This window comes from Lepeophtheirus salmonis, chromosome 4 (genome assembly GCF_016086655.4).
Source record: "Lepeophtheirus salmonis chromosome 4, UVic_Lsal_1.4, whole genome shotgun sequence".
Taxonomy (NCBI): Eukaryota; Metazoa; Arthropoda; class Copepoda; order Siphonostomatoida; family Caligidae; genus Lepeophtheirus; species Lepeophtheirus salmonis.
Window position 1 is genome coordinate 43,590,586 of NC_052134.2, and position 72,089 is coordinate 43,662,674.

At 31.1% G+C, this 72,089-nt stretch overlaps 1 protein-coding gene across 2 annotated transcripts; it reads left to right on the forward strand.

The window, feature by feature from the left end:
- Nucleotides 1–9,772: 9,772 nt before the first annotated feature.
- On the forward strand, nucleotides 9,773–14,345 carry LOC121116033 (uncharacterized). 2 transcript variants are annotated; one of them, XM_040710231.2, is made up of 7 exons: nucleotides 9,969–10,905; nucleotides 10,992–11,105; nucleotides 11,174–11,327; nucleotides 12,735–12,881; nucleotides 12,977–13,053; nucleotides 13,117–13,289; nucleotides 13,353–14,345. In XM_040710231.2, the coding sequence occupies exons 1-7, from the start codon at nucleotides 10,259–10,261 to the stop codon at nucleotides 13,952–13,954; spliced, it is 1,914 nt and encodes a 637-aa protein (XP_040566165.1). In that variant the 5' UTR covers nucleotides 9,969–10,258; the 3' UTR covers nucleotides 13,955–14,345. The 2 variants fall into 2 exon arrangements, with proteins under 2 accessions (XP_040566164.1, XP_040566165.1); XM_040710230.2 differs by having other exon boundaries at nucleotides 9,773–10,905; nucleotides 13,117–14,345.
- Nucleotides 14,346–72,089: the final 57,744 nt, after the last annotated feature.

Sequence of the window (72,089 nt, forward strand, 5' to 3'; positions counted from 1 at the left end):
TAATATAAATAGTTAGTGCAAAAAAGTTTTTGATAATTCATATAAGAATATAAATATAATCCCAGCTAAATTTTGTTCGTTGACGGGCCACATATATTTGATGGAAACTGTTTTTTGAGGAATAAATTTGATTTTTTTTTAAGGACCAATATCTTTACTACATAGACTTAATCCAGTCTTTGTTTTTACTGATATATTTTGAGTTTTTGACTCTTTTGCTTTCAGTTGATATAATTTTATAAATATTTTGTTTTGGTAAATAAATCTTTACTGCACAGTACACTTAATTTAAGAGCGTTAAAATTAATTGGATACAAATTATGGTCGACTATGTAATTGGCTAAAACATGTACAGAGCTTAGTATTATATAAACATATTTCGGTCAATTATAGGAACTACCTTTAAATTTCTGGGATGAATTGAAATACCCAAGAATATTAGCTATACGTAGAATTCTTATTTTTATTTGCAAAATTTAACGGAGCTCCTCCGATATAGCCTTTCAAATAAAATCTACAAAAAATTGCAAAACACTATTTGCTTTTTTTAAGCAAAAATTTAAAGCAAATTTAATTCCGTTGTTGTCAAGATAAACTTTTCCAATGTAAGTAAAATTTACGCCCTCTTCAAATAATTAATTAGAATAATTGATTCATAGAATTGTATGATAATTCCTAAAAGAACAATTGGTGAAAAAAAACATTTGAGCTTGCTTTTGTCTTGACGGATCACCTAAGTTAAATATATAATTTCTTAAATTCTATTGTGATATTTCTTAAGTTACATAGATGATATAATGTATAAATATTGCTCCTTGATGATGTGATCTAATTAAAGACACGTAGCAAAGTTATCACTGAATTCATCAGTACCTATGTTCATAATATATTGTATATATAAACGACTCCTACGGATCCCTTTCGTCTGATAAGCCCAGGAACTCGTTTTGAGTACAAAAGAATATAAGAAAAAAATAACATATTTATGTATAGTGAATATATATTTTTGCAAATTCGTACAATGGAATTTGCGATCTTTCCTCTGCTTGTCTAATTATGTGATAGAACATGATATTAACGTGAGGAATAGTCATACAAATTGGTGGTTATGTGTGCAAATATTTATAGGGGGAGATAGAGGAAGAAAAAAGAAATGGTTTAATTGGTCGCAAATTACTTTCATCAGGTCCATTATATCCCCCTACAAAAACCGGGCGGTTTATATGTAGTTTGTTCATATTATACTATATGATGAACTAAAGGGCCTTGTAGCCTCCACATAAATAATAACAATTAAACATTAAAGTTAGTTTTTTTTTAGAGTAGAAAAAGGCCAAGCCAAATAAATGGTTTGTGGGGTAACTAACAACCACGGGTGGTCATTACCATTATTTTTATTATTATACTTTTGCTTTGCAAAAGTTGGTTTTTTATATTGGTATACGAAAAAAAAAAAGATTCGCATCTTAAGGTAGAGAAGCTTCGCCATATAAATAAATGCAGTAATCAAACAATCCCTTACTTATTAATTATATTTCTCACCCACATCGTTACCTTTATTGTATCACACAACCTTTTTTTCAAAAATAAATATAAAAATGGAGCCAAAATCATCTGGTAGTTAGCCAAATAAGTCAATCACACCAACAGATATATATCCCTTATATAATTCTAGATTATCATTGTGATATTATTTCTCCACAATTTTTAAAATGAATTACGAGGGTCATCTAAAAAGTTTTCGACCTCAACGTAAGAATGATAGTAGTCGTAAATAAAAACTAATCACATCTATTTAGTATCTGTTGATAGTTACTCACCAAAGTTTCAGCCATTTTGGACCCGCAATTTTTATGTGACAGTCGTTTGAGTGATTTGATGTGAGTTTTTTTGTTAATATCTACTGTGTTGAAAGCTAAATTCTCAAAATTAAAAAATATATACTTGTATCTTTGTTAGGTCGGAATCTTTCAAACCAGCCTGATATATTTATTTAATAAATAAAAAGCCTACATATTATTTTATTAGATACTCTTTTGCTTAGTAATATTTTATTAAAAGCGTAAAAAAATACATTTGTACTTCTATATGATAACCAAAATTTATCCATCAAAATAATAAGGTGGTCAATATATATATATATACAACGAGGAATTAAACTAGAAATATTATTTCAGTCCGAATGGAAACGTAGCATAAGTATTGATAACTTATTGTTTTGTTTGTTTATACAAAAGAGAATAAATTATGAAATACATATAAAGCGGAATCTACAGCTTACAAGACAATACAATGGGTATTTTCATGTCTGGGAGGTAACGTTGCTCTGCATTTACATAAAATACCTAAAGAAGTTGATGGTCCTTATATAGTTAAACGTTAGAATTAAATTTGCTCCCCTAAAAAATGATAATCTCCTATGACTATGGACCTTATTTCTATTTGATGACGGCCATTTTTGGAGCCTAAACAACCAAATTTCATAAGAATAATAACTATTTTTTACATAAAGATTAGGAAATGTTATATGAAACTAATGGCAACTATTTGGATCTCAAAATGGGATGGGTAAATAAAAGGACTTAAACCATTAATATTTATCAATCATCGATTTTTCTTTAATGTCTAGCTTTATGAAATACTAGCTGTAGTACTCGGCCTTGGCTGAAGTAATTACACGTCAGCTGAAATACAAATCTTGCTTTACTAATATAGCAAATAACTATCCAGAAAACCATTATTTCTTACTCTCCATTTTTCATTAGCACACTCACACGTAACTACTCAATACTTATACCAATTCCTATGACGTGTCAGTCCTTAAGAATGAAAAAAAAGAACAAGAGTTTGAGTAAAAAAAATAATATATTAGGATGACTGATGAGCACTTAATCTCTAGAGTGCTCACTAATAAAAACAAGCAAAATTAGTTTGAACATACCAGGCTTCATATTTAATTCAAATCTTAAGGGATATTGAAAATGCATATGAATTATGATTCATATGCATAATATACCAATTACAAGAACAAACATAAACAGTGTGCTCTTGTTGTACGCACACGCCTGCAATTTTTCATTAATACGACTACATTATTATTTCTTGTATAAAACATATTAATATGATGTACATCAGGGAGTGCTGTACTACAGTATATCTTGTATATAAATACGTTGTACACCCCTGTAATATTTCGTTAATACGACGGCATTGTTATTTCTTGTATCAAAATATGTTTATGATATACATCAGAAAGCACTATAGACAGTGTCCCCAGTGAGTCGTTTTCATATATTTATAGAAGAAGAAAGAGGTTGGACAAACTTTGATAAATTAATATAAAAAAACCTAAAATATAATAAAAAATATGTTACTAAATCATTCTACAATCTTATTTTCGTAGTTTAGCAAATAAATTAACTATAATATTAGCAATGATCTGATATTACTTTCCAATTACCCTACTTCTCCCTTCCTAATCTATCCAAAACAAGATTTATTGTAAAAATATAGCCATTTTATATGGATTTTCGATACCTAGATATTTGATTTAATTCAGATATCCCTGTTTGTATTTAACATCATTTTCTATTCAATAGAAATCTTGAGTCTTTTTCGTTTGAAATTAACAATTTGATGAAGTTCATTAACATTTATTGGAAATGTGTCAATTTTATTTTATAAATACCTAAATTAACTTTAGGTCCTCAGGATGATGTCATTTTGCCTTTATGACCTCATTTGTTACACTATATTGTTCATAACTGAACAATAAATAATTAGAAACATAGTTCCAAGAATATTTTGATTACGTATTCAATTACTATTTCAATTACAGGTGTAAAGATTTCTATATAACTAAAGTGATTTGATGTAGTTTCTTCAAGATTTTTGACAGGGAAAATGGTCCAACTATGTAATAAATATGTCAACTTTAAGTGGCATCACCTTGAATTATTATGCAATTTGTGGCGTTAATGGAAACTGTATACTATTCTTCATTAATAAAGACTTATGGCTTATATTTGAAGAAGGGGTAAAAAAATTTTTTTAAGTATAGACTAAAAAAATCTGTTAAATAATAATTATTAACATCACTTATAACCTACCAACCTGGTAGGAGAAGAACAACATTTGCCAAGATAATTTCTTACTTATTTAACAATTTAATTACAAGTATATTGTTAAATATTATGTCGGCTATTTTTTCCTCTATTTTGTACCTTCTTTAGGGTGAGCCTGGTGCCCAAGAAATGGTTAGATTTTAACGGATAACGCGTAGCTTTTTTGTTTTTATTGGTGGTACTGTGTAAAGAATTATATGCTTCATTAGCTTTGTACAATCTATACAACGTAATCACTGCTGAGGTTTGGTCTGAGAATCCTAGATCCCTTTGATTTTTAGTCCACTCAACTAATAAAATTTAGGTCTGGATAGGTCTTTGAAAAAATTGGTCTCATTTAAAACTCAATTTAGACGAATTCCTTAGATGAATTATAAATCACGTCTGTTGGTTTTTAAAATTGTGAATATATAAATAGCGTCGAATAAATTTAAAAGTGTTGCACAAATCATATTGGGATAAACTTGTTTTTATATACTGTGACCAAAAATGTCGTTCAGGGGGTACGCAGGGTGTTGGCGTATCCCCCTCTCATATTTTTGCATTTTAGTAGAAAATTTAATGTTTGAAATTTAATTCAACTTTCAAATTTTTTTTCCAAAACATTTCATTTTCTGTAAATAGCCTTGAGTTTTTTAATTTTTCTCCAAAATACTTAATTATATAATTTTTTGGAAAAATTAATGATAAAATTAGTATTTAATTTTTAAAAATTTTTTCCAAAAAATTTAATTTATTGTAAACAGCACTGGTTTTTAATTTTTTTTGTGAATGACAATGGATTTTTGAAATTTTTTTCCAAAAAAATTGAATTTTTCATCTTATTTTTCTTTTAAAAAGATTGAATTTTTCAAATTTGTTACAAAAACCGCAACAACCGACCCCCCCCTCCAAAAAAAAAACAAGAACATGCACATATATATTTATAATCCTGAGGGGTAATAGTAGATTCACTATTAAATTGTAGTCAGTCCAAATCGGTACCCAAAAAATCACATAAAACCCAACTGAAAATAAAAATCAATCTTGTACCGAGTCACAACACTAATAATAATATATTTTTTTTGTTAAATCATATAAGCTCTATTTCAGGGCCGGATTTTAAATTTGTATCCCAAATATATATATATATCATGTAAAAAAAATGATAAGACACTTTCCAAATTTAATTTTTATTGTTTTTGTCATTTTTTCTAAATATACACGAAGTTATGCTCAAAGCAAACGTTATTATATATTTGAATGAAATTACACAGCCTTGTTTATTAGGACCCTACAAAGTACTAAAAATATGTACAGCTTGTTTGGACAAGCTGTAGACCCACCCTAACCCACATACATAAAACAACTCCCGATTTTTCTTTATATATAATAAATTTATAGTCTTAAATTATGATTAAAAGCCTAGTAATAATATAATCTTTCCCTTATCTCGCGATAGAAAAACCAAGTATTTTTTAACTGTTTTTTTCATTAACGTTTAACCTCTCATCTCAACTCTATAGATAATTAATTAGTCGATGAGGCATCATCATCCTCAATATATTATATAGCTGTACTTTCTTACCTTCCTAATAGGATAACATCTGTGCTCATTCATTCTACATTATAATAAGGGATACGAATGATGGGGGAGATAGCTAATAATTAATTGATTAAACATACTCGTAGATGAAGAGAAAAAAAGATTATGTATAAACACAAACGAGACAGGTACGGCTCCCGCAGTTTGCATTGGGATTTGACAAATTTAGAAAAAAATTGTTACATCATGTATTTATCTGTAGTAATAAAGCAAAGTTTATCTGTATGTATGTTGGCATGTCTGTATGTATGATAAACAGTCATAGGGTGCACTGTACGAGGGGTGGCTGAATAGTTTCCGAACTAAAAAAGATACAAGAAACTTTTTATGAAATTTGATGTATGTATTTTTCAGCATAGTGTGGTTGTAATTCTGCAGACTTTTTCGAACGATGCTCCCATCTCTGTAACCCGTACAAATAGTATCCGGCATTTTTCTCTGCAAAATAATTGTACACGGAACGTCCAAAAACTACAGCTACCGAAGAAAGAAAAAAAATCGCCAAAATTCATCAAATGATGCTAGACGACCGCCGAATTGAAATTAGAGGGATAGCAGAGGCTATGAACATGTCAAAAGAGCATGTCTATCACATATTAAATCAACATTTCCATTTTGTTCATTTTCACAAAAACCCTCTCGTCAACTTAAATGACTGTTGTATAACAATTTCGTGTCCAAAATGGCTGAAACTTTGATGAGTAGTTGTTAATAGATGCTAGATAAATGAAACTAGCTTTTATTTACTAGTGCTTCCATATTCACATGAGGTCAGAGACTTTTGAGACCATCTACTGTATATCATATACTAATACAATATAAAGAAAAAAATAGAGTATTATATTTTGGGGAAGACTGCGTTTAGTTAATATTAAGAAAGAAAAAAAGGAAGTACTTTATATAAAATAATTACAAAAAATATTGTTACTTTAGATGAGGTTTTTTTACAAGGAGTTAATGTAGTCCTTGACTCATCAAGTAATATAAAAATAAAATTAAAATGTTGTTATTATTTTTATTTTTATCTTGAGGAGAGAATTCTAAGTATTGACGGAGTAAGAACGTGAGGGTCTGCTCAGCTCATGAAAAATGGAGAGGAACATCAAGGACTTCTTGGGGTGTTATCTTCTGTATCATTAAAGCAAAATTTGTATCTTCGTCGACGCCTAATAACTCCGAGCAATGCCGGATATTACCACTAGTTATTCATAATTATACTCCTATAATTACCTATTAGTGGTTGGTTTCGTTCTGGAAATCAATACTAGACCACTTTGATACAGTTATCCATTTTTTTAAACCGAACCTCTAATTGGGTAAAAGTTCAAACTATACTGATCTTTTCATAAAATTCATAAAACCTCACTAAATATCGACAAAAAACGAAGTGTATAAATTAATAGACCAAGAAAAGACAAACACGTTTCTCGCCATTTTTTTTTTTTTTTTTTTTTGCATTCATTACAAAACTAATTTTTTTTTACTTTTGTCTCACAAGTTACTTAAAATATCATACTATTTCGAAACAAAGAATGTTATATATTAATAGATAAAGAGGGTATAAGAACATCTCCTGGAATTTGTACATTGATTTGAGAAATTTTTAATTGGTTTTTTCTACTTGTATCTTCTAAGTGAGTTAAAATATCAATGGGTCCAATTATATTCTGTGTTCGAAGAATGAAGTGAATTAATTAATAGGTAAAGACGAGGAAGACCCAGGCTCTCGCAATTTTCTTATTTAAAAAAAACAAAAAACCATTTAGTTTTTTGTAGAAGTAACTTAAAATATCAATGGAGCAAGGTTCAAATGAATTAATTACAAATGTGCTGCGTCAACAGGAACTATAGGAAGATCATCAAGAAAAAAGATTTTTTTGGATCAACTGTGGGCTTTGTATTTAAATTTTGTGGATAAAATGAAATACTTAAAACCGTTTACAAGTGTTTAAAAATTTTATTAGATTGATGTGACCGTATTTGGCCCCTAATATAGCCTATTAAATTATAAGTTCACGTATTATTTTTCTTTAATTATGACAAAGAGTTTTTGTTACTTTTATTATCAAATTTCAGTGCCAACAAAGAATCGTAATATTTTTTGTAACATAAAAGTATCTAATCTATCTAAAAGTATGAAATATATTAATTATTAGGTAAACCCGATATCAACACGTCTCCCACAATTTGTAGAGGGATTTGAGAAATTTTTTATTCATTTTTCCCTCCTTTAATGCTTAGATACTTACAAAATTCCCGAAACAATTTTATTATTTTTAATCGTACTGATATATACATGTAAAAAGGATATAAGGACAAGAATTAGGTCAAATTCCTTCTTCATCTTACCTTATTTTGAGTAAAAGAAGAAGCTAATAAAGACACGGAGAGAAAGAGATTTGCTTCAAAATGATATTATTCAATATGATATACTCCTATTTAAAAAAAAATATCTCACAATAAGAGACAGTTAAAATTTGTAAGCTAACAAATACATTACTAATGCCTTTTCCAACAAGAACTGTACAAACAAATTGCATGTTACAACAGATCCAGTTCAGACCTTCATAGAAGCTCTAAAACCTTATTAAGTTTGGTTCTTGATGACGCCACTCAACTTTATTTCTCCTTGTCTTAAATCAGTTTTACAATTACTGACAGGCCAAAGGATTGACGATCATAAAGACTGCTCCCAAGAACTGATGGGATCGGTCCTAAGATTGGACTGGACCGAATCAATAAGAACTCACACAACACTAATGGTGTGCCATTTTGTGGTTTTCTGTGAGAATTTATAAAGTTCAAATACCGGAAATACCGGACTTTTGGAAACTTGTGACTTGACTTGATCAAAGACTCCACAATTGACTTGGACTCAAAAGTTAGTTTATTATGAACTTGAGAAAATACTTAACTCTATGGATTGATATTATATATATGGAGTTGAAATGAGCTCAAAATAAATCCAAAGACTTGTAGTATAAGGACTTATTCCCACTCCTGTCAAATGACCACAGTTATATTACATATTAATCCTAAGTAAATAATAAATATATCATATTAATAAATCAAAATTAAATGATAGCATCGCTTAATAGAAGGTCATTAAAACGGTTCATTCTATCGTTAAATAAGGCATTTACTGACGATGTACAATTAGCTGCTTACAAAATGTACAAGTTACAAATAGTACAAAATCGCAACTTGTCCAGAGGATATATAGTGCTGCTCGGTAGCCCGGTACTTTATAGTGATATCAGAGTACTGACGCATTTGAAAAATGAATTATATGAAAGTGATATTGAAACCTGTACGTTATTAAAAAAACATTTGCTTACTTAACCCCTAAATACCCGAGCAAAGTCCCTACAAACAAAATCGTCCTTTATAAGAAAAAAAATGAGTATAAGTGAAATTGATGAACAGATTCTCGGGCCCACTCCGAGCAAAGATCCTGCAGATGTCTCTAGTGGAACTGAGGCTTTTGCTGGGGTAATATATAATAAATTGATATTGAAACCGATACGCTGCCATTAAAAAAATGGGCCAACCCCTGACTGTACCCCTAAATATCTTAGGAAAAGTAAGTATATAAGTCTTTGAGCCAACTCCCGACCCCACTCCGAACACAAATCCTGCAGATGTTTAAGTAAGTGCGTGTCAATTGTCTTGAACACCCCCTTTTGAAAATAATTTCAAGCCAAAAAGTCTCTAAATGTACGAAAATATTGATATTCTGACAACACTACTTTGTATACTTTTAATAAATATTTGAATTTTTAATCTTTTTTAACTGACAGAAAATAAATAAAAATACATAATTATTTGTGGGGGAAGTTGTGTTGACGAAGAAGACATTTAAGTGGAGTTAAGTTTGTGTGAGTTGTAGCAAGGCGTTTCGCCGTTCTTCTTTCTTCTTCTCCTTCATCAACATCTTCTTCTTATAGTGTAGTATTATACATAGATATATTGTGTGTGTTTTAATGCCGAAAAGGAGCGGTGAGCGACGCTTAGTAAAAAAAAAAAATAAGTCCGAATATCACACTCCAAGTGTATGTACATAGAGCTCTTCTTCTGCTGTTAAGAGTGGTGTGTACGACAACTCCATGTAGTAGTACTTCTTCTTCTTCTTCTATATACAACAACCATTTTACCCATCACCACCGAATAATAAAAAAAATAACAAAAAACACTTCTTTCGACGGAGAAGTAAAAGAAGACGAAAAAAGCGCGACTTATAGACATTAAATATATTGTTCAGTGTGTTTTTTGGAGTCCTTTCCTTCCTTCTTCTCCTTTTTCTTCTTCCTCTTCTGGCTTATTTTTTAGTTGTTTTTTTTCACAAAAGGAAGTGAGAAGTCGAATGTCGTCATCATTATCATCCTCTAATTGTTTCATTAATTAATTAATGAACTAAAAAAAAATAGACACTCTTTATAATTAATATATTTTATTTCGAAAAAAAAAAAAAAAACCCTTTCAAATAGTGAAGTGTGAAGAATATAAAATAAATCTTCAACGCTCTACAAAATAAATACTCAACTACAGTATGAAATATGATCCGGAAATCGTCGGAGGAGGATCAAGTGAGTCAACGGCCAATAACCCAGGGAACAACAATAACCACCACGAGGCCCTCGTCAAAGGGTCTACTCCCAAAGAACACGACAAAGAAAACAATAATCTCATACTCCCCATGAACGAAGATCCCCCACCTGTTACCCCCAGTGGCTCATCACCTCCTCTACCGTCACGGAGTCACCGGAGTCCCTCTGACTTTAGTGTCCATTCCTTACTCACCCCATCCATACCAACCAGTCAACACCAGCAATCTATTAACCATTCAGCTGTACCGCCACCACATGGTGCTGGAATTTCTCCTCCGGGACTTTCTCCCGGACTACCTTTTCCTCCATTACCCTACCCCGGATTTGCTGGGCTCCCTGGTCTGAATCCTTCAAGTTTTAGTATACCCACTGCGTTTGCAGCTGCGGCGAAATTGGATGACATGCTTCGCACAGGGAGCGCTGCATCTAATGGACTCATTCTACCACCTCTTCCAGGAACTGTTCCTTCTTCAGCTCTCGATGAGGATGATGGAATTGTAGACGATCCTAAAGTCAATCTAGAGGCCAAAGATTTATGGGGTCAGTTCCATAGTCATGGAACAGAGATGGTGATTACCAAGTCTGGGAGGTAAGAAATATTTATTGTTTTTTTCAGAAAAAAATATCTTTAATTTAATACCCTATTTTTTAATTATTTTTTTGCACAAAAAAAAGACAAATGTTTCCACAAATGAAGTTTCGAGTATCTGGACTCGACAACAAGTCCAAATATATTCTCCTTCTTGACATTGTTGCAGCAGATGACTATCGCTATAAATTCCATAATGGGTAATTAATTTTAATTTTAATTTACTAGATTTTTTAAAATTCATATCATTTTTTTTTTGTCTTCATAGTCGATGGATGGTAGCTGGAAAGGCGGATCCAGAGATGCCCAAACGCATGTATATTCATCCAGACAGTCCTTCCACTGGCGAGCAGTGGATGCAGAAAGTTGTCTCCTTCCACAAGCTGAAATTAACCAATAATATCTCGGATAAACATGGTTTTGTAAGTACCATTGATTTATTTAAGTTTATTTATTTACTCTCTCTTGGTCAATGGCTCCCAAGGGAATTCATTTACTATCAACTTTCCATCAGAAGGTTATTAAAGGGATCTCAATCATAGATATCAAAAATCGCCAATTTTCTTTCTCTTTTTCCTTTCTTCTTTTTTTCCTTATCATCTACCAAGTTTTTATTTATTTATTTCTGTCTCTTGGGATCTATTAATACTGCATTAAGGGGGAAAAATTAGGTAGAAGGGAGAGTTTTTGCTGGAAGGCCCTTTTTTCTGACCAGATGATGGAATAATGACTAACTTTTATATTATTACATATATACTACTCTGATCAAAAAGTCGCCTTTATTTTATCATTTCAAATTCAATTCTCAAGTTTATCCTTCTTTGATATTGGCATACTTGTCGTCAACGTCAATCATTTTGCAGTGATAGTTTGTTGTTGACAGATAAACAGGTTAGACATCTTTTGGCGTGTTCTACAATTTTCTACCATTGATAAAAAAGAAAAAAATTATCAACTTTGAGGAAAATTCTTGATTAACTTTTGAAAATTGTTTGTTCTTTTAAAATAGCTGTTTTTGACGGAATGCTAAATTTGGAATAATCTTTCATAGTTTTTTAAAGTATTTCCCCCAAAATAACGTTTATTTTTTAGTAGACCTCCTATATACTTAATGATTGTATATATATTAGAGTGATAACTATTTTTGCAATAAGACAATATCAAAGTGACCATTTAAGGTTTCAATTTGACAGGTTTAAGAATTACAAAAGTAGTTCTAGCTTCACTCGAAGTTTTTCCAAAACTTACAGAGTCCATTTTAAGGATTATTTGCGAAATTTATTATCAGTTTGCAAATATATATTGATTTTAAATATACTCCAAACAAATCATCTATTTGAAATACTCCACAAAACAAATTGATAATTCACACATTATCAATAATTCAACGATAAATTTTGAAAATATATCAAGAATAGTAATATTAGCTAAAAATCTGTAAACTAACCCCATTGAGCCATTGGAAGGACTGAGAGTGTAGGCGAAACTATTTTTGTAATCCTTAGACTTGCCAAATTCCCACATACTTAAAATGGGCACATTTTCAATTTCAATTTCATTAAAAAAAATGATCATGTTTTTCTAATAATGCGAAAATTGAGTCACATACCTGAGACATGTAAAACCATTTATTTAGAAGAAATAGTTTACAACTCTCTTTTGGATGATTTAAAAACAAGTTTTCTTAGAGGAGGGGGGAAAGGGGATTTAGAGGGAAGACGTATTTTTCTTGATTCTATTCAAAGTTAATTAAGCAAAAAGAGAGAGAGAAGGAATGGAGAATAAAATATCCCCGAATCTTATTTTTTTTTCTTTTCTTTTGTATCTAGACAATCCTCAATTCCATGCACAAGTACCAACCCCGATTTCATTTAGTGAGAGCCAATGATATTCTCAAGTTACCTTACTCCACGTTTCGTACCTATGTCTTCAAAGAGACGTCATTTATTGGTGTTACAGCCTATCAAAATGAAAAAGTAAGTGGGTTGATTGATTGGATTTAAATTTACACTTGATTTCATTTTTTCATGATTTTTTTTTCTCTCCCCTTTTTAATCACGGATTTATGTAGATTACACAAATGAAAATAGATCATAATCCATTTGCCAAAGGATTCCGAGACACTGGAGCAGGAAAGAGTTCAAAAAAGTAAGTTACTGCACGGGTTCATTTGATTTGGATGACCCATTAAATCTGATCTTCCCTTTTTAGGAAGCCTGGTTTTGGTTCATCCAATTCCCCCAATCGTAGTGAAGAAGAACTACATTTACCTCGATCTCCCTATCATGAAAGTTGGAGTCGCCTTGGTGGGGTTATTCAAAAGAAACTCCGAGCTGTGGAAGATGCAGAAGAAAGCGAAATGCGAGCTGGGAATGTTAGTATGGGTAAGGATCATGTGCAAGGTCTTCTTCGGCAAGGATTTAATCCTCATACATATTCATTTGCAGACGAGGCCGATGATTACCATTCTCAGCGCTCCGGCTCAGCCTTCAAACAACTCATAAACCCTTCTCAATCCTCATCATCTCCACCCTCATCTCCTTTCGGCTACCCACCCTTTGTACCCCCTGGACTCTATCCACCCCTACAACAACTTCTAAACCCAGGGCTTAGCAGTCTATTAGCAGCAGCGGCATCTTCATCCTCTGCAGCGGCGGCCAACAAGAATGAAATGAATGGATTCGGCAACACATCACCATCTGGTCCCCCACCCCCGCTTCTCAATCCCCTCTATGCACAACTTGCCCTTGCAGCTGGTCATAATCCCTTACTTGCCTCGGCAGCCTATGCAGGACTGAATGCGGGAGGGAGTTCAGCACTCTTGGCGGATCGACTCCGAGCCAGTCATCGATCTCGATTCTCCCCTTACTCCTCTTCTCCACCTCCAGTCCACTCTTCTCAACCTCCTCATCAGTCACCAGGGCTCATTTCGCCCAAAAACGAAGTGAGTGAGAAGCCCAAAAATGATTTGCTTTCCATTGAGAACATTGTGAATGGGTTCAAAGGAGCTGCTGCAGCGGCGGCGGCTGCTTCTACCTCTGGGAAGTGATTATCTTAGTCGTAACGTCATCAATCTGCGGATACTTATATATTAATTTTGATCCATTACTGTGATACTTCTTAGGTTTTTATTTTACACTTTTTATCTTCGATTTTTTTGTTCTTTTGTTTTGTTTTTGGTGATGCTGATAAAAAGTAAAGAAAAGTTATTCATACATTGTCCATACGTAAAAAAATATTTGATATAAATTTGTTTATCAAAAAAACATTTTCAATTTTTTTGTTGCTTTTTCATTATTTTCATCTAATCTAGTTATTGTAGAATGAATCATTTTTTTTAAGAGAGGGAAAAAAATCAAACACCAACTCCATATTGTTTTATTATTATTATTATTATAAAAATTTTATTCAAATATAAAAAAATCTATTAGAAACAAAAATTCTTATTATTTCACATCGAACATAATAAAATATATATATATATATAAAATGTCAAATCATTCTCTTTGCAACTAATATTTTATCAATTAAAAAGTTGTTAAAAAAACTGCATCAAATGGCTCTTGCTAACGATGAAGGAAAAGGGGGAGGGGGTTAAGGTCCCTTTATGACCTTTTTTCTTTATCGTAAATAATAATAATGGTTTTGTAGAGATCTAAGGTAATATGTGGCTTTCTTTATCGGATTTAATTTCCTTTTGGACCCCCCTTCTCCCACCACGTTTGGTCCATAAGGACTTTTTGCCTGGGTAATGACCATTAAACTTTATTGATTTGGTCACGCAATGACCCTCCCCCCTTTCCCGGTATAGAAATGAAGAAAAACATAAGAGGTCTCTCTACTTAAAATATGTGCGGGTTTCCCTTTTTTTATTTTTCTCGATGTGAAAGCCGATACGTGTAGAGATGATCCAAGAAGATTCGTGCGAAGTGACCATATCTTTACCTACCAACCTTGTATAGTATGATTGTATGAGTATATGTTATATTCCTCTACCTAATATTGTACAAAGAGTCTAATAAAGTTTATATAATATCCATTTTTCACGGAATTATTTAACAATTAAAAATATCAAACGACTCCTTGTCATTTCTTCTTTCTTGGGAGAGTCAAAGTACTATGAAGTATTAATATTGTCCCATAAAGCTTCACAAAATTACAAAATTATTTATACGTCAATAAAAAAACAAACTGGAACAAAAAGGATTTGCTTTATAAACAGACCAACATTTCCAACACATTTTACGGTTAAATATGCAATATAATTTAAATTTTTGGGATGGACTGATATATATTCTAAGGAACGTTAGTTATAGGTTAGAACAGTAGTTCCCAACTGAAGCTCCTCGGCATATTGTCTTGGAATAAATTGGTGACATTTCTAAATGAAAAAAAATCATCAAAATTTGTTAAAAAATTGTGTTATATTTATTTATTTATATTAATTTATTTTCTAAAAATAAATCATGGACCCAAATATTCTGGCAAAAATACCCTTCAGGGACTTTGAAGTCGTTAAAACGTTGAATGATTAGCTTATCTTATTCTTCTTTAAACTGTGGACCACGATGCAATAGTTTTTCTCAATTTTTTTAATATAAATTAAAAGGAAAAATGTTGTTCTATGAGATTTGTGTTATCATTTTTATAGATCTGCGAAAAAAAGTATGGTCAATTCCAGAATGATGTTAGTTGGCACACTCTTTTAAAGCAATTACCAATGTATCATCTTTCTCTTAGAGAACAGATCTATCCGACAAATTAAATCTTTTTTGACATTACAAATGAGTGAAAGGAAATATCCTATTTATTGTAAAAAATGTTACAAAATACTGTTTTTTTATAGGAAATGACTAATTAATTCGTTCTTGTATCTAAATATATGGAATATAATCTACCTTGGAATAAAAGGTCAAAATAATAAAAGTTTCCTCATTACATATGTCATATATTGTATCAAAATTGAAAGAGACACCATCTTGGGGGAAAAACTTTTAATAATGTTTCATGAAAATTTCTGAAATGGCTCTACGAACAAAAAAAAAACACTTAGTAGTTACATTGAATACTAATTGATACCTATGATAAACAGTGATATATTAATATAATCAAAGTATTATGTGCTGAAAATCCCTAAAATGCCTAGATTTGTACTTTTTTTTATCGATTAAGTACGAGAAAAGTATGATTATTAGGGTAAAAGATTTGATTTTTTCCATCTCAATAGTTAATTTTTATCAGTAAAATGTAAATAAATTTGTTCAATAACATATTTTTAAAACATTTTAGGGTCAGATAAACAACAAAACTAGGCAATAACTTAATGGGCATTAAGGTTTAAGTCCTTTTATTTTTAAGTACGATTTTGACATCCACTATTTTCCTTAATATATATGAAAACATAGTTTTCATATATATATAACTTAGTTTTTACACCTCCAAAATGGCTGACCTCAGCAGTAATGACATTATGTGGAAATCATCATCGAAGGACATCATTTCTGTCGGGGTTTTTGCTCTAATCAGGAATTATCCTTGTCCACATCTCTTCTCAATAATGAGCTCTGGGCTATAAGAAGTTTGATAAACATTGAAGTAAATTGAAAAAGGCAATTTGATTAAAAAACCCAGCAACAACTTTCGAGTTGTCTCAAAATATTTACATCTTATAACACCATTTGTTACTTTTTTTTTTTTTTGCTCTTACTTATTTGTAACAGTAATTTGGCAACTTTTCAGTTATATTTTTTGGAGGAGGGGCCAGAATAAAATTCTAGTTTGTTCAAAATTGAGAAAAATTATAATAAATACTATTTAGACCTTTAACAGTATGTTTTTTTAAGCATTGAATAGATCATATTCTTAATGATGGGGCAATCTTTTAAATGCAATTGCGGCTCCTTCAAAGAATTACTCAGAATAGTTTATTAATACAAATGAAATTAGTCTAAAAAAATATATATTCCAAAAACAATCCACCTATTTTACTTTTATGTCGACACACCACGTATATCTAATTACATTTAGATATAGACACACATAATTCCTAAGGCGTGGCAAGTTTCCCTCAAATACTCGCATTAAAGGGAATATTATATATGTTAGTAATTATAATTTTTTCACACCTATTTGATTTTATTCTCATCTCAGACACAGGAAAAAAACTCTTTGTAGCCCAAATAAAAGGATGGATGGATGCATTGGGTCGTAACTAAATATATATATAAGATTGTGATGTAATCCCCTAATTAAGACGTAGTACAAGAAGGACTCAGTAGCTGACAGATCCAGAGAATCTCCTTGGTGGGGTGGATAAATAGATGTGTATGTATAATGGACCATTGTGCCATTAGAGTTTTGTGGAGAGAAATCAAATGACTTGGAAGAGAATCATTATATTTGAGGAAAGGGGGACTGGACACGAGAAGGGGGGGGGAGGAAAGTGACAGAGCCAACAAAACCACAATCATTTTTACAATGTTATTATGATGGTTTAATAATCAAATTATGATTAGGACATATTATGAGTAAATTGACCAGAAGAATCAATCCGCTCTTCTTTTTGGTAGGACAAAAAATGATGCTACAATAAGGAGGATAGAATTCATAATTAAATCAGGGAAGCCCCCCTATAGATAGAAGACGGAAATGTTAATGGTTTCTCTTGTTTTTTGGATATATATAGTGCAACGTTCCGAATTGCGTTCACTGTATGTACTTTATACAGAGATGGAAAAGACAATTTCCGATTCTCATAAATCCAGGCATGGATCTTTTTTTTCCCTTCTCTGTCTTGCTTTTTCTTCTTTCTGAGAGTGTGGTGAATAATAATACAATCATAAAAATAGCAATCATAAAGTTGTGAAAGCAGACTAAAAAAAAGTAGGAGCCTCAGATAATTTGTCTCTCTGTCCTCTCCTTTGTAATATCCTCTCTCTCTCCCTTGAATATTTGATGAGATATAAGGGTATTTATTTTCCACGCTTGAGGTGTTTTCGAGACATTTTTCCACAAAAATATATATATATATATGTATATGGGCACACAATCAGACGAGATATCATATATATATATTAGACTGTTCCGTTTTCGGGTTAATTCTTCCCCCTCCTGCACAAACTGTGTTTGGCAAAGTCTGTGAGTCGTAGCTTTCGAGTCCAATTATTAAAGTCTCGAGTCATTGATTGTGTGATCAAGTACGAGCCGCAACTCCTCAAAATAATGACTCAAGTTCAAGTCGAGCCGAAAGTCTTTACTCACAATTCTAAGTCATTGAACATTTTCATCTTATGTCTGTTTGAGTTCAATTCGAGTCCATAAATTTCACTTGAGCTCATTTCAAAATCATAATTACAATATAAAGTATTAATAAGGTTTTCCTGAGCTCTGTACTTGTGGCATCTACGTCCAAGTCAAGTTGTGAGTCTTAGTCACTTATTCCAAGTCAAGTATCGAGTCTTTGATATAAGATCAAACCCAGTTGTAGGTCTTAAAAATATGGAATTATGTCCAAGTAGATTCTCAAGTCTTTGCTCTCAAGTCAAAACCCTTTTATCGAAATCAGTTCGAGCCCTAAGACTTCATTTGAGCTCATTTCAAGTCCATAATTAAAATATAGGATAAGGTCCATAGTGTGTAGGTTTTTCCTGGGTTCAGTATAAACTGGCTTTAGAGTCCGAATCGAGTCATGCCCCTTAACTATCGTGTCCAATTGGTCAAGTCTTTGACTGTGTAATCAAGTCAAGTCTCGAGTCCAGATCTCCACCTTTCTCTGCATCATCTTTTATAATTAAGCAAAGTGTGTATGTGTGTCATTTTTAAGACTGCACTTAATATCATGGAACTGCGTGACAACTTGATCTAAGAAAGGACGATGTAACAACAAATGTTTATAGCTAAAACTCCTCTTGTCAAATTAAAAAAGAAAACAAAAATGGGAAGGATATACCTATATCCTTAGAGCAAAGTTTTGTCTGTTTTCTTATTGGTTCTTCGACGCTTAAGATCTCAGAGCACGTCTTTGATAAAACAGGGGAAACACAAATCATTGAGCAAATATTCCCTTTAAATTATTAAAAGCAAGATACGCAAAGTATTTTTACTGATAAATCACAGAGGCCACAAAAGCCTTAAAAATGAACATTTTCGACCTTTTCAAATTGCAAACTTTGTGAAAGTAAGTTTTTTTACTCTCCATACCAGAAGTTATCATTATGCAGGAAAAAAATTATTCACTAAAACACGGGGCAGTCTAAAATACACATACGTATATAAAACTACAGAGCCCTCAGGAAACGAAATCCCAAATAAAATGTCTAAATATAATAATAAGTATGTTGTAAGTCCCATTTTGTATAAATAAAAAATGAAAGCAAACTTAACTATTTAAAAAAATTGGGAAGTAGCAACAGTCTTTGTTGTTTTTTTTATTTTTTATTGTTCTTACTATTTGGTTTTGTTGTAAGGAAGAAGAAAATTTAATAATTCCCTAGAAAATATTACTTACGTTTAGAAAGGGTTTTTCCTTTACTATATTTATTTAGAAAGCAACCAAATTGGAATGATGTGGAGAGTAGAGGGATGAGGCGATAAAAAAAGTATTTTATTTTGGGTAGTACATACCAATCCAGAGAAGATCAAGATAAATAGATATATTCCTTTTGTCCATAACTATTAAAGGGACGAGTTATAGACATATTAAACTCCGTGTCCAATTCCATCCGATTTGGTTTATCGCCTTACATAACTTTTTGTCGTGTTCCATACCCCTATTATTCCAACAACTCCAGTAACCCTTCTTATTCATGAGGGACTATATATATGGTATACAATAAATGGTTCATACTTCTTTTCTATCCTTGCACACACACACACACAAAAAAAAACCAAGAGAATTATCTATAAATATATATTTATAGATAGATATGAGCATATTGTGGGCGATTGGATACGTGGATTAGGGTGAATCTGAAGCTCCAGCTTCTTTAAAAAAACAGAGCCTTTTATTTTTGGTACTCTGTATAGGTGGCCTAAATAATATACCTGTGAAATTTCATTGGCATACCCATATTCATATTTACTTCTAAATAAACAAAAAAAAGAGTAACTAAAAATTGAATATTAAAATTTCATTTTTGAGTTCTTTGAAAAACTATACTTTTTTCTTTTTTTTTTTTTTTGATTAATATTTATTTTAGAAAAAAGTATTATGCTTAGAAAATTTTAATACCATTTTTTCCAAAAATAACAACAATTTATTCCTAAAAAAGGCAATATATATTTCATTGGCTTAATTTTAAGTCACGTAGAGTTCAGTCTCAGTTCTGCATGTCAGTCCTATGAACATAAAGTTAGGTCCTTGAAGACGTCACTCAACTTTATTTCTTCTTTTTCAAGGAGTTCTAGTACTGACAGTCTTAAGGACCTGTCCTAAGACTGGACTAGGCCGAATAACTAAGGACTAATCACAACACTAATGAAATGTATTGGGAGTATCTTAGTTTATCATTTGAATTAGTTTATTAAAACTTTCAGTACTTTTAAAAAAAGTAAAAATCTTGTAATTATTCTTAATTTAGACATAATTAAAGTCTAAGTTAAACTTATCAAAATCATAGAAGATTGATTGACAATGACCTCACTTTTGGATATATATGATGATGCCATTTTTCAAATATGGTTCTACGGGAAGGTTTTTGCGCCCATTTTGGACACGTTCTTACAACTTAGGACAAGACGATGCATCTATATTAATAAAGCAAAGTGAATTTGTCTGTCTTTGAAGGTCTTATTTTTAACAACAAGCCTGTATGGCTAAAGCTCAGTGTTTCATATTAAAAAAGAAAAGAAAATAACATGATCTATATTAGTAAAGAATAATCTCTCGTTGTATATGAATATCTATATATATATATTGATATAAAAATGAGTCACCGGGTCACCAACATTTTTTTATCTAAAAAATAACAATGCAGCCGTATTAATGAAATATTACAGGCGCGTACATATAGCATGAAAAGTATATACATGATGTACAACTGAAAAGCGCTCCCAGATGTAAATCATATAAATATTTTTGATATGTGAAATAATAATGTATTCGCATTATTGAACCATTGCAGGCGTGTACGTGTGCTCTCGTTCTTCATTGCAGGCGTGTGCAATGTAGAACAAGAGCACTGTTTCTGTTTGTTTTTGTTATTGGACTCTTATACGCATGAATCATACTTCATGTGGATATATTTCAAAATATGTTAAGATTTGAATACATTATAAATGCTCTTACATTAAAAGGAACTTTGTTTCCTTTTTATTTGTGAGCGCTCTAAATAGTAAAGTACTCATCAGTCATTCCAATATACTAAAAGAAAAGATATCAAACTCATATTATTATTTTTTTCATTCTTGAAGATAGAACACATCCTTTGAATGGGTATATGTGTTATTGTATTGAGTATTTACGGGTGAGTGTGTTTATGAAAAATGGAGAATACCACTTTGGATTAATTGGGTAGTTATCTTCTATATTTTTACACAAAGTTTGTCTATTCGACGACGTCTAATTACTACGGACAATTATGCATACTACTGTTAGCATATGATAAAAATGATAAATGTGACAATGGATGGGGTTTCACAACGAGTGTGTGTAGCTGTAGCTCAGCATGTCATATTAAAAAAAATATCTCTTGTATATTAATAAAGAAAAGTTTGTTTCACTGTCTATGGTTAGCTCCTAATAACTTTAAACAATACTGGGTACTCCCACTAGTCCCATATAAATATCAATATATTCCAATAAAATTGCACAGGTAGTGAGATGCATGCCAAATAATAATAAAAAAAGATTGATTGTTATAAGTGAAAATTTAATTTTTTTTTTTTTCAGAACAGTCTCACCCTAATGTACATTGTATATATATGTACGAAATAAGAAGGAGAGATGATATCCAAGAGAGATAATGGCTACAGCTTTCCTTCGAACTCTCGTGTTTGTTTGTTTTTTGAAGACGGAAAAAGCATTTTTATTATCGTTTTTGTTTGAGTGATGAATAATGGCCAAAAGAGGAGGAGAGATAGGGATACGGGGGGCAAAAGCTTACAAAAGGTTTTCTTTAAAAAGGTCAGTGTTGTTTATAATCCTTCATATAATTATTTATTTATAAGTCAAGGGGCAAATGGTTCAGATAACTATTACATAGTTAGAAGAAATCGTGTGTACAGTGTATCTCTTTACTATTGAAACTAAATATATCTATCTCGTGTATAATTTGTAACTTGTACAAGCAAATTGTACAAGTTGTAATCAAAAACAAATCAATTTGAAATAAAGATTTGTTTGACTAATTTGAAAAAATTATTAATCCATAAATATTCTGTTGCACATTGTAAGATCAAATGTTCACCGTTATGTTGTTTGTGAGTACATTAAAACTAGTGATGGAACGATTAAAAAAAAATCCCGATGCCGATTCTGATACGATTTAAAAAAAATTAGTGATACCAATTCCGATTTTTTAATTTTTCAAATACTAGTACAAAAAAAAGATTTTGTTATGACGGGATATAGGGATCATATTTTAGGGGCTTGTAGATTTTATTAATGAAAAATCCAAAAATTAAAACTTTTGAATAACAAAATTTCAAATATTAAATTTAGAAAAAAAAATCAAATAAACAATTAGATACTTAAAACTTTTTCAAAAATCCAGAACTATTCACAAAAAATTAAATTTTTTGGACAAAAATTTCCAAAATCCAAAATTTCAAAATTCGAATATTAATATTTTTAGAAAAAGTCGTTCTCCAGTTGTTCTCAAAAAAATAATTTTTTTAGAGAATAATTTAAACAAATAATTTTTTGGAAAATAAATTTGAAAAATAAAATTTAGTTTCAAATATTAAATGTTTAGTAAAAAATAAAAATTCCTTAAATTTTTTTATGGGGTGTGGGGAGGTTTATCTTTTATGCATAACTTAGAAAAGTAATTAATATTTATAAATAATTAAAATGAGAATCATAATCGCAAATAAAACATTATTTCCCCGATGCTGAACCCAATTCCCAACTCCCATCACTAATAATAACCAATTAATTTTAATAGATCAAAAAGAAATGAAGGCATCTATTAATGGCTAGTAATTAAAAATGACTGATGTTGCTACTAAATAAAGGCAAGAAAGGGCAAAGAAATCGTAACTTGTATTGTCTACTTGTACAGGGTGCGACAAATTAACTCCCTTTGTTATAATTCAGGCTGTAGAAGTAGTAGTGTGGTTGGCGGGGTTGCAATCTAGAGGTGAGATTCTAATTTTTTAGAGTAGATGGTAAAATGCCTTTGTCGCTGCATACAAATATTACCGAAAAGTAATAACATTATGTCAATAATTTAATTATTTGTGGATCAGGGTCTCTGCAGAGGGTTACGGTGGAGAAGATATAGTCCCCCCCAAAAAAAAAAAAAAAAAAATTAAGGAATTTTGTTTTGTGGTAGAAAATTTAATTTAGTACTTAAAAAAAAAACTACATTCCAAATTTGATTTCCAAACAATTAAATTCTTCAAATTTATTTCCAAAAAAACTAAATTTTCCGTGAAGATTTTTGAAAATTTTCTCTACAAAATTCAATTTTTGAAATATAATCTTTGTAATTTTTTTGTAAACAGGTGTGGATTTTTGATTTTTTTCCCATAAAATTAAAAAAATTATATATTTTTTTTTTTTAATACCTGTGGATTTTTGAATATTTTTCTTAAAATTTGATATATTTGAGATTTAATTCCCAAGACCCCTTCCAAAAAAAATAAATATTTTTTTTACTATATTTAATCCTGTGGACACCCCTGCATTTGAGGGTTGATTAGTTATATTAGTTTGTAAATAAGGCGACAGAGAGTAACGCCATATTTTGACAAAATAACACAGCTCCCTGAACGATAATTATTACTATCACATAGAGGAAACACCAGCGCCTTTATGCAATTTATAATTATATAATAGGCTACAAAAAGTCACACACTTTGCGGATAATATATATTATTTAGTTTTCTCATTCCCTATTGCAACTTACATTCTTTGTAGGTCCGATTTATGAATATCAGTTATTTGCTTGAATTTTTAATATGCAAGAAACGATTTTTTTAAATTAACTTTAATTATTTGAAATTTGCTAAATTATTTGAACGCAAATAACTACAAGAATAATAATGCTAGAGAGTTAAAATTGATGTTATGAGATCTGTTGTGATAACAAGATTTTAAATTAAGGTCATTTGTTCAAATTGGGTAGTTGGAACTAAATTTATTCTTCAAACACCCTATATTTTGAAGATCTTTGTAGAATAATTAATAATTTGTTTAGTTAATCAACTAATTATTCACAAATATTAAAATAAATATTTGTTGTCAATTAAATTTTGCATTTTTTTCTATTCGATAATTATCCTTCTAAGACCACTTAATCAAAAGTTATTTAAAAAGAAACAAAAAATCACCGGTTATTAAAGTACCAAAGTGTATGTACAATAGGGGGCGTGACTTACCTGATATGATTTTTAAAACTATGTAAACAAAACTTTAAATGTGTAGTATCATGATACACAAAAGTAAGACATTTGTAATTTTTTTAAAAACTCGAATTATTGCCTGTTAAATAAAGGAAACTATGTTGTTGGAGTATGTACAAGTTACGCTTAGTACACAACATATACAATGCAAATGGATCATTCTATGAAAAAATGTACACCCTATTATATTTTTCATCCTCTCTAACGTCTTGTACAATCTTACGGCGTAAACGGTGGTCTTGGAGACGCAACACTGCTAGAAGTACACGAATGTCAATTTGTCAATCACGTTCAAGTGTTGTTTTCTCGAGTTGTACATACGCTAGAGATCTTATTGAATTTGTAAGTGTTTATATTTTAATGGATCACCCGGTATTTATTCGAAGAAATAGTTATTGTTGAAAGGATGAGATTTTCTCAACCCATTTGTTCCTGGGATCCCTCAATTTCCTGAAAAGTGAGAAAGCCTATTATTTATATTTTATAGATCTACCTTTGATGATGAATAATTTGTAGATAGATTCCTTATGAATCTCCCTGTTTCTTAGCTAATAATATGAGAAAGCGTTTGTTCGAAGAAGGAGTAGAGAGGAAAACTAAGACGAAGGAGATATGAAGAAATAAAAAATGTAAAAAAACTTTACATTTATTCTTCTCCATTCAACTCAACTCAACTCTCTACCCCCTTTTTCCTCCTCTAGTAAGAGAGAATAAAGTGTTGCATGGTCGAATGCTCTTTTTTAACATACATACACATAATTCCCTGTTTCTCTATGTTAAAACATGTACCTTAGACAGTTCAACTTTTATTCATATTACACATGGACTGAAAAGTCCCGGGCTAAACAAAGAAAACACGGGGTTTTTTCCTTCAAAATTGTTTATTTTGTTCAATTATTATCATAATTTATTTGCTTTATGGAGAAACCAGTTTTAAAATAAGAACCATCAATATCAGAATTATATATTAGACTGTTCCAGACGGATTTTCCTTAAAGGGTGTCTCAGTTAGGATCGATATTTCAGGATAGATACCAGGCAGTGACGTCATAATTCAATTTTTATAAGAATAATATGAAATTTAATTAGATCTAAATACAAAATAACGAAAAAAAATTATCAGCATGAAAGATACTTAAAGTTTTATTAAACAAAGTCAACTAAATATAATGGTGAATGGACTTTTATACTTTACTCTTATATAGTGGAAATGAGGCCTTATAGAGAGCGCACTAATATTTGGCACGTTTTTTGGAACTGTAACTGGAATAGGGCCGAATTTGAGACTCAAATTAAAGATCAATATAACGAGTGTCAATTTTAGTAGGTATTACAAGACGAAATGATTTAGTCGACGAATGTTTTTGCATGACAATTACGAAACAAAGACGTAAAGAAACGCATAATTAAATGTTTAATCTGACCACAAAAACTAATATATTTTCTTTTCTTGACGAAATAAAGTTGAAAATGAATGTGACGAAACAAGGCGGGCACTGACATATTTAAAACAAGACTATACTAAACTAATATAGGATACAATTATTGTAGCTCCATTATTTCATAAAATAATTCTTGCACTGATGATGTAACCACTTAAATTTCTTACCCCAAAAGCCTCTGCCTTAATAAACAAAGACAATGATGAAAATTGTCTTTCTTAAGTAAACGTCATTAAATTTCTGAGTTAGCGCCCACCCAAAGCAAAAATCTTACAAATGTTCCTGTCAGTGCATATCGGCTTAATTTAACGAGGTTTGTATTTTATATTTTTACTCGAAAAAGTATCGAAATGTACCAAAGTAACTACACCTGAGATATGGGATGTTTTTCTAAGACCCATAATGAGGACAGGATCGATTGTAAATTTCATATTTAGAGTAGCAATAAAGTCAGTGCTGATTTCGGTTTTTCCATGATGATTAGGAGACGATAAATATAGTTGAATTACGTGTCTGACTAAAACTAAACCTTTCTTTTGTTTACAAAATAAAGAAGAAACTTAATGTTACGAGGCTGGGACAAAATGTGATGATTCAAAACGAAATTACCACTGAATACAGCCATAACTTTTATTCGAGAAATGTATTTAAATGTATAGTTATAACGACATATGTATTATATGTATAAATACTAAAAGATTCTGGGAAGGAGCATTAGCATAGAAAGAGAGAGATTGATCAATAATGGTCTCTTGATTTTAATTAAAAAAGACGTTCCCCTATTCTTCCGGAGTTCCCCTTACCTTTTACATATAAATTTATATTTATGTAAATAGGAACGAACCTATATATATATATATATATATGAAGTGCAAAATCTGCCCTTTAGAATTCTTATCATAATTGCTAATTATGAAGGTTGTAAAAATCCACCAACTAAGTAACGTACGACTATGTTATTTTATAATCTGCTACAATTGTTCTTTTAATGCTTTTTTCTTTTTATAACTTAATAGCATAGAGTTATAAAAATATAATCATGTGTAGGGACGTATGATAATTACGAGGGAAGAAATTTTATCGCAAAAATATCCTTTACAACAAAAAACCACACATAGAATTTAGATGAAATATTTTTTTGAAGATTCGTGAAAGCAAACCTTTACTATAATTGTTGTGGAATTGTGGAGAAAAAGTAATTTTATGTGAGCGTAAAAATAACACCGAAAATTATGTCATAAAACATAGTGTAACTACAAAAGAGATATCAGGTCAGCTGATTATGCTGTCGAATATTAAAAAAAGGATATAATGAAGAAGCTGTAGTTATTTTTCGGTTCTACCCCAAATCAGCCTTTGTTTAACTCAACTGAGCGATCCACTATGAGAATAAAGTAAGAAGTCATATTGTGGCCCTTTTGTTATTGCAAAGGATACACCTCTGTTATTACATGTCTATTTAACATATTCGATTAGGTTCTAAGACATTTTGCTGAAAAACACTTAGCCTAATGCCAGTTTGCCAAACATACACATTGCAGAAAAAAATAATAAATGATTTATCATGCTACAATACTATTTAAATATCTACTAAACTTCTCGAATGAGTAACACATCTTGATAATTATAAAGTCTGAGACGACCTCAGGATAGAGAAGTATTTATCAGAGCTTGATGAAATACAAATTCGATCTAAACAATTGATTCATTTACATTAAACCTCAATCATTGATTAATTCACTCATTCTATTCCTTGAACATACTTTATCTTTCCAATTTATTTATGGGGTGGTTATCATAATTTTGCCACAAAACTGTATTCTTGCCGTTTTTGTCTAATTACTTCCAAATCATAATATATTCTCGAATCAATAATAACATTGTTTATTCGGAATTCGATGCCAATCCGACTGACATCTTCGGAGGCAGTCCTATGTAGCCACCTGCACGGAATTTAACAATTCCTACGAATTAAATTTCGTGTCCGATTATATTTGTATTCTGGACCCTATTGATAGTGTAGCAGTTGATAGAGTTCTAAATCCCTTTGATGACCTTAAAGGCATCAACAATACCCCGTGGGATAATGTTCTGCAAGCCAGGTATATGAATATGATGTATTGCCATTCAACATTATAAGAAATAGTAACTTATAGAAACAGATTCATCAATCATGCAGAAAGGGATTCAATGTGCGAAATAATACTTATAAAACGTAACTTTCCTAAAACAAATGGGATGTGTATTATACTTAGAAACTGCTTATTCTTCATTTAAAATGCAACTTGAACAAGTTACAACTTGTACACAACATATGAAACAATAATTTTTTGTAGAAAAAAGTTTTTCTTTCGTTCTTGCCTTCTCCTCCTTCGTGAGAAAACTTTTGTTATATATATATATTTTAAAGAGTTATCTTTCATTTTGTGGTATATTCATTCTACAAACTTTTTGATATGTTATGTATATACTACTTGCCTGTTTACTCAGTTCGTTCAGTTTCTTTCTTGCTCCTTAAAAGAGAGAGAGAGCCATTCAGGATGGAGGGGGATGATATTAATGATGCCTTTCCTTTTATTTTTGAAGCTCTCTATTTCAATAATCATATTGGAGAAGTAGAAGGCTTTCTAAATGACATGGCCGAATTTATATATGTACATATTATCTGTAAAAGTAAGAAAATATGATAAAAATCCCCGAATTGGAGAGAAAAACACTTAGTTGTTAGTTTTTCTAAAAAGATGATGATTAATTAACTAGCTAAAAATAAAAAAGTTATAGCTTAAATGCTAGACAAGTATTGTTTCAATAACACTCTGCACACGACCAATATTTAACACCTGAGATTTGGAAACTATGAAATGAGTCGTTTGACAATTTTGGAGCTCAAAAACTTCATAGGCACAATGACAAATATATAATCAAGGAATCATTAAACTCAGAGAAATAAAATCTATTGATCATTAACACACTTTGGGTGTAGCAATTGTATTGCCTCATCTAAAAAGTGCTAACCCCAACTGTTTTTTGAATATTTCAAATATAATACCTTTTTTAAATAAACATCCGCAAAAACAAGCAGTGAGTTTCTTTGACAAATTAAAAATTTATCAATTTTTTGATTAAATACTGAGTAGGGACCAACAAACCTCCATAGCATTTAATTACGATTTTCCCACTTTATTTGTGATTACGAGTTGTAATTAAGTAACTAAACTATAGCTGAACCAAAAAAAAACAAGTTATATTTTTATCTCGGGTGTCTAAAAATAAAAAGGCCAGAGCAACAGCAACAACAAAAACGAGCTTGTACGATCTCCTTGGCCCGGTCAGTACTAAAAATACCGGAAATACCATTGGTATCTTTATCTGAACTCCTTACAATATCAAGAAGTTTATTACAGATCCATACAGTCAAGAATACTTTTGCAACAACAATATGACTCAATTCTGGTCTGCCTCCATGTGGCCTACCCCAGCCCTGACTTTAACCCCCTAGGGTCTTGGAGAAAAATCTCTTCTGCATCTGTCATCTATATTTGGATTTGCCCCTAGCTGCCGTAATGACAATGTGATATGCAATGAAAACAGCCTTTATCGTTTAAAGCTACAAACTTTTAGCTGGCGTGTCGAGGCTTTTATTAATTTTGAAGGAGGACATATTGAACAAAAAAGATATCTAAATATAGCATTTAAACATATCACAAATTGGTTTTGAGCTGCCTTTTCTTGATTACATAATTACACGTTTTGTCTTAATGTAGTCATGCACCTGCAAGTTTTGAGTCCTCACTATGTAATAATTAAAAATCCTCATTTTTCACCAATTAAAAAAACTAAAACAATATTTGTGTTCCAAAAGTGGACAAGTATTTTAATTTATCAAAATTCTGACCATGTAATTAATTAACGGGAATGCATCAGAAATAAAATTTATCCACGTTCTCCCCCTTCCTGTACTTGCTATAGATACTTGAAATAGTGCCTCATATTAAAACGCTCTCAACAATATATAAGGTACTAATATTAGCTTACTGCTTGAATTAATTTAGTATAACTCGAAGTATATTTCATGCACGATAATAGTTGACCATTATTCTTAATTGAGGCGTCTTAAAAAAGTATTTAATATTTATATATACTATATTGAATCTTTACATCTCCGAGATTGAAAATGACATTGTTTAGCAAAAAAAACCTTCATTTTTTGGTCCAATTTGAGTAGAAAAGGCCCCTGACAACGAACATGAGGGTATACTTTCACCCCCCCCCACCTAAAATATTTTTGTGGGCAAATATCTAATAAATTGAGTAGTAAACGGTTGTTGTACAACTATAAATAAATTTTACGAAAAAATAAAGTTTTTTGCAATTTTTGTCAAAATGTTTAATACAACAGAATAATATAGAGTAATACCTCTAGTATGCAGTTAGACAAGAGAAACTAAAAAGAAAACACTTGGGGTAAGTTCCCTCCTTAAACTTATGTTCATATTCTATTACAATTATACGTTTAAAAACTGGATATGACCCTGTAGTGCGTTGGAAGGCTGAAAACAGATAAAATTTGATAATTTATGCTATTAGATACTTTTTAGAAAAAATGTCTGATATATTTATATATTTTAATTCTGTTCAAAATATCAAAATTTAAAATTGTTGTACTAAACAAAAAAAAAATCATGAACATTTATCGATAAATAAACAATATGTCATCTTAGTAAAAGGTAATCAATCCCCACCTGAAGTCACGGCAGTAGGATATATAATTAAAATTTAAGACAAGACGTATAACTTATTATTTTGGGACTAGCCCAAGGCTTAGCACTTTGACGTAAAAATAGGGACTCACACGAAATAATTTTCTTTGAAAAAAAAACAAAATTTGAAATTAATTCAAATTTAAAAAAAGAAAGATTAGGGCCCGTATCTTTATCACGATAAATATCCGGCCCAGTCGACACATCCCTATTAAATGCAAACAAGATGAAGCATGTTTAAGCTGAAACGTTGGAGGGGGACAAAGTAGAATGAGGCATTACATGCTTCTTTTCCAAATAGCATTAAATGACCAGGTTAGAAAAATAAGGCTCAAATTTCTTCTTTCTTTTTAATACAGTTTTTGTATTTGTCGTTTGAAGCGGTTAATTTAGCACATAAGACATAAAAAGATAACAAAAAGATCTAAGAAATTGTGTTTTTCACTACAACAAAGACATTTATATACTTACAAAAATACCTACAAATATAAAATTTAAGAGTTTATCCCTAGGTATAAACTAGTGATGGAGTCGGTATGAAAATCCTTGAACGGGTTTGGGACTTATCCAGTTTTAGTGGATCAAAATAATTTTTGTTGTTCAGTTTGGTATTAACTGGTTTGAAAGAAAATTTGATCTGGATCGGTCTCAAAGAAAAATTCGGTTTTGAACGGGGTTATTTCAAAATTTGGTCTAGACGGATTTGTTCTATATATTGAGACTGAAAAATCGATCCTCGATTAGAAAACAATTAAATTTTCGTCTGTGTTCTAAAATCATGGTCAGAACAAAATTATCGGTCAAAATCGGTCTAAAAAAAATTCTTTAAGGGCAAACCGGAAAAAAAATTGATCCAGATCTGTGTAGCAAAAAAGTAGGTCTGCATTGGTCTCATTTAAAATTCGGTCTAGACCGATTCTTTAGATGAATTGTTGATGATGTCATGTTTGTTACAAAATTGTGAACATTCGGGACAGTGTTGAGTTTCGGTCCCAAAAACCTAGTCTGATCTGAAACTGTTATACCTTAGCTGACCAAACTAGTTCCGTCCCATATGGAAGTTTGGTCTAGATCGGCATTAAAAAATATTCTAAATTAGACCCACATTAAGTGTGGATCGGTCATACAAAGAAAATCAATTTGGATCGATCTTATTTAAAAGTTGGTTTAGACCGATTATATTGATAAATTGTTGATGACGTCAGTTGTGTTTCAAAACAGTAAACATCGGCTTACAATAACGTCATATAGAGTGGTCCGTTGTTGTTATGTAATCCTTGCTTTTACACATCCCTATTATCAAGCGTTAGTTTTTTTCCTATTTATGAGATGACTTCTGATGGGATATATCATTTATTCAAACACCATTACTATATCAGCATGAAGAAACTGAAAACAAACTATATAGGATGCACATGCATTACACATCCATGAATTAGTAAGGAATACAAGTGGTGCATAGATTCAGACCGAAAAAAAATGCTCCACGATTTGAAAACGATTCAATTTCGGTCTATGGTCTGTGATCACTCTATAAACCAAAATATCGTTGCAAATCAGACGAAAAAAATCAATTGAGACCGAACTAAAAAAAAAAAAAATTGTCTTGGACCTAGTCTCAACACTAGTGAACATATACCTATAGCTTAAATAAGATATTATAAAAATGCCCATACAATAGGTCTAAGTTGTATGATGATCAAAGGTAATGATGTCGTAAAATGTTTATATCCCTCTCAGTTTATTATATATATATTGAAGATCATTTAACCTATAGATATATAGACGTAAAAAGAGGCAGATTAATAAAACACGCTTTGAGTATTCTTTTGCACATAAAAACATATTCTACTTTTGAATCTAGAACTATTGAGCGTTTCATGACAACTCTTATAGAATAATAACTTGTAATCTTAAATGGACAACAAATATATACATTCAAGTAATCTGATGGATCAGGAACACCTGCAAGAAAGACATATGATCGTTCTCAGAGCAAAAAACGCACTCCAGACTTCCTGAAGCAAAAGGGTAAAATAAATTTAGCCTCCACACCCGCTGGATCTGAACCCCTTGGACTACCACGTGTGAGCGTCTTGAAGAGAGAATTCAATATACGTACACATACTGTTCATGGAAATGTTAGCAAAGAAGTTACATTTGTGTTTGGTAAAAGTTCTTAGGACCGTTCAAAAATGATTATATACTAGAACTACATTCCTTTAACAGATGAGGAAAATTTTCTCTGAGAAGTTGTGCACATATATGTAGAATATTTGTACTCAAACTATCTAAATAATATTTGTATGGCTTTTATAATAAATAATATTTATATTCGCATAAAAAAGTCCTACAGAAAAATCTTTGTTGGGCTAGTTTGAAAATCACCAATGTAGAAGCTCGAGAGATTATTCCTAAAATAGTCCAGATTATGCTCAACTACAATGTTCAGGGTGTCTTTAATAAAGATAATGATTTGAAAATCGAAAACAAACTTGTCCTCAAGCTATTGAGATCATAAATCTTTATAAATACATATATTCTACATTAGCTCTTTATGTCCCACTAGGTCAATACCTTGTCAGAATTTTCTATTTTTTTGAAATTGGAATCCTTATCCTATTCTAAAAAAACCAATGTGCTTAATTAAAAATTAGTCAAGATATTAAAGAATTGAGAACTTTTATTCATTTAAAGTGATTGAAAAACTATTCTTGCTGATGATTACATATACAAATAGATTGGCCACTCGACAAAGTGCAAAACCTTCACCAAAAATCAAATTGATTTATGTATCTCAATTTTTTTTTTTCAAAGTTATGGTTGATTTTGCATTTTTTACGTTTGTGTTAACTTGACCTATCAAAATTTAATGGTTTGTTACTTTTACTTTATAGAATCTTCGTACCAGCTATATCAAAGTAGATTTATAACTTTTGCCGTAATCCTGGTGACTAACAGACAAACAGAGTCAAAACCTTAACTTTCGTTGCTGAGGTAAAAATGAATTATTTTCCCTATATAACACTTTTTTAATGAGGCAATACCTTTGCAACACTAGAAGGTCAACAAAAATAAATTTGAAGAGTCTGACAACGCAGTTTACGAGTAGAACAACTTGCACAATTTGTTCAATTTAACAGGAGGAGTTAATTTTTAGACGCCATATGCGCTTATTTTACCTAATAATATAAGTAATATTGAGATTCCCGTTAGATGCATCAACATTTGTAAGGGGTTTGAATAGGGTATGAGCAAACTAATATATATATATATATTACCCAGAAGGTGCTATAACATTCTGTTGCTTGTTGATAAAAATATGGTGTATGCCAAGAATAATTTTCACTGCGACCTTTATGTTAGTAACATACTCCTATAAATAATATTATCATTCAGGGAATCGAATTATTTTTCCGTAAGACGGCGTCACTTTCTGTCGCTTTGATATACAAACTAATGTTAGTAAACAACGCTTATTACCCATTGCCAAAATGCTCAAATCGAAGTTTCTAAAAGTACGTTATTAGGGCCCGGGGGGGTAATTTATAAAAATGTGCGAATACAATATGAGCCCAACTAAGGTAGTATTTTTGTAAGAAAAAAAATTATATCAGCCACTAACCCCACTTTGTAACCCTGAATGTGTGGTTTTTGCCTGGAAAAAACTTGCAAATATTGCAATCATTAAAACCCTTTTATACCCGAATCTATAATTTTATAATATTTTGTGTCTCAATTTTAGTATGATCTGTTACCTCAATTTTTTGTTGTATATTGATGAAAAAAGTACGTTTGATAAGTTTCAGTTTTCAAAAGCAGTTTTTGTCACCTCTATAGCCATTCGAAAATCACATTTTTTAACGATTTTCTCTATTTGTAAAAGGATTCAGAGGCTTCAAATCAAAGTTAAATCGCTAAACTTCAAAAGTTTCTTTACTCCAGTGATACAGAAGAATATAATTCTGATTCTTTATTCTGAAGTCAAACAAATAGAAGTTCAACAAACTATGTACTTCGGATATGCAAACGATCAGAAACCCTGTGCTGATTTCTGAATCGAATCAAATATCTAGGAATCAGAGCTCAGTCCTAAGTTTTACTACAAGAGGCTCAAGTAAAAAGGGAAAAAACGTTTTATGAAGTAAGAAAAGAAATAGAAAACAAAAAAAATGGAAAAAAAATTATACAATATTGCAGTTCAAGGTATCAACTTTACATGCAAATACCATAACAAGTATTTTTATTATTTGTAATTTATATTTTGAGATTGTTGTAGCTATGTTCGAATTCATTTCCCAGATGACATCCATAATAATTATGAGTAACAGTGTACAATGTACATGGATAGGAGTTCAAAACACCCTTCCATAGTAAATACAAAGATTTTTGATATATTTAACCTATACTTCTCTTTTAAAAAAGTCGTATTTATCAAAGAAAGTAAATATTAACAATTTCAAAAAATATAAAACTTGGGGAATAATCATAAAAAAAATATATTGGCTCCAATTGATTTATATTCAAGTTTAAATATCCTGAATACAGATAGTATCAAACAAAAGTAATCATTTCAGTATAGTTTCAACTTTGTATGACATCTTCATTAAGAATTTTTGAAATTTTATTTCATAATTATCCCAAAGAAATCATTTAACATGTTTCTACCCTACTTTTGCTTAAATATGATCTCTCCAAATCGTAAGACATATGTCCGCTGTCGTTATACCCCTTGAGTGATTTAAAGAAGAGACTTTTACAATTATGTTTGAATTAGTGAAAGGCTGGCTGCCTGTGTAAGATCCAGGATATCTCTAAAATTGATCAAATTGGGAGTAAGTTCGTTTATTTTAAGTATTGAATTATTGTATAAACATGAGTGGATGTTGCTAATCGTAGGAAATATTATAATAAGTAGACGTCTAACAATACATGTCACTATTAAATACTTTTAGAAAAAATTGACTTCCACAAATGACCATAAAATCAAGACTTTTTGTGTCACGCCCATATTTTGAGTAAAATGATCAAATATAACATAATAATGGCACAAGATTAAACACCCACGCTAAATGTTTTTCAAATACATATGAAATGATTTGATCATTAATAGTTTCAATCAGGACTAAAATGTTGGTGATACAATTGATAAACTGTTTTTAATGCTATAGTGTTGGCTCGTGGTGATCATCAGGAAAAAGATTTTTTTCCCATCTATGTATAAGCCAAAACATAATTTATGTATTTAGCTATTTCAAAAAAGATTGCTGTTACTACCGCGTGTTCAATTAAAATGTGAACACTTTGAATTATAAACTTCTACAACATATCATTTATTAATTAAAAATAGAATTTCAATAGATTTAATACTATAAATAGATGTGTGTCTGAGCTCTCTTCATCATTAATGTAGCCACCCTTAGTGGCAATGATGGCTTCCAGTGGCGGTGGAAGGCCTGTCACCCGCTGCTAGATGAAGTCCTCTGTCAGTGCTGACTGATAGTGGCTTTGAGGGCCTTGGTGATTAGATACCGATACTGCAGGCCTTCCCCTCGACAAGGGCCCAAATTTTGTGGTCGAGGGCATTGGCATCAGGGCTGAAGGGGAACCAAAATGGTCCAAAAAAATTTAAAAAATCAAAAACTCATTCAAAAGAGTGTTACAACGGAGGAGATGGGTTTCTTTAATTACTGGTGTCAAAAGTGACATCTCTACCCTCAAAAGGCTCTTTCTACCCACTTTTTTTGATAGCTCTATGGAATATCCGGTGTGGACTCTCTTACATGGGTCCTCATGGACTTGAAGGGATTGGCCTGGGTTTTATTTTAACTCCTTCGGTTCTAGCTTAGCCTTTTTGGTAGAGCCTTTCTTCCTCTCCAACGTTTTGTACTTGCTGACAGCATAGCCCGTGGTCCTGGAGACACCCAACCGCTTGAAGTGCACGAACGGAATTTCATCAATCACGTTCAAGTGTCATTTTCTAAACTTGGACGTAAGGTACAGAGATCAGGTTAATTTTGGGTTCTGTCCAGAAGAATACGCTCATGCATGTGAAAAGTAGGTCTAAAATCGAATTTTATTTTAAAACCCACCCAAAGTTATAGGGATAATAGTGAATATAATCAAAGTGCAAATGTGTGGCTAGCTGACAATGCATAGGGTTTTATTTTCCACTCTAACCCTTCTTGATAGAACATACTTAGTAGAGCTATGTAGGTATAAAGAAATATCTCAATAAACCTTTTACCGTCAATAAGAAGAAAAAGTAGAAAGTTGAAAAAGCTGCTGACCTTTAATTAATTACCTTTTGATTAATGAACCTCATTCCCTATGTTTCTGGAGGGTTAGCCATTAATTTCCTTTACTTATTTTTGACATATTTCTTTGAGTGGAATGGACTCGTATAATTAATCAAATCTTTTTCCGCCATTACAACAACCCATTGACGTACATACATAAGATATTGTAATTTTTTGACAGAAATCAATTTGATTTATGTATAAATGTATTTATTATTTATTTAGGTATATAATATAAGTGTACACACTATTATTCCAGTAGAAGTAGGTACAAGGTCTATATAATAAGGTCTCGCAGTAGAAAATAAGCAATGCTCTAATGACGTCACTTGGCAAAGAAGTTGGAAATATACAGAGTGAGGACCCAAAACTTGCCGTAGCATTTAATTAGGATGATATTCTGTTATTTTAAGTACAAAAATTAATTACTTAACCAAAGGACAGCTGAAACTAAAGACACAAGTTTTGTTTTTATCCAATGCCTTTAATTGTTAAATGTCGAACCTACAACACCAACAAAAAACGCGTGTGTGGTCTCCTTTGCACTGGTCAGTTCCGAAAAAACTGCAGAGACCATTGGCAGCTATTACAGTACTCTTACAACAAAAAAGACCAAAACTTCTGCATCAACAATATGTGGTTAACCTCTGGCTGCTTCCATGTGGTCCTCCTTTAGCTTTGACCTTAATCCCCTGGACTTAACAGATTAGGACACCTAAAAAAAAGAATGACTGTCGTAAATGAAGATTCGCTTCATGCTACCATCATTATTAAAGTATGAAAAAATTTGATTTTATATTAAAACAATAAAAAACAACTCAAACCCAATTTGTGATATGTTTAAATACTACATTTAGACATTTTTTTGTACAATATGTTCTCCTTCACATGAAATAACTGCCTCGACATGCTGTAGAACAGATGGGCAGCTATTGTCAATAAAGACAATGGGGTACCACACTGTCATTATGTACGCTCGTAGCCACATGGAGGGAGGCCAGTTGTCCGCTATATCGTTACTGCAAAAGTTTTGCTTCTTATTGACTGTACAGGGTTGTATGTACCATTGGCATCCTTAACGGACTTTCAATGTTATAGACAGTCCAGATGAAGATGTAACAGTCCCTCTCGACACTGGCGTAAAGGAGATCGCATACCCGTTGCCTTTTTTGTTAGGGCTCCACTCCGTATATGATTCTTATAAACTTTGGTGAAGAGTGATTGATGGTAAAGTCCCTAGCTTATTTTGTCCTATGATGACGTCATTTAGCAAAGATTGTATATTAAAGCCCTTTAAAAACAACATAAATACTTTACCGAAAGCCCCTAATTGGGAACTTGAGGTCATTATATAATAACACGGCCGACTTAATGGCATCATATCTACTGGCTAGACCTTGTTAAACAGACTTTGAGTGGGTAGGCTATTTCAAAATATAAAAGAGAAGGAAAGAAAGAGACTGAGAAAGTTCCCTGGGTTTTTAAAGATGTAGAAAAAGTGAAATAAGTAGAGAGAGAAAAAATATTATTTCACACGCTTTGATAGCACTTGAGATCCGAGTCCAATTGCGTACAGAAATTTAATATAATATATATAACATACAATATAAATGTAATATGTGTATTTATAACTAAACGAATCTGTGGCGAATCTCTAAACGATCTTCTCCCCGTTTTCCCCTCCTTTTGCCCATTCCACAACATTCCCGTATATCACCCATGATGATTAATATTAACATTTTTTCTTCCCCATATATTTTTTTTTATGTTCATTTCTTTCTTATTAAATAAATTATTTATAGCGATTCCCAAATTTCTTTTGTGATTTTCTTATATATGTATCTCATATGTGTGAATCTAGGGGAGTCGAGGATAGGTTGTAATACGGGTAGGTACAAACATTGGGGCCTTACCTAAATTACCAAGCCCATGACTACTGTAATAATAACATTAATATAAAATTAGTTGTCAAAAAGTCAACAAATGTATTAATTATTTCAAATTATTGACTTTTGAAGGATTAAAACCGTCATTAAATAGACCCTATCCTTAGATTATCTGACAGGCAGATGTATGTAAGTATGACATAGACAATTTAGTTTAACATCGAATATTCGTTCAGATAAATCTATTCATTTTATGAATTTATAGTTAAAAAGTGGCCGGACTCTCCAAAGAAGATACTACATTGTTATTTCTTATATCAGTAAGACATCATATCAGTTTGCCGACAAATACATTATAATAGTAATATTGTGAGCAGGGGCATACGCAGGATTATATTTTAGGCGGGGTTTCAATTTCAAATCCATGACTATTCAAAAAAGATAAAAAAAATTCACGGCTGTTTACAAAAAATACATTTTTTGGCAAAAAAAGTTCAAAAACTAAATTTTCTAGTATAGAAATAAAAATTTATTGATATTTTTTTTTTGGGGGGGGGCTATAAGCTCTCCAGTCCACCCCTGTGGACGCCCCTGGTGAGCCCAAATGACACAACCAATTATTTTGATAAGGAAAAGGCAGTTCTTGTCAGTGAACAAAATATATATAAAAATGAAGGAGAATCTTTCCTAGCCTCCCTATCTAAAACGATAGCAATTTGCCCAGTTTTTTATATGAACATTATTTCATTTATTCAATGAAATGGGAGGAGGGGGTGAGAGTGACGTCAGAGGGAGTTCCAAGTCGTTGAGCACTCTTTATCAAAAGGATAAATAATGTTTATTTTATTCATATTTACATTCATACAAAAAAAAAAAAAAAAAACGTAGATACTAGAGAGTCATACATACACAAAAGGGTGCGACATCTATGAATGAAGAGGCGGCAGCACTGTTCCTTTGTTCAAATATACAACTATACAAACAAACTCCACACGTGTTGTCCATTTAAATAAATAAATAAAGTTAAAAGGACGTAGAAACTACAAATGATGAGCCTACCACCACGGCGGCACCGCACACACCCTAATGACTTTTGATGACGACTCCCTGGAGTGAGTTGGATTGATGGTTGGTGCAAGGGGAGGACGGAAGAAGATACTTCCGTTGTATACATATTCTTATTATTATTATTAGGGGTGCAGGAATCAGGAGATTCTCACAATGGGATGATGACGTATTCAGAAGGATTTATGTAGAAAGAAGCATTGTTGTTGATGTCATCACCCTCAAAATAATAATGATAGCAATAACAAAAAAAGAAGAAGCATCGAATAAAAAGCCAGGAAACTTTGGGTATTCTCATCACTAATTCACTTCCATTTTCTCACAAATAGAGCGTGTGCCCATCTATTAACGTGATCACAACGGATCGAATCGATTTCATCATTCATTAAATCTCCATTGTAATAGCTGAAGAACTTCTCTTTTACTCACTCAGATTGTCAGACATTCTGAGTGAGTGAGTGAGTCCTGTATATTATATAGGCTACTCCAGCTTTTCAAAATGGAGTAGTCACTTGAGGAGATAGTGATGATGGTATTGATATGTACATAAATATCTCATTATATAGAACCATGATTTTTATATTCTTCACTGTATGTATCATTCAGGTTAGTCACGGGAAGGATTTAAAAAACAGGAGAAAAATCTTTCCCAAAGGACGTGTTAAATTATGTATCTGAACTTCTTATATACATATGATGTTTTCCTTTCACCAACCATATACTCAAAATCTAAAGGTTTTAAAAAAGACAAATGATCTTAGACCACTCACTCTTTGCCCAACGCATAACATACCCAGCACGTGTCGTTATGAAAAAGCTCTTTAGTAAAGTGTTCCTACAAAACAATGGCTGTGGGACAAAAAATGTTAGTTTTAGAGGGGGCCATTGGGAAGATGTCTACTTGGCCCTACACTTTCACGTAAAAATAAAGTTCCTTTGTGAATTTATTATGAACAACAGATTCTAAAATTAAATTAAAAGTAAAAAAAAAAGAAGATCCAGGACATTTATACATTGATCCAATCACTTAACAATTGGCATTTTGGATAAATGATTTACGCTAGAGTAGAATATCTGCAATTTGTGGCTCATTAGTATCTCTCGAGTAACACTCTTATAAAAAAATAGCATTCTACTCGAAGTGGTATATACTTGAGCTATAAAATCAAGGGGCTAATGAACGACCTCATTATCCTTTTTGGCCCGCAAATTACATAGCTAAGCGACAATTTTGTGTACATTTAAAGCAGGGATGTCTCACCCGTGGTCAGTGGGGTGCATTGTGGCTTGCTTAACGTTCAATTGCAGTCTATCACTATTTCACAATTCAAGTAGGAATTTTTTTACAATCTTATCAAAACGCGTAGAACGCGCATAATAAGTACAAACATAGAAAAATATTTCCCAAATTAAGGAATTTTGAAAAATTATCGCTCTGGCCGTGGATAAAAATTACCACAGAGTTTGTTTTTTTTAGTATTTGTTTTTCTTAATGAAATGTCATATGATGAAATTAGGCACAAAAAAACCAAGCCCCTCATTTTTTATTTTTTTTTCTTATTTTTGGCCAAATTGGAAATAAAAACGTGTTTCATAATTGTGTTATATTTAGCCACTTTTCATGACATTTAATTTAATAGGTTATGTGGCCTATTAAATCTTTTCATGGGGTAATACGGCTTATTATATAAAAAGGTTGGACGTCCCTGATATATGATGCTGAAGATGTTATGAAATACTAGATTGCTAAGTACACAAAGTCCATAAATACAGACTTTGAAATGGTTTAACAAGGTGAATTATGTGAAGAAAAACCAAAAATTCTATACAAAACGAGAAAATATTATAAAGTGACGTCTCAACCTTATTTATAGACACTTTTTGCTTATTTTCATTGTTTGGGTGGAGGAACTATGTTTTTGGGTTTTTTTTTTGAAAACTAATCCAAAAATTAAATTTCAAATATTTAAATTTTTAGAATTAGAAAAAAAAACTCAAAAATCCAAATCTATTAAAAAAAACATAATGTTTTTGAAAAAACAAATTAATATAAAAAAATCCAATTTTAAAATTTTGCCTCTGCTCCCTAATTTACTCGAATTTCGAGAAAAAAATCTAGCCTAAAGTAAAAATCCCTTAATTAAAGAAAAAAATATGTAGCAACAACATTTTTCCTTTTTTAAATTATAAACTTATTTTTTTCTTTACACAAATTACATCCTCATTTATAGAACTATAATTAAATATATAACATCACCCTTTTAACTGAACTAACCAGGTGAATTCCGCAAATTGAAGAAAAAGTTGAATACGTCTTGCATTACTTTCTTTTATAGTTTTGATGTGTGTATATCTGATGTTTAATTAAGGCACTTTTGGCAATAATTCGTTTGGCCAAATTATTATTCAATTTCTTCAAGGTTTTACTGCCCTTTCTTTTAGTGTTAGTTTTGGTCTTAAAATCATACACCAGTTTAAAAATGTTATAATATCAATTCATTCGGTCCATCTTCGAAGGGAAACAGTTTTGTTCTAAAATCTAAAAACGTCATTTTTTTCTCAGAAATGTTGAAAAAAAAATATATGTGCTATCCTTTTTTCTTAGAAAGTAAAATTTCGATCCACGGTCTGAATTTCGGTATAGGTCGAAATATCATTCGCAATCTCTTCAGAAAAGATAACATAAGATTGAGCCAGGGAAATTGGTCTCGCACAGAGTCTCAAACCCAGTATGTATGTATATTGGATATTTGACCTGATCCTAGTACTCCAACTGTTTTTACTTTTTCCAAGAAATGCTTCTTCACAATCAATTGAAAGAAAAAAATCTATTTTCTTCGTTTTATATATAATTTACATAACTCTATATCAAAAAAAGCAGTTTATGAATATATAAAGATAAAAAAAACATATGCCAACCGTTACAAAATTTACATAAGATATGTGTCACAATTTGGATTTATATAGATATATATATCCAAACTAAGGAATGACAACTTTCTCTCCCTCCAGGGTAGTTTTTAAAGAATTTATAATTCTAAATACGTTTTTGTATAAAGTGATCTTAATATTCTGTAAATATTACCACTTTTAATAAAAAAAAATTTGGGGCTGTGTCGATTTTTTATGAGGGCCTTAAATCAGTAATGTTTCTGAAAAATCTGGCATATTTGAATACGTCCTTTACACGACATAATTACTACAAATATTGTGACCATGTCAGAAGATCAATTAAGTTTGTTCAGTAAAACTTCAAGTAAGGATATTTCATAGATGTTAACATTTTGTTACTATTCTTGGGTACGAGGGTGATCTTAAAAGTTTCTGTCATCAACGAAAAGATCGTAGCACTCGTAAATATAAGCTAGTCACATCTAATTAGTATTTATCCACAGTTAATCACGAAAGTTTCAGCCATTTCGGACTCGCAGTTATCATTTTGAGCTGTCATTAAACATTTGTTTTTGAAAGTGACCCCTTTAAATAGACTCAAAGAATAGTAAACATATAAAGACTTGTTGTGTTAAAATTTGACGCGTCTAAGTCAACCCAACTCGGAGTAATTGAGTCAAAAACAAAAAGTGTATTTTGAACAATTATTTGATGGAGAAAAACGTTGAGCACTATTTGGACGGGTTGCAGTGATGGAAACATCGCTGGAAGAAGGAAAAGTTCAAAAGAAATGTTCTGTATCTCTGTTAGGTTGGACACTTATAAGACCATCCCCGTAATTAAGTTTGAATTAACTAAGTATTGATATGTCTTATAAGCTAATAATAGCTCCAAGAGAGGCAAAATAGAGTTTTGATGACGTCACTGGCTCATATCTATGATGCCATCACTTGGCAAAGATTTTTTTATATGGCGTCTCATGCATTTGTTTCTAATTCGTCCTAACGAACCGATACATACCTAATTTTTTTGTAACTGAACCATGTTTTAATGTTATTTCATTGTTGTTGTTTTTTACAAAACCATTTTGGTAACTACTTAGATAAGTACAAGTATATACTACGGTTCTACTTAATACTATGTCCTCAGACCGTTAAAATGTTGAGACAATTAACCTATTTAGCATAGTCATTACCATTATATTTTGAGGGTAGATACGGGGAAAAAAAGGAATAATCGCAATATGGTGACCCCAAAACAACATCAACAACTTATATATACTTTTTGTCAGCTGTTGATTTGTCTACTCTTGCTCTTTATACGTTTAATAAACATTCATTTGTTGAGAACGATATCTTTTTAATCGCATTTAAATAAATCATTTCATATTTTCTCTATGTGACAACCGATTAATTATTAGTGAAATTCAAAATCGAGTTGAAGCTTTTATTCAAATGAGATCATTGTCAATATAAATAATTACTTTTATAGATAAAATTTTACAACAGAAAAATGCTTAGAGTTAGAAAAAAAGTAACCTGGTAACTGATGTAAAAATATAATCAGTCTGGACATAATTCTAAATAAGACTGAATTAGACCACATTTTTATTTGGAACCGATCTACAGAGGGGGGGGGGCAAAAATTGCATGAATATATTACGAAAAAATAGGATTTTTATCAAATCAAAAAAAAAAACTCAAAACCAATTGCTTATATTTTTATATTACAAGCAATAACAGCCTTCACACGCTCGTCAACAGATTGGTCATTCTTTACAATTAAGACAGTGTCTATGGTGTACCACACTGTCATGATAGCAGCTTCGAGCTAATCCAAATTTGGGTGAGAAGTGTGGTAAACATTCTTCTCTAAGACACCCCAAATTGTAAAGTCCTGGGGGTGTAGGTAAGGGACAAAATGGAGGCCTGATACAATTTAGCCATATTACTGCTGCAGAAGTGATGTTTCTTCTTAGTTGTATAGTATTTTAATGGACTTAGTGATGTCGTAAGTAGTCCAAATAGAGAAGCCAATGGTCTTTGCATCCTTCTCGGCACTAATACTGCACGAAGGAGATTGCAGGGCACGTGGGGTTGTTGCTGTTGCTCCAAAATTTGAAGAGTTAGAGATATAGAATAAAAATAAAATTTGGGTATCCTTGTTTAAGCTGTCATCGGGTTGGATAATTAAAAAATTTTCATTACAAATAACGGGGATAAAATCGTAATTAAATGTAAGTGTAAGTTTTGGGTCGTTACTCTGTAGACCGCTTTGTTTTTTAGCCAATCTACACCGAACTTCCTTAAAGGAACGAACTACCCACTAAAAATTAGAGCACTCACAGATCAGTGTAGAACTTTTATAGCAAAATCATAACAATAGCATATATTATTTACTAACAGGATCCTGCTTTTTCTCTGGATCAGAAAAATTTGAAATAAGTATTTCTTGGGGTTCTTCTTATGAACCATTTCCCGGGAAATGAGAAACCTTTGTTCTTACATATTGAGTAGACTTCCATTATTAATTCAATTGTTATTTGTCTAATTTTTTGTCTTGTTTTTTTTTCCTAACAAGAACTACCCAAAATGGAAGAAGAACTACTAATCATATTCTTCAATAATAATGATCTTTCCTTTTACAAAAAGTGAGTTGAAAGAGAGGGGGGCTGAGATATCTTCATCTAAAGAAATAGGGAATATTATTATACAAAAAATAAAAAATAGCCATTACCCAATTTTTTGTTCTTGAAATTTTATCCCCTTTTGATATTGTTAGTATCTAAAATAGATACACGTGAATGTGTTTTATTTTTTTTATACTCTAAATATTTCTAAGCAAAGCTGTATAAAAGAAATATGAACATAATGTCTTTTATTTCTTGTTAGAAGTTGATTCAATTAACTCATTATTTTTCACTCAATAAAGCTTATTTTACCTACATAAATTTAACAAAAATATACATATGTATATTTCTATTCATTCATATGAGATAAGTAAAAAATATACGAACTACAAGTAAGAGTTATATCATTATTCGCACAATTGAACAGAATCAGAGACATCATCCTAAATGTATGGTCTGTTATAATATGAGTACATCTGTAGAGGCGTCCACAGAATAATATTTGGGGGGAGGGGGCTTGGAAATTATTATTATTTTTTTTTTAAATATCTAAAATCCACAGATAATCACAAGAAATTAAATTTTTTTGGAAAAAAATTCAAAAATTAGTTTTTAAATATTAAATTTTCAGCAAGAAATTTTTAAAGTCTTCAGCCATTCACAAAAAATTATTTTTGTGGTAAAAAAATTTCAAATATTAAATTTTTTCGAGAAAAATTTCAAAATAATAAACATATTCACAGAAGAATAAATTTTTGGAAAAAAATTAGAAAATTAATTTTTTGGTCAATAAAATTAATTTCAAATTTTAAATAATAAAAAATTTCAAAAATCAACAGTTATTCAAAAAAATTAAATGTTTTGAAAAACTTTGAACATCTACAGTTATTCTCATAAAAATTAAAAAATCCAAAGCTATGCACAAAAAAAAAAAAAAATTAAGCATAAATTTTTTTTAAAAAATCCATATATATTTACTGTAAATTAAATTCTTTGGAATACAATTTGAAAAATTATTTTTGTTTAAATTAATTTTAAATTTCTAATAAAAAACATAAATTTCTAATTGGGGGTACAGCCCCCTCCAACCTACCTCCTGTAGACGTCCCTGATCTGTTAAATACTTATATGAAAACATTTTGAAGAGCCCGAAGCACTCTTCATGATTTTTTGTTAGTGTTTTTAAATGTGTGTTAATTAGGCTTTGAGTTGATTTTTTTTTAGTGTTCATTTTCAATGTTTTTTTTATAGATATTTTTTAAAGTGATTATTGAGGGCAGTTGATATGTAGAAAAAGTATTTAAAAATCCATTAAGATGTGAAAAAATTCCCCCGAGGACTTTGAAAGGAATTGAAATTGGTTTTGTAGAAATATTAATCTATAAGCGCCATATTATTGATTTTTTGGAATTTTTAATTTGTAGAATCGACGTTAAAGTACGTATATATATACATATATATATAACAATATCCCTTTTAGTATGGATTTAGCTACAACATAGGCCTATATACATATATTGCATGTTGGGACACTTTAGAGAAAGCTTTATTGCCGAAAGCAATTTGCCGAACTGAAACTTTTCTGATCAAACACCTTGTAGAAAAATAATAAATAATCATATGTGATGATTATTTATGCTACAAAGTAATTACGGCTACCATTCTTTTGAAAAGAATTTCAAAAGATAAAGTGTTTGTTTCTTTGCCACAAATGTTTAAAAAAGATAAGTTGTCAATCAGTTAATGATTGAGATTCAATAACAATGCAAATTATTCCATCGTTTGGATTGAATTTGTTGAACATTTTATGTACCTGATCGATACTCCTTTATCCTCTGACTCTATAATGCCTAGATGCGTTTGTCATTGGAATAGTCTAGATTCTAGATGATAATTATATAGTATTGGAGCATGAATCATGATAAAATATATCTATTATTTTTTTTTTGGCAAAGCGACCATTGGGTAAAGTGTCCATTGAGCAAATGGCATTCGACAAAATTACTTTTGGCAATACGGTTTTCGATAAGAATGTCCTTGAAACAATTTATACTACGATTGTTCATTTCAAGAACATTTTAGTTTTAAAAAAGTAGTCCAGAATTAACATACTTACAAGCATTGTCACGATCCGAATATTTTTGGACCGGTTCCTGTATCAATAAAGGTATTGGTACTGCGGTAAGTTTTGATAATTTTTCAATTAAAAATATTAATTTTATAAGTTGTTAAGGGCAATTTACTTGCACTAACAAGTGGATTTTTGCTGGGAGTGGAAACAAACTCAGAAATTTGAAAACTTTTATTTATAAAATTAAATTAAAGAGATTGGAATTGTAGGGATTGGGTTAAATTTTTTATGACGCCGTCAAGCTGAAAGTAACAGTTCTAAAAAGTACACTTTTAAATGCTTTAATACTCTAATATCCCTTAAATAGTACTAGGCAACCGAAAAAATCTAATAGGTACATACAAAAAGACTAAAATTTATGGTGTAATTCGGTTCTGAAATTCTTGACCGGTCCACAACCGTTTATAATTATGAAATAATTTGATCTCTGGAATTGGTATGGAATGTACTTTTCATAAAAAAATGGATCTTGATCACTCTTATCCTTAAGTTTAATATCCACTGATATTTCAACAAACTTAAATGACGTCAAACAAAGAAGTTTCACAATGATTCTCATTTCGATGATAGCCTACTAATAATGTTTTCTATATTATGGTAGTGATTTAATAAAAAGAGTCAAATGTTTGAGAAGGATTAAATTTCGGTAAACAGGGGTTTATGTCGGAATATTTGTCTAAATCGGGTTAGAGAGTTAATTAAGGACGGGATCGTCAAATACCTATTGGCAAATCAATAAAATGTTAGCTTGCAACACTGACAGTCTCATATTGTTTGCACTTAATATAATGTTAGTTTTTCAGCTCTGACAGTCTCGTACAGTTTGTTATATTCGTAGAACCAATTACCCGGACTGTTCAGTGTATTGTTATGCATACTAAGAAAAAAAAACTACTACAGAAAAAAACAGTTGGGGTTAAATCACACACACACACTCACAAAAAAAATTCTATTACGAAATGAAAGAAGGGACTCGATGTATCTATGTAATAAAAAAACTTCAAGAACCACCAAAAAAAAAAAGTAAAAAAAAAAATCAAATAACCAACCCCTACGTATGACTCCGGCGCCATGGGTTAGTTATGTGTGTATATATATAGAAGTCTAATATAACTTTTTTTGAAAAAATGCGGTCAACCAATTAAGATGAACACATAATTCTTTCTCCTGTCATCAACATGGTTCAACTTTTATATACATGTTCCTATATATTGTATATATATATATATCTCCACCAAAATAAGGTGTGTATCTCAACATACATAGATTTATTCCTCCTCTTATATACAACAACCTTTTTCTTGTCTTTATGTGAAGGTGACGGTGCCCCAGCAACGTCATAATGTATTCATAAGGGGAGAGAAAAAACCCTGATTATTCCAGGTCAAAGCCTTTTTTTCAATATATATATATATACTAGGGTTTATCTCTCGAGATCCTAGAATCCCTTTTTCTGGGATTTCTTGGCATTTTACACATATAGGAATTTCCAAATTTGATTATTTCATTTTATAAGTTTCATTAAACTATGTATGTATAATCAATTAAAAACTAGATGTTTCATCACAAATCTTTTATATTTTTGTGTGGGTCGGGTCAGGTTACGGAATTCAAAATGCTTGGCCTACGGAATCTTGAAAAAAACCCAACCCCTACACTCTTAATGATAAGTATAAAATAAAAAATAATTTAAATTATATACATAATTTCTTCTTAAAGTATCAAAAGAAACACTTGAGTTTGACAACTTTTATAATTGATCAAGGGGATCACATAATTTAATAAGTATTTTCTCAAAAAAAATTTCGCTGATCCCCTTGTACATATATAATATATATGCAAGTGTTGTTACGATACTCACATATTCTTTACATGATTTGTTTTCAATGTATGGAGAGTTTTTTTTTTTGATACATTGGACTTTTGAATGCTACTTTGTAGTCAAGTCCAGAAAACTCTTAGAACTATGGGCCCTATATTAATATTTAGAACTTGATATAAGCTCAAAATAAAACTGATGACTCGAACAACAACAAGACTCAATAAAAACCTCCTAGGACTCAATGAAAATATTCAAAAATTGCAATTTCAGTTACGTCCGTTTTATCAAAGGATAAGTTATTTTTTTTATATGACTGGATAAGAGCGAGTATTTCAAAATCTATTGTATCTTGCAAAATATTATTACAAATAAAAACACATAAAAAAACTACTTTAATGTTTAATTATATTTTAGTAAATGAATCTTCATCAGAAAATTTTAGATATTTTAATTCTTTGCAAATTATTTTCTGTCAAAATAAAGGTAAAAAAATAAATAAACTATGAATACTAAAAGAAAAATAGACAAAAAAAAATTTATAAATATTAAACATTTGCCATATAGAAAGGCTTATATAGTCTGAAGATTTCTCTCATTCAAGGGAATTTTGTTTATAATTTTTTGTTTATAATAACACTTCTGAAAGGCCGGTGAACAGATTGACAGCTCTTAACGATGAATCCCGTTTCTATGGCGTGCCATGCTGTCATGAGGGTAGCTTGGAACGAATTCAAATTTGAATAAGTGGTGCGGCAGACATTTTTCTCCAAAATTACAGAATTGAAAAAGGCCAGGAGGTTGAGATTAGGGTTGAAGGAGGGTCAAGTTGAGGCATGTCAGAAGTCAACCATACGGTTGATGCAGAAGTTTGGTTTCTTCAGGGCCGTAATAAACTTAATGATGTCGGTGGCAGTCCAGATCTTCGAAATTTGTACACTTAAACAAATGAGATACAAACGAAACTGATTGGTTTTGTTTCAGCTGTCGTTTGGATACGTAGTGAAACCTCGTCATTAAAAATAAAAGGGATGAAATCGTCATCATATGATACTTCAAGTTTTTGCTCCTCAATCTATAGATATTGGTTCTCCTAGTAATTCAGTTTTTTTTAATGGGTGACCACGTCCAAGAAACTTTGTTTCTTTTTTAAAATATGTAAGGCCCACTCTCTTTTACATCCTACTCAAAAAAATTATTTAAGAGCATATTTGTTTTGTTTTTCTAATTAAAAAAAATATGGAAAATAAACGACAAACTTTTGACAAAAGTATCTATCATCGACCTGCAAATATATCCATGAGTCTCCCATACCTCCTTCCCCAAACACCGACACTACCAATTAACCAAACTGTTTGAGAGTATGGCTGTATTCTTTAATTATATAAGATTCATCAAAGTGGTACACTCTCGTACAAACAGCGCAGCGTGAGATTCTCTCTTTCAAACTGCGTACCATATATTTACATATATGGGTACAATTGGGTTTTTGTATGCCATTCATGACGTACGTATTTATTAATTTTGGTTTTTTCCCTGAGATGTATTCGTGAGAAATAATTTAATTTTTCATTAATCAATATATTTGTAGGTACATTGATTATTATTTGACTGAAATTACGTGATGGTTTTTGAGGTTTTTTTAATTGGAATGACTAATTCTGGAATGGGTTATGAATGAATACATTCCAACTCGTATTTTGTTGTAACTTGGTCTCACAAACAAATACCCTCAAAACACAAAAGGGTTCTTCATTCAGCAGCACGTGCAAGAGAAAAATCACCCTGTAAGTAGATAAAGAGTTTGGAGGTTCTTTGTACATCAATTCTTTTTTTGGTAATATCTTGAGTAGAACATATATTTTACTCATTTTCTATTGTTTAAAAAACAGATAGATACTTATATAGACTACCACTAAAGCCTCCAAAGATGGGATACTGAAGGATCCATCTATCTATTTATGTATATAGTAATATAATGGAACAATGGTCGTGGAAAAGGAAGAACGAGAGAGAAAAGTGGAAAAAACATTTTTTTTTTTTCCTGTAGGTTTTATGATGTTTGTGTTATCAAAGTAGAATGTTTGTTTATGTTATACCTCCGAACCATCATAAAATGTATATTAGACTGTCCCATTTTGAAAAATATATCGTAGAAGGAGAGGGATTTGACGTTTTCGAGATGTTCCGACAATTAACACTTTGGAGGATCATGAAAGTAGATGGAAGGTCTCATTATGTGGAAGAGGTAGTAAGTTCGTCTCTGATAATAGGGAGTGTATGAGAGAGACTCACAGTATATTTGTGGACTGAGTGATGATGTTGGAGTAGATTGTATCTCATTATGTAAGACACTACGACTTTTTTGTGTATCGGTGCCCTATCCTTTAGTCCACAGATCGATTCCGATTGCCTCTCCATAAGATATCAACTCACAATCTCCTTCAGTTAGTTAATTATTATTTAAAGATTGTGGTCATTATAATAACTACTTTCTTCTTACGCCAGGGGTGCCCAACATACGTCTTGGGGCTGGATCCAAGCCACCTGGAAGCTTAGTCCAATTTCAATTACGCTTTGAACTGCTTGATTAACCACTTTACTCACCAGATCTAGCCCCAAGTGAACTCTTTTTGTTCCTTCATCTAAAAATGACACTCGGACGACAAAGATTTTTGTCAAATGACGTGGGAATCACCTTTGTGAACAATTATATTCCAGAGAAAAATCCCCAGTACTATTTGGACGGGTTACAGAGAATGGAGCATCGTTGGGGGGGGATTGTGTAGAGTTACAAGAAGACTAGGTTGAAAAATTCAAAAAACATTTTTAGTACTTTTTTAGGTTGGAAACTTTTCAGATTATCCTCGTACAAATCGAAAGCATTTCCCATCTTCTGGGAGGCAAGATACGTTTCAATTCAACTTTTATAAGTGTTTTCTTATGAGACAAAATGCTTTGACTTACGATCTCCGTCCAGGAGTGAATTAAGCTCGTATGTCCAGGTATTACATTACATATCTAAAGAGTGGGGCTTCAGAGTTTATTTTTGTATAAAATATGTATGTTCTCATTATGGCTTAACAAATATATATCTACATATAAAGACTTCAAAAATTATTGAAAAATAAAAGATTCATACGAACGACGTATAAGGAGCTGATCATCCTTATAGAACCCTCTCTCTTGCCCCCCCAATTTAAACACATCGTCATTTAAAACGTTCTTCAATCTATTCGTTGTGTTGTACACTGTATGCACGTAAACTGAAGGCGAATAAGGAATGAGATGGGATAGAGAGAGGCACGTATCATCATTATCCTTTAAGGAACCTCCTAAATAGGATGTAGTAATTATGTCATCATTACTCTTATACAACTCAGTAATGAATTAGATACAAAATCATTTGTAATATGAAGTTTTGTGTCGAATATGCATAATAAAAAAGTGATGCAACTCTGGTCCAATGGTTTTAGCAGTTGTCGGGGGTAAACACAGTTTATTAACCAGATTTATATCGTAATAGAGACCAAAGGTGTGAGTAGGATTGGATATAGGAGTTGATTACCTTAATTGACATTTTTTTTTTTTTATTGTTTTTATATTCACCTCTTCTATGATGAATCTTTTTTTTAGTGACAGTTTATTTCCCCCATCAGTCAAGATGGTATTTTTGTAAAAGCACAAGGAGACAATGAGACTTATGGTACAACTAAATTAAGACCTTGGTTAATGTTGAGTGCCTATTATATCATTTAGGGCCAAGAAAATGAATTACTGTTATAAAGAGGAGAACTTTAACATTTGAAATATCATTAGCAAATGCAATATATTCTAATTATATTCACCATAAACTCATAAATAGTTATTAAGTTATGCATTTGTTTTAACTATACCAAAGATAGGAGAGAATGCCTACTTGAGAAGGAGACGTTAACACAACACGACATTTTAAATAATAAATAAAAAAGAAGAAAGAGCACACGCAACAGCCGTTTTTCCTTTTCTATTGGCTCAACTTAGTTTTTTTCCTTACATAAATCCCTTCTTTACCCATCGGTAGTACCAAGTCTGGTAAAGGAGGGACAGAGGTATTTGGTCTTTCTTCACTAGTGATGTCACGATAACAAACTTTCTGTACCGTTTTGGATTCATTCGATACATATTTAATTTTGTATAGAAAATAGGGATTCAATTTTAAATTTAATAAAATAGAGTTGACATTTGTCTTTGTCCTATTCCCCACTCACGGTAAACCGGCCCGGATTGTGAATAACCACGAATGTGAAAGTTCGATGCATCACAAAGTTGTACAAAGTAGGTAGTTGTAGTCAACTTACTATCTCTATTTTGCATCTCCTCCTGCACTCTCATTCCCGGGTAGGGCTCGTCTGATACAATCTAAGTTATATTTGAAAAGGAATCTCAACACTAATTAATGACACATAATTAAAAAAAAAAAATAGTTTGATGTACGTAGATTAATTAACATTTCTTTTTTTGCAAAGGTTATACTTTACAGAGTCTGTCTATGAATCCATGTACGTTAGACTGTCTCAAAAACGGAGTCACAATACTGCATTTTCCCTTTATTTGGGTCATTTTAAGCTAATGCAGATCAATACAATTTCTGAAATATTGACATTGACAGAGTAAATTGGTATTAAATATTTGGTCATTGTGGGATATGAAAAAGACAATTCAGCGTTCTTTCAACATTCTGATTAAATAAATATAAATCAAATTTGCATTTTTATTTTGATAACCATTGTATACGCTGGGACATATACTGGCCAATGCATTTTATAAGCATTTTATTGTAAAAGTAATTGTCTTACTCAGTTATCTGATAGAAAATCAATTTTTAATTTGAATAAAAGCTATTCTTTGACTTTGAATTTTGATAATCAGTCAACAAATAAAAAACGTGTGAAGGATTCAAAACAGCCCCAATGTCGTCTTCATAGGTCACAATGTTGACAACTTTAACTTGAATGTGCTGGTCTGTTAATATCCACATCTCAGAAATTATAAATATTCAAATTGGCTTAAACTAACCCAAATACTGATTCATAATGCTAATTCTGAAACAGTCTATTCTACATACTTAGAGAAAGGAAATGTTGTTTCCTCCACCCTTACATATTCTATATGGTGATGTTGTTATTACCTTCTGCTAAGTATTATAGTCTTATTCATAATTATCAACATACCTACTTAGGGTTCCTCACTTCCCCGCAAATTGTATTTGAGCAGGATCTCGATATCTCGGCAATAAATAAGAAAAATTGTGAAATTTAAGTATTTCTTTTTATTCTTTAAAAAAAAAATGTCAATTTTAAGGGTCTTCTACTCCTATCTCATTCCTCAATTCTCATTATTCAATCCATAATTTCTCTGGAAATTTCCCAGAAACTTCTTTAAGGTGTTCAATCTCGCGGAATCCTGAGATCCGAAAAGAGAAGCCCTAATACCTACTAATGAATTTGCGAAATAATGACGTTATTATAATCCATACATACAATTTTTTTTTTTTTTTGGTCATGACTCCTAATTAAAATATATGTACAATGTACGCAATACATACTTAATTTTACAAATATGGAAATTAATTGGATCTACTCATGAAACATTTGGTCAGCCAGTCTTTTCTTTTCTTCTTAATTAACTCTTTACTTATTTTCTTCTTGAAATATACTTACATACAATATGTACTTATTTATAAAATGTGACGTTTTTTGGCAAAAAGAAGGTTGTTGTCTTATAACTACATTTGTTGTAGTTTTTTCAACCCAAAACGTGTCTTTGTTTCGTTTTCTAATACAGTAATTGTTTTAACATACGAGTTGAACTCGTTCTTGGACGGAGCTTGTAAGTCAAAGCAGTTTATCATATACAAAATCACCAAAAAAGTTTCACTTGAAGCAGCTTTTGCCTCTATAATCATGACAAGTTCGTATAGAAAAGAACCAACTCGTATGAAAATCCAAATTTTTTCTTAGAAATCAGCTCGAATCTTTAAAAATAACCTTGTTTGTACACTCGTATCTCAAAGTATCACTGTATCCATGCACATTGTATAAGCTCAATGCAAGATTTCTAATGTATGTATATCTTATTCTTGTGTTTCGGTATAGGACTTTATCCTAGACAGTTATTATTATTGTAAAAGTTCAGTCTGTACCGCTCTCGTAGTTCAAAAGTTAAATTTGGTTTGCACAAGAAACCAAAACAATTTTATATTCCTCCCCAACCCCCGGTCCACGGTTTCTTACACTAGTATGTAAGTAAATATCACTTACAACTGAGCCGTCTAAAAAAATCGGGATTGGACTTCTAACGTATTTATTAAGGGTGGGTTTGCTCTGGAAATCAATTGTATAACGGTTTAAAACCATAATAGCTTTTGTAAGACCATTGAACTAATTTGGTGGCCCAAGTTCGGTCTGGAGAACTCTCGTAGTACATGGTACAATTCAGTCTAACAAAACAAGCAATTTAATATTCCTTCCCTGCCGGTCAACGGTTTTATACACCAGTCTCAACCTAAATTTGGGACCGAATTCGTCTATAAAAGATCACTTTACAACCAAACTGTCTTTAAAAAAATCGCTGTTGGACTTTTAATGTATGTATTATTCTGGAGTTTTGCTCTAAAAATAAATCATATACCTCTGTAAGACCTTTATAATTTTTGCAAGATCACCAAACTAATGCTAATCTGGACTGATCTTGTTAAACCGAAAGTAAGATTCGGTTTAAACAAAGCAAAAGTCATAACAAAGCCCCCTCCAGTCCACGGTTTCAAACGCTAGTTTGGGAGTAAATAATTGCTTAAGAGTATAGGTGGAGTTTGCACGAGGGTCAAACGAGCCAGGACCCCCTGATCATCATGTTTTATTGCATAGACATATGTAATTATGAATAGTTCAAATTTCAAACTCTGTCTATGTTTAAAACTGAATCCAAACTTAATTCGATCTCGTACTTAGTCTCAACACTAGTACATTCATGTATGTGTGTGTACTTCTTTTTGTAGGGTCTTGAAATGGGTGACTTGAAGCATAAATGCATGACAATCTACAGAGAAAGAGAAAAAGAGAGAGAATTTAATGGGCACATATAAAGCACAGTAGACAGGAGGAGGAGGAAAGCAAAGCTTGTAGGCACATACCTACATTAGGGTGATGCTGATGTAAGCAAAGTTTTAGCAGTACCTTTATAAGATCTTTGAGAGGATGAAGTGTCAATTAGGTAATCATTAAAATTCATAAATTATGACCTCTGGTAGGGTTGTGTGAGTAGTATTGATTTAATCCAGTCTTAGAACCGGTACTTATACTTTTCCCTTAAAATTTCGAAGGTTTATTAAGTCAAATAAATATATGAGATATCTATTAAGAGCATTGTACATATCTTGCATAAAAATAGAAAAAAACACTCTGAATGATGTTACGAGGGATCAATTTGACCTTCTTTATGGATCGACAAAATTAGGCTGGAATGGGACTGGATAAGGATCGGCACAACACTATCGATGTGCCGGTTAGTAAAAATAAATACAAAATGATTTGGTAACACCGAAAATTTGAAGAATGTTTTGTAGAAAAATAGCTTAGCTGTCATAAGGTATAATCAGATTGGCTATAAGAAGGAGGTTATAGACTCAAAGACTTATAACTCCACAACCAATCTACACTCTCCGTCTCCCATGAGCGCATGAAACAATGTTTACTCTATACTTATTTTTTCTCTCTTAAAGAATAAAATATTAGTGATAACAGTTTTGGAAAATGAAAAACACTTTTCTGAATACGAATTAGAAAAAAATATCGAACGCTTTAATGTCATATTTTATACAACCCTAGCCATCATCATTCGCCACATATGTTCCAGTCCCTCTTTTTGACATTATTCGAAAAAAAATTATGAATATTTCCTAACCATTGTATTTTAATCTATACAATAAAGTATATATTTTGTTAAAAAAAATATTCCACAGAGTCCTAAGTCACTTTTTACCGAAATTTCGTAGATTTTGTGTTCAAAGTAAATTTATATTAATATATGTGAAGTGTCGACTTAAACACATTTTGAACACTATTCAAGAAAGGAGAAAATGTCGATTTATCTTTGTACTTCTTATAATCATACAGGCCAATATTTCATAGATATTTTTGAGTCAATTATAGGCTTTGTATTCAAATTTGTGGGAGTCAATTAGATACCCAAGATACGTAGCTATAGTTTCGACTCTTTATTTTATATAGGACACTTATATTAGCCCCTATATGGCCTTTTAAATAAAATATATCATATTTTTGTTTATAGTGACGCTCAATTTTGTGTATTTTAAGTAGAATTTGCAACAGCCCATAAAATAAATTAGAATAATTTGTTGATAGAACTTGAAGATCATTCATGAAAGAATGCAAATATAATCCCAATGGCGTCCACGGGATTATATATATATATTTTGGGGGGAGGCTTGATTTTTGGATTTATTTAAAAGAATATCTAAATTTTTGAAAAAAAAATTTAAATATTAAATTTTTCGAGAAAAATTTCAAAAATATATAGCTACTTATAGAAAATTAAATTTTTATGAAATAAAATTTAATAATTGAATTTTTTGAAAATTTTTTTTTTCGAAAAAAAATTCAAAAATTAAATTTTAAACGCTAATTTTTTGAAAAAAATTATAAAAATCACAAAAAAAAAATTTTTTTCGAAAATAAATTCAAAAATTAAATTTTAAACGTTAATTTTTTTGAAAAAAAAAATAAATTCACAAAAAAAAAATTTTTTTTTGAAAATAAATTCAAAAATTGAATTTTAAACGTTAACTTTTTTGAAAAAAAAATTCAAAAATACACAAAAAACAATTTTTTTTTCGAAAATAAATTCAAAAATTAAATTTTAAACGTTAATTTTTTTGAGAAAAAAATAAATTCACAAAAAAAAAAAAAATTTCGAAAATAAATTCAAAAATTAAATTTTAAACATTAATTTTTTTGAAAAAAAAATTAAAAATCCAGTGCCATTTACAAAAAATTTAATTTTTGGAACAAAAAGTCAAAAACCCATAGCTATTAGAAAAAATCTCAAATATTAAATTATTTGCTCTGCTGCATAATTCGCCTGAATGACTAAAAAATATATAGTAATAAGTAAACATTCCTTAATTGGGGGGGGGGCTACTCCCCCTCCCACCTACCCCTTGCAAACGCCCCTGAATCCAGACTCACTTTTAAAGAGTATCCTCCTTGCTTTTTTTGTGTTGATAGACCATATGTATATGTCAATCAAATTCCAGTAATATATTCATCAGATACCCCATTCACAGTACCAAAAGAAGGTAGAGCTTGTTTGTACCCAAGTTGTGACATCCGCCTCACCCTAAAATACATACTTATACGAGTAGGCAGTAAGAATAAGATTCAAAGAGATGAGACGACTAGTGAGGGGAAAATATCATATGAGTAATAATAAGAAAAACAAAAACTATACACACATACGAAGCAAATAAATTTCAAGATATCGTGAGAAGTGTATCTGTGTACGAGTATAGATATAATGTATCTATTTTCCGTGACATGACTTTTTAAAAAGAATTATCCGTCTCTACTAGCTACAACTACTACGACAACAGAGTGATTCAGACCTTTTCTAGTCAGGGATTCATATATACCGGGTGTTGAAGGATTATTATGCTCTTTGGATTTATGAGTCAGTCTTATTAAAAAGGTCAAAGCATTTTTGATATGAATTATGTTAAATATAAATATCAATTTTGATTAGTGTCGGTCCTTATTTAGGATTGAAGACTCTAGTCTCGGTCCTGTTCAGCTCAGTTCCTTATATCAGTCCTAGTTCGATACTTGATGACACTATTCAAATTTATAATAATCAGTTCTAGTAATACTGGCAGTCATAAGGACTGATGGGACAGTCCTCGATGACGTCACTCAAGTTATTTTTTTTTTGTCAGCTCTAACACTGTCAGTCCGAAGGATCCTAGGACTGGCCTGGACCAAATAAATAATGTCCGACACAACACTAATTTGAATCGAGTAGGAAATTTAAATTTATTGGCTGGATTATTTTTACACTTTTTAAATGTGTTTGGAACTATCCTTGTTATAATTTTCAGTATTGTTATTGATATTCGATTTTCAAATATGCCACTGAGTACTGATAAATTACTAATTGGCATGTTGATAAAAAGCCAATAATTACTTCTTTAATACATAACATATCGAACATCTAAATATAGAATTGACATTATGATATTACTTATGTCATCTAACAATGTACATCCTTAATGTTCTTCATTTCCAATACTTTAATATCATTTTAAGGGTTACAACTTGACAGTCAAACTCCTTAAAGTATAAACCTGTATTATGTATATGTTGTTTACAAATTTTAACTTGTACAAATTAAAATTTCTACGTGTTATTACCCCATTATTCGATTACAACATCAGTCATTTTCATTAACAAAGTTACCAAATCATTTCATTTTAATCCATTGAAATTATGAATTTGTTATGTATTTAGAGTGAAATAAATAACTGTGAACATTTGAACCTTTATAATGTGATACAGAATAGTCCTTATCAATAAGAAGTTTCCATCAAAGTACTCAAAAATACACCACTGATTTACACCGGCATCTAAAACAATGATTTTCAAACTTATCAGAACAGCTACAGCTATGTAATATGCTGAATGAAATGTTATAATCTGTCACGGAGTTTTTAACGATACCAGGGCTTTTACTCGGATTTTTAATTTGAGGGGGGAGTGTAAGGCTTTTTGACAAAACTTTGACAACTTTTACAGAATGTCTTCCATCTTTTTTAAACTTAACAAATCCCTACACACATTCATTAATTGACAAAAGGGGATGTATTTTCGACCTATTTGCCAACAAGATTTTAGTCAAGGGGAGAGTTAGCACCTTCCCCACCCGTAGTGAAAGGCCCGAAGGATACAATGTAGGGTAAAAGGGCTCCAGGAATTCTTGTTTGAGATTAATTGATCTAAGGAGTCGTAGATTATTGCATTATCTCACTTTTTGAATTACAATTTGTACACTACATAATGCATATAGAGTGCTTTCACATGACATCCCCATTGTTGAAAACGGGCATTTTGGGGACCTAAGCAATCAAGCTTGATAAAAATGAAAACACTTTTTCAGTATAAAGGAAAATAGGCAACTACTGGGTGTTAAAAAATTACCAACAAATAGAAGGGCTTAAACCTGACTGTCCATCAAAAGTGTATGGCTCTATTGCCTAGTTTTATTACATATATGATACTAAAATATATTAAAATTATGTTATTTCATCGTTAATTAATCTTATTTCCATGTTGTTGATAAGAATTAACTATTTCTATGGACAGAATAAGGTATTCTTTTAGAATTATTCTACTTTTCTCGTCCATAATCGATCCAAATGCCAAAAATTTTTGTACAAATTTAGCCATTTTAGTAAATATTACTCTGATTACATTTAAATATGGCTGTTTATCATTGCCATCAATTAGTATTCAATGTAAGTGATCAGTCTTTTTTTATTCATATAACCATTTTATGGAATTTCATCAAGGTTTATAAGAAATTTGCTCATTTTATGTTATAAAATTATCAACTTTGGTGTCTTCTTCAATTATAATGCAATTTATGACGTCATTCCAAACGCTCTATAGAAATATCTTGCTTTGTTGTTTTTCCTATATTATTTTTTACCTTTCGTTATTCCTTCATTGGATTGGTTCTTTTAAAAAGACAAAAAATAATAATAACAACAAACTTTTTTCTTCACACATCATGAGGCGTGAAACCTGGCACCTTTTCAAGGAAATTCTCTCTCTCTCTCTCTTTCTTTCTTCCATTTGTATATAGTCACACATAGCAATAACAAGATATTACAACTCCACTTCTTAAGGTAAAAAAGTATCAAAGAATAGAAGAGAGAAGGAAAAAAAAATACTGAGAAAGGCTTTAACCTTATTGGACAAATAAGACGCTAAAATAAAAACGAGTTCTCCTTCTTCTTATTCTTTTCGTCACCGTCTTGAGAGTGTTAAGAAATATAAACATAGACATTTATATAGGTAAAAATAATAATTTAACGCCTTCCTTTCGAGGTAGTATGAACATGGAGCGATAAGCAATGTACATCAACCTTTACGACTAACGGCGGGAATGGCTTTAAAAATATATCAAATAATAGTTATTATATAAAACTTTGTGTTATTACTACTGCAGAATATATATTTACATATCTGCTTCGTCTACATTAAAACTATCTTACATAATAATCCAAAAGAAAAGGGGAAATGTCCTTACAGCACAAATAATTAAAGGCATATTTGTATCTGTTATAGGCTTTGTATTCAAATTTCTGGAATGATATGAAATACTCAATAACATGTAATAGAGTTAGAAGCAAATATTTCATTTATGAGGCTTTATTTGGGCCTGATATGGTCCCTTTGAAATAGAAGCTATCAATTACGAATTCTTATATAGTAATGATACATTTATTCTGTTTTAATTTGGAATTTGCAGCGCCAACAAATAGCTATAAATAAGAGTAATCCATGTTGTTAGGAATTGATGATAATTATTCGTATCGAAGAACACATTTATGTCATCCAAACTTAGCATTGAGAGAAATCATTTGAGCATGCTGCTTTTTCGTTGACGAGCCTCAGATATATTCCCGTCATAATTAAAGAAATATAATATAATAGGTTCTTTTTGAAAGACCATATCGGGGTCAAATAAATTCTTTCAACTATAGAAAATAGTATTGGCATATGAATTTGTACCATGGAAATATAGGGCATTTATATTGAAATTTTTTTATTTTAGGTATTTATGCAAGATTGTTTTTATGTTAACATAGTACCACATAATATGTGGATTATTCATAAATTTGTCTACCCAATGTACATATATATCTTTTTTATATAAAAGACTTCTTCTATATGAATAATAAATGACTAAATTATTCGTCAATTTGCTATTTTATAGTATACATAATATAAAATATCCGTAATAATGGTTGTAGATTAAGAATAGAGTGGATAAAAGGGGGGGGGGGAGCGAGAGTTGTTAGTAGTTTTCTTCTTTTTCTTTTTCAGTTTTCTTGAACATATATGTATATACTAATATGGTCTTTTATTATAATGATTCGAGTAGTTGAAAAAGAAAGGCCGCATTGCAGTTGTAGAATATATTATATTATACATAATATGTACTCTAAATAATATATATGTAATATGATATTTTAACATTCGTAAGGGAATTTGGCTTGAGTGATGAGGACAATCAAAGAGTAGAATGGTTGTGTATAAAATATCATATACAAAAACCAAGCAACCAATATAGAACTACATAGTGTTTTGTTAACTTCAACAATTAGCAACTCAATTCGAATCTACTTGAGCCCATGATTTTTTTACTAGACAGTGGGGGCTTGCAGTACCATCAATGAATTATGATTCAAGAATAGAATCAAGAAAAGACAACTCAAAACCCATTTGTGATATATTTAAATGATATATTCAGCTATATTTTTAATCAAAATCTTCTATTTCACAAGCAATTACTGCCAACCCATGCCGGTGAACAGATGGTAACTTATGAAGATGAATACCGTGTTTATGGTGTACTACACTGTCATGATAGCAGTTCCGAGCGAATAAAAATTTGGATTAGAGGTGCGGTGAACGTTCTTCTCCAAGACATCCAAACTGTAAAGTCTGGGGGGGGGGGTGAGGTCAGGGTTAAAGGAGAGCCAAGTTGAGGCAGGACAAAAGTCATCCATATTGTTGTTGTATGGGGCTGTAATGGGCTTATTGATGTTGTAGGCAGTTCGATTTGAGATGAAAAAGGTCATTGTAGCCTTTTGGAACTGACACGCGTTGTTTGTTGTTGCTCCGAGATTTTTACATTTTAATACATGGAATATACATAAAACTTGTTGATTGTGTTTTCAGCCGTCCTTAAGTTATAAATATAATCACGTAATACAAAATAACATGGATTAAATTGTAATTTAATGCCACTGTAAGTTTTGGGTTTGCGCTTTCTAATATATATAAAGTGTTTCATTGAGTACAAAATAATATTTGGGTAGTAAGTAATATTGGTTTTTGGTCTGAAAATCCAAGACTGGTCTGAAACCGTTATGATTTTTAGTGGACTGAAGTCATTTGGTTCTTTATAAAAGTTTCGTCGAAAGAAAATATCACTCTAGAACGTTCCCAAAGAAAAATTCGGGTTGGAAAGTTTCTACAATAAAATCTGTCTCATAGATGAATTATTAATGACGTCAGTTGTACTTCAAAATTGTGAGCATTGGAACATTCAATGACACTATATGAATTATAAAGTGTTTCATAAAAAAACATAAGTACAACTAATAAATCTTGATATAGACGGGGAAAAAATTGTTATTCAACTGAGTTTCAATTTTGTATCGACTCAAGTCGATACAATACATGGAATCAATACTAGAAGAGATCAGAGACAGATATAATACCTTTTTGTTTTGCTTCGGTTACTCCGAACTTGTTTAACTTGGAATCGTACAATATTAATACACTATACCTCCATATGTTTTCTATTAATTACTTCTCAAAATTTAAAACCCTGGAATGGCTAGGACAGTTCAAAAATATTCAATTTTAGTTAAAAATGAATAAAGTGAAACAAAATTATATTTTCTTAAATAAATAATTTTACCTTCCAAGATCACTGGTCAGTATTACAGATTGAAAATATTAGCTCATACAAATTTCTTCAGTGCCTTGTCCTTGGTGACAAACATACTTGTTGTGAAATGTAATTATATAAAATAATAAAAAAATCTAAACAATTCGAGGAAAAATTGCAACACTTGTTACAACTGGTCTTTTTTTCTAAGCATTTCAATATCCCCAATTTATCGTCAATAAGTGAGTTTTAAATTATGATGTATGTATAGAAAAATACGAAATACAAAAGTATTGTTCCTCCCAAAAAATTATTTTATTCCTCAAAATCCGTTTTTATCTTACATCTCGAAAAAAAGTTAACACAAATTATTTACTTTTTTCACTACAATCTCGATTCCAGTATATAATTATGATGTGCATTTTACGACTGTAGCTTTTTGCTGGTCAACAAAAATGTTGAAACCGTTCCTTGTTGGAACAGTCCCCAGCTTACCTACATTTGTACTCAAAGTTGTATAATCTAGTCACAAGTGCGTGTGCTCTTGAAATACAGAGTGTATCAAAAAGGATTCATAAGTATAAATCCTAGATGGACCCGTGAGTAGAATTGAGTATCGACATTGAAGTAATTCCTTATTATGTCCTTACAGAGTGGGATTTGTGTTTATTTCCTTACTCTCATTGCTGTTCATAGCTAATCTAATAAATCGTCATGACAGATAAGCTGCTCTTCTTCAAATTGTCTGTGTTACCATGCTTCATTTTAATGTTTTATTTTTATTTTGACGTACCGGCCGGGCACATTGTATAGAACTTAGTAATCACTAGTGCGTGTGCTCGTGAATAACTATTGATGTATATTGCTCTGAATTTTTAGCTCGCCCGGTTTTTTGGAGTTGGCAATCTGAAAAATGAATTTTCTTTTCCTTAGCAGTTGTCATTATTATTGAATTCCTGAGTAGTAAACTTCTTTTCCTAAATATATTCAATTATATTCAAAATCTGATTGATCATTCGTGTGTGCTCATAAAAGACAGAGCGTAACTCTGAGGATTTCTTAGGAAGATATAATTGTAAGTCCTTGTTGGACAGAAAGTAGAATAGGGGATCGGAATCAGAGTGATTTTTTTTTTTTCAATGTCCTTGTTTATTTCCTCCTCCCTCGTCAAAGCTAATTGTGGCTGATCTCGAGTACATTGTATAAGTTTTCCCACACGTCATACTTTCTCCAACTATCTCGAAATTAAAGACAGTGAAAGCAGAAAGTTGAAGTTCAATAAAGTTGCAACCTTTAAATACTAAGAGTATAACCTTGCGAAACAAAGAATATATTATTGCCGTTGGAATATGAAAAGAGGGACATGGACTTTTTCAAGATATTCGGACAATCAGCCCGTTTTAGGATCATGAAAGTAGATGGAAGGTCTCATTATGTGGAGAAGGATATGAGTTTCTCTCTTATAGAGTATCATGGTGGGCTCGTAGTCGATCCATAGATGTAGGAACGATGCTAGAGAAGATCTGGCCGGAGGCTGAAGAAATAGTCGTACAACTTGGCAAATTCATATAGTGTATCCCTGATCTCCTCCAAGACATTTTTGAAAATTGTCATGATTATTTTGTTGATTATTGGTATATATTTATACCCATCATACACACGATTTTCATCACTATAAATGATAGAAAGTTCTTGGCGAACTATAAGCGTAAATTCCCATTGAACTAAGAGTAGAATTGAGGATTTGTGCGTATTTCCTTCTTGTCATAACTGCTTGTAGCTAATTTAATAAAACGTCATGACAGCCTAGCTTCTCTCCTTCAAAACATTCTTCAAATTGTCAGGGTTACCATGTGTCATTTTGGGGTTTTTGTTACATATATTATACAACTCTTATTTGTACAACTAACAGCTTTGAAAGAAATTAATTTTCAGCATGAAGTGAAATCTTCATTTTCATCGTTTTAGAACCCCAAGTAGGTATCATGTATAATGATGATTACCGTGTGGCCTTCATACAAAGTGTAGGTAATATCTATGTATGTACGTACCTACTACTTCCAACTAAGGCTTTATCTATGTTTATATATATATATATATATATTTGTGTAGATAGATAGTAGATACCCAGACCTACAGCAGAGGGGCTGACTGCCTTTCGTTCTTTCTTTCCTCATAATCATTACTGTTATTGCTTCAACAAAACATACATAAAATACCTACTTTCCAAGAGGGCGTTTTTAGTCTTATTCTCCCATCAAAAGTACCTACCTATATAATCAAATGTATATTGTTCTTGTATGTACAAGTGATATTCAATTGCACTCTACAATATATTCACGTATCTGATCTTCAATATATGCCTGCTTACCTAATTGCCTTTGTAATTGATATGGGTAGAAAAGTGCTAAAGAGCAACTTGTCGTTTATTTCAACTATTATGAATCTCATTCTCGGTGCTTTGTGTTGCGTTTTGCTGGTCTAATTTTAAACAAGTTCAAAGAAATATGAAATGATATTTTTTTTATGTTTTTTTTAAAGGAAAAAAAAATGTTATGTCCACTTTTTTAGGAAAGGAAATTTCGAATTTCGGCACACGATTTGGATTTTGATGCATGGTTTGAAAATCGGTATGGATTGAAATATTGTTTGAGATTGGTATAGAAAAAATTGCTTAAGACTAATGTTGTATCAGTCCTTTTTTATTCGGTCTAGTATTAGGACCGGTCCTTGAGACTGGCGGTCTTTCGGACTATCAGTACTAGAGCTGATTAGAAAAAAGAGAAGTGAAGTTGACTAATGTCAACTTCATAATTTTTTTAACTGATATGCTGGACTGAAATGGACGGGACAGCAGTCTTCAGTCCTGATTAAGAACATACACAATACTACTTAAGAACACTCGGTGAAAAAAAAACTCTATACATAATTTAGATCCATCTTGATCGGTCCCACAATAAAAATTGAATTTTATATGTCATATTTTTCCCCCTTCCTGGCCAACGATGTCAATAATTTAGGTCAACCATTTAATTTTAAGCTACAAACTTTCACACGACCCTGCAGATAATATAAATTTGTTAGTCTTCTCATCCCCTATTTAATTCCCTAGATTGGTTATACAATCACTAAATTTAAGACCATGAGGTACAATGAAGACCGCGTGAGCAATACCTGTACATCGTCGTGTTCTTATTGACATTTTTGTCAGCTAGGAGTCTTGAAAATAAATCTATAACTAACTACGCATCCTCTATGAATTTACCTTTTTAATTTACTTAACATTAATAATTTAAGAATTAAAAATAACTTAGATCATGGGGGAAAATGAAAAGCAACATCTTTTATTTGAAAAAGATAACAGTAACACAAAGAATCTCCTCAAGCCAACAGATGACTTGCCCACAAATGTATAATCTTTAGTTCTTGGGCTCTACCAGTCCTTAGCATGGGACTTAAAATCGGTACTGTCCCACATTTCGGGTAGTCAGTTCGGTCTAGTAATATTAGAGTTAAGTATCACAGTCAACAATTTGTGTTAGTTTCATTATAAAACTTGAGATATCTTCAAGACACGTGAAAATTAGGTCTATTGTTCTTACTTTAGGCCTAATTGAAGCCTAAATTAGGCATATTAAAATCATGGAAGATTGATTTACTAGAATATCACTGGTAGATATCTAAAATGACCTCGTCATTCAACAAAGTTTTTTTCTAATTTAGGACGGGACAGGAGAGGAATGGTTAAATTTTGGAACTGATACATCTCTATTTAAAGCTCCTTGTATATAAATATTAAATATGTAGCGCGGAAGGCTCAGAAGGGACTCTTCCATCATAGAGAAGAAAATAAAGTGATTATCTATGTATTAGAAACAGGAATGAAATCTCTCGAATTTGTATGTACATCATCTTATTATGTGAGGGAACAGAATAGAACCCGAGAGCGAGAAGTGTAATGAGGAAAAGAAGACCCCCTCTGCCTAATCAATTATCATATGAAAAGGAAGCATGAAACTTAACGAGAACCTCGTTCCTTGTTTTCTTTTTTATTGTTATTCTTTGAGTGGAGTATAAACACACTGCTGAGATAGGTATAATACCTTGTAGATACAACATAATCATGGTCGTGAAATTCCAGGAAATCACCACCCAGTAACATTATACATATACGTGTTTGTTTAAAGCAAAATACCATCAGTATTTCATTTCTATGTGGTGGGTCCTTTCTCTCCTCTCCCAACTCACTTTTAGTCTTTCTTCTTCGAGATTTTTCACTATGTAATTATTATAATTTATCTCCTTATAACCAAGTCTCGTTGTGTGTATATTATCTTTTTTAAAAAACCATGAAGAGTATAATTATTATTACTACACAATATTCTTCTTCTCGGATAAATAATAAACCAACTAAACTAAGAGAGATAGAAAAGAAAACGATGGTTCTTAATAACAATTACCATTCCTCACAAGGTTTTCAACAAATCTTTGTTTACGTACATGGATCATTCGACGACAGGGTAGGGAAGAAAGAGTTATTAAGACTATAGGCAAATTGGTTGGTGGTAGCTGTGGTAATTGAGCAGAAAACCATTGCTTCTCCCAAATGAGGCAAAATTATCCAGCAATTAGTATGGTATATTTGTAGATTCAGGATGCACTTTGATTGTTATTTCGTGTTAAACATATTTACTTATTTGATATTAATTACTAAAGAACTCAGAATAAGACTGACTCTTCTATAACACAAGATAATTAAATAAAAGAAAAGGACAATAAAGATAGGTTGCTAAAATCTGAATATATATTAAGATATTAAGTTCACTCACTATATTTTCGGGCAATTTTTTGTCTTTTTATATCAATTTTTTAAATCAATAAATAATTGTACTTTTTTTTTGTAAGAAAGAAATCAATCAATGTCTTTTCTAATAAAATATAACCTTTTTGTACCTGAAAATGTATTTTTTTTTTAAAAAAAAGGTCATCAAGAAATTTTAAATAAAAATATGGAACTTTTTTATTTAAAAGTTATGGGAAAAAAATGTCTTTTTTACGAAAAAAAAGGACTTCCAATCGCCTTTTTCTAAGAAATAAATTCATTTCAAATGTTTTTTGTTTTTTTTAAAGTTGTAGTAGTCATTGAAAACAATAGCAACTAGTTGATTGCCAAAACTATCAATATTCGGGCATTTCTATAAAAACAGAATCAATTAAAGCATTTGTTTTTTTTTAAATGTTATCAAGAAATGTATTTTTTTAAAAGAAGTCATCAAAAAATATATTTTCTAATATAAATTAAAAAATATAGTTTAGTTTTTTTTAAAAGTTCATCAAAAAATGTATTTTATCGATAGGGATAAAGGTCGTTAAAGTGTCTTTATTGTAAACAAAAGTTTATCAAGAAATATGTTTTTTAAAAAAGGATGTCATAGGAAGAAGAGTCATTTAAAAAAAAGTAATCAAAGAATGAATTTTTGAAAATCAATGAAAAAAGGTCATAGTGATCAGAAACTATAAAGTAAATGGGGAGCCTTTGTTTTTGTGTATTTATAAATCAAATCGAAAAAAAACATAAAAAAGGTCATAAATAAATGTCTTTTTAAAAAATGTCATGAATGAATCCATTTTCTAAACAAAAGTGAACTTTATTTTTAAAATGATCATCAGTCTAAGGAAGAATTGCTATAAAGTAAATGAGTAACATTTGCCTTGTCGATAAATAAATCAAAGTCAAGAAAAAATCAAAAAAAAAGGTCATCAATAAATGTATTTTCTAAAAAAAGGTCATAAACAAATGTGTTTTCTAAGAAAAGGTCATCAATAAATGTATTTTCTAAAAAAAGGTCATCAATAAATGTATTTTCTTCAATAAATGTATTTTCTAAAAAAGGTCATCAATAAATGTATTTTCTAAAAAAAGGTCATCAATAAATGTATTTTCTAAAAAAAGGACATCAATGAATCAATTTTCTAAATATAAAGTGATTTTTATTTTTCTTATTCAATATATGTAAGTATTTCATAAAAAAGGTTCATCAATGCATGTATTTTGTTCAAAAAAACTCATGGATAAAAATGTTTTTTTAAAGGTCATCAAACTGATAAAATAATTCCCGGAAATTCTTACAAAATTTATTCACTCCTAAGAAATCACCCTTTTCTACGCCAAGGCGCTCAAAAATATCTGTTTACACGAACAATCCAACAGGAGGATAGAAAAGTTGTAAAGTCATTTAAAACATAAGCAAATTGGATGTTGGTGTGGTGATTGAACGGAAAACCATTGCCCTTAATCTCAGAGGTTAACAAGCCTACATAAAAAAACAAAACATGGTTGTATATAATCACACAATTGACCCTTATTGTACTATGTAGTACCTTGTACCTATGATGAGAAACTTTCTGTGGTTTTGTAACTCAATTGTTTTTTTACCTATTTTGTTCCATATATATATATACATATATATATTTACATAAGATATGAAATATAATAGAAATATCAAATTGACAATTTAATAATTCTTTAATCCTTTAGGGCATAAAAAAAAGAGGGAATCGTTTTATGTAAGACTAACTTATACATATATATAAATGTTGATTTGAAAATTACATGTCCAAAACCAAAAAAGAAATAAAAAGACGGGGAAAAAGATATTATAGACATGACGAAATAAAAATATAAGCTATATATTATAAGTGTGCTTCTAAAATATTAATTGAATGGGGAGACGACTGAGAGTCCCTACATGGACTGTAAAGGGGACTGTAATGATGGATGGTGAATATGTTCATATAACTTGTATGTATGTGTGTGCTAAACCAATGGAGTTCAAAGGGAGTATGAATAGCTCCTGTTTCATAATAGACGACTCTTATTATTCTACCAACTACGCAATTGTCGTGGACAAGTTAATGGGATCAGAAAAAGGGGGAGAAATGATTTGATTTTTGTGAAACGGATGAAGACCGTGTTGACTTTAAGGGCCGAGTTTGTTGGATACAAAAAAACTATTGAGGTCTTAGACCGGTCTAAGATTCCAGACTGAACCCCAATGCTAATAAGTAATCTCTTAAGAAGGGATGTGTGTAAAGGAAAAAAACTAAGTATAGCGATTCAAAAACGAAAAACGGTTCATATTTTCCCTTCACTGATTGTAGTAACTCATTTTCTTCCCCTTTTTAACATATTTTTTAATTCAGTAATACCTTATGCCACGCTCCCACCTTCTCCTCGCCCTCATACAAAAATCCCATCGCTAGTAATATCTGATCTTGGCAGTAAATATTCATTTTATTTATGGATGTTGAACAGTGTAATTTGCAGTTCCTCCAAAGGATTGCTTCAAACAATTTATTGATAGGGATGAATAATTTATAATAGAAGAATAGAAATATTTTCCAGACACAAATTTGAGAGAGGTCATTCTAGCTTGCATTTGTGTTGAAGGGGGTCATTTTAATTCTTTGGTTAAAGCTTGACCAAGCATTTTGAGCAATTTTTTATTTTGATTGATGATGCAAATGCGTAGAAAATGCAATATGTGGCGTGAGATTGATTAAAAAAAACGTAATTTTCATGTCAATTGCGTACTCAAACATATAATACCTCATTCCATTTTTAGGTGGCAACTTGTATAAGCAGATTGTACAAGTAACAACTCGTTCACAACGTACACTTAATTATCTATGTATTCATTACAATCGAAATTTGAACAAGGGCCAATTTTTTCCCCCATTTGGTCTCCTCAGCTCCAATGTCAGTGACGAGAAGGATGCAGAAACCGCTGTCATTTCCCTCCAGGCTGCCTACAACATAAATAAACCCATTAAGAAAAGCCCTGTCAGTCCCTCTAGACCAAAATTAATCAAAGTTTCTTTAGGAACAATATCCCTGAACTACTGACCTCCCTCAAGCCCTGACCTCAAACCCCCCGGACTTTGCAGTTTAGAGTG

Bases quoted from the DNA above. Each gene is read 5' to 3' on its own strand.
- LOC121116033 (XM_040710230.2), top strand. From the start codon at position 10,259: ATGAAATATGATCCGGAAATCGTCGGAGGAGGATCAAGTGAGTCAACG. The intron at 12,882-12,976 runs GTAAGTGGGTTG...GGATTTATGTAG, and splicing joins CAGCCTATCAAAATGAAAAA to ATTACACAAATGAAAATAGA. The intron at 13,054-13,116 runs GTAAGTTACTGC...TTCCCTTTTTAG, and splicing joins GCAGGAAAGAGTTCAAAAAA to GAAGCCTGGTTTTGGTTCAT.